At 43.5% G+C, this 72,089-nt stretch overlaps 1 long non-coding RNA gene across 1 annotated transcript; it reads right to left on the bottom strand.

Annotated features, from left to right (window-relative positions):
- Positions 1–31,942: 31,942 nt before the first annotated feature.
- Positions 31,943–52,328, bottom strand: LOC137345049 (uncharacterized). Its single transcript, XR_010968543.1, has 5 exons — positions 52,215–52,328; positions 49,802–49,881; positions 36,701–36,827; positions 32,348–32,435; positions 31,943–32,024 (listed from the first exon to the last, which is right to left on the bottom strand). It is a non-coding gene; the product is annotated as an uncharacterized lncRNA (long non-coding RNA).
- Positions 52,329–72,089: the final 19,761 nt, after the last annotated feature.

Genomic DNA, 72,089 nt, shown 5'->3' with positions numbered 1-72,089 from the left:
ATAGGCCATAGGGCCCCTCGAGCCTGCTCCGCCATTGAATAAGATCATGGCTGATCTTTGACCTCAACTTCACTTTCCTGCTGATCTCCATATCCCTTGATTCCCCTAGAGTCCAAAAATCTATCCATCTCAGCCTTGAACATATTCAATGACTCAGCATCCACAGCCCCCTGGGGTAGAGAATTCCAAAGATTCACAACCCTCTGTGTGAAGAAATTCCTTCTCACCTCAGTCTTAAATTCCCTCCTAAATAATGGTAATGGTAATGTATCCCATAATTTAACAACCCCTTTCGTGATAAATTTCACCTAACATTTCTCTTAATGCTTCTATTACTGATCCTAAATTTATGTCCCTTGTTACCGATTCACTGAAAATAATCTTTCACCAATCACCCTCTCAAATGCTTTCATAATTTTGAACAGTTCTCTTCTCCAGTGAAAGCAGTCCTAGTTTTGCAAGTCTCATCGGAACTATAAGGCGAATTCTACAGTGATGCATTTAGGGAGCAAGCCCTCATCAGCGGCACATGTGACTTGCAAAATCAAGAAAGTAGTTCTCAGTGTACTCAGCACTGAACTCCTGATTCCAGGGGAGAAAAATAACTTTTTTTTTTGAGACCACACTATGTGCATGCACTGGCCTCATTGCACACGACAAAATTATGTTGGTGAATGTAAATTGGACCACAATGAATTCCCAATGTTCTTTTGCAGCACGGCTCTTAAGTCACTGAGCATAGAAAACAGGAAGCGGGGAGACCTGCAAGCTATTCGTTGAGAACTTCATCACTTAAAGCCAGGTTGCCTTATTACCGAGACTTGCGTTCTGGCTGCTGTCAAACCTGATTGAATTTTTTGAAGAGGTGACTAAAGTAGTGGTCAGGGGAATGTCTATGGATGTTGTTTAAATGGACTTCCAGAAGGCATTCGATAAAGTCCCTCAAAAGAAGCTCATGGAATTGAGGGCAAATTATTGACCTGGTTAGGAAATTGGCTGAGCGGCAGGAGACAGAGAGTAGGGATAATGGGCAGGTACTCAAATTGGCAGGATGTGACTAGTGGTGTCCCACAGGGATCTGTGTTGGGGCCTCAACTATTCACTGTATTTATTAACGACTTAGATGACGGGATAGAGAGCCATCTATCCAAGTCTGCCGATAACACAAAGATAGACAGCATTGTAAACAGTGTAGATGGATGCATAAAATTACAGATGTAATGAATCTTACAACAGTTTTATTTAAAAATTAAAAGCTTTCGGAGATTATCTCCTTCTCAGGTGAGTGAGTGAAAGGTTATCAAATCGCATATATTATATTAGACTGGGACACGATCACACCAATCAAAGGTGTCGTTGGTGTTCAGACAGGTTAGCCATGGAAAACAGTACTGAATACACAATGGGTCAGATTACAAAGCCAGAGAGAGAAAGAGACCCGAAAGGCAGAGAGAGAGGGAGAGAGAGAGGGGGGAGAGAGAGAGAGAGAGAGAGAGAGAGAGAATGTCCAGTTGCATTAAAAACAGATAACTTTTTTTTTCCCTGCTGGTGGGGTTACGTGTAGCGTGACATGAACCCAAGATCCCGGTTGAGGCCGTCCTCATGGGTGCGGAACTTGGCTATCAATTTCTACTCGACGATTTTGCGTTGTCATGTGTCTCGAGATTGGCTGTTGTTGGTGTTGAGTACTGAGGCTGTTGCAGCGATGCAGTCATCGTGGGGGATACTGGTGTAGAGTGCCGAGATGTCCATCGTGGTGAGAAGTGTTCCTGGTTCAACTGGTCCGTGGGTGCTGAGTTTTTGTAGGAAGTCTGCAGTGTCGCGACAGAAGCTGGGGGTTCCCTGTACGATGGGTTTCAGGATGCCCTCGACGTATCCAGAGAGGTTCTCACACAGGGTTCCATTGCCTGATACGATAGGACGTCCGGGTGTGTTGGCTTTGTGTATCTTTGGGAGACAGTAGAAGTCTCCCACGCGGGGAGTACGTGGGATGAGAGCACGTAGGATGCTTTGAAGGTCTGGATCGAAGGTCTTGATCAGTTTGTTGAGCTGGTGGGTGTGTTCTTTGGTCGGATCTGCGGGTAACCGTCTGTAGTGTTCCTGGTTGTCCAGTTGTCGGTATGCTTCTTTGCAATAGTCCGTTCTGTTCTGTATGACGATGGCTCCTCATTTGTCCGCTGGTTTGATGGCGATGATGCGGTTGGTCTTGAGAGCGTCGATGGCGTTGCGTTGTGCTTGGGTGACATTCTGGACTGTCTTGTGACTCGGCCAACGTTGTCTACCTCATACGTTGCAGGAAAGGATGCCCCGGAGCATGGTACATTGGCGAGACCATGCAGACACTGCGACAACGGATGAACGGACACCGCGCAACAATTGCCAGACAGGAGGGTTCCCTCCCAGTCGGGGAACACTTCAGCAGTCAAGGACATTCAGCCACCAATCTTCGGGTAAGCGTTCTCCAAGGCGGCCTTCGAGACACACGACAACGCAAAATCGTCGAGTAGAAATTGATAGCCAAGTTCCGCACCCATGAGGACGGCCTCATCCGGGATCTACACGTAACCCCACCAGCAGGGGAAAAAAACTGGACATTCTCTCTCTCTCTGCCTTTCGGGTCTCTTTCTCTCTCTGGCTTCGTAATCTGACCCATTGTATATTCAGTACTGTTTTCCGTGGCTAACCTGTTTGAACACCAACGACACCATTGATTGGTGTGATCGTGTCCCAGCCTAATATAAGATATGCGATTTGAGAACCTTTCACTCACTCACCTGACGAAGGAGATAATCTCCGAAAGCTTGTGATTTTAAAATAAAACTGTTGGACTATAACCTGATGTTGTAAGATTCCTTACATTTGTCCACCCCAGTCCATCACCGGCATCTCCTCATCATTAAAATTACAGAGAGAGATTAACAGAATAAGTGAATGGGCAAAACTGTGGCAAATGGATTTCAATGTGGGTAAGTGTGAGGTCATCCACTTTGGACCTAAAAAGGAAAGATCAGAATACTTTCCAAATGGTGAAGGTCCAAAGAGACTTTGGTGGTGGGGGGGGGTCCATGTACATAGATCATTAAAATGTCAAGGACAGGTACAGAAAATAATCAAAAAGGCTAATGGAATGCTGGACTTTATTTCTAGAGGACTAGAATACGAAGGGGTAGAAGTTATGCTACAGCTATACAAAGCTCTGGTTAGACCACACCTAGAGTACTGTGTTCAGTTCTGGGCACCGCACCTTAGGTAGGATATATTGGCCTTGGAAGGAGTGCCTCGTAGATTTAGTAGAACGATATCTGTACTCCAAGGGTTAATTACGAGGAGAGATTACAGAAACTAGGGTTATACTCCCTGGAATTTGGAAGGTTAAGGGGTGATTTGATCGAAGTTTTCAAGATATTAAGGGGAACTGATAGTGTAGATAGAGAGAAACTATTCCTGCTGGTTGGGGAGTCTAGGACTAGGGGACGTAGCCTAAAAATTAGAGCCAGGACTTTCAGAAGTGAAGTTAGGAAACACTTCTACAAGCAAAGGGTAGTAGAGGTTTGGAACTCTCTTCTGCAAACGGCAGTTGATGTTAATTCAATTATTAATTTTAAATCTGAAATTAATAGATTTTTGTTAAGCAAAGATATTAAGGGATATGGGGGCTATGGCGGGTATACGGATTTAGATCACAGATCAGTCATGATCTCACTAAATGGTGGAACAGGCTCAGGGGCTAAATCATAGAATCATAGAAGTTACAACATGGAAACAGGCCCTTCGGCCCGTCATGTCCATGTCGCCCAGTTTATACCACTAAGCTAGTCCCAATTGCCTGCACTTGGCCCATATCCCTCTATACTCATCTTACCCATGTAACTGTCCAAATGCTTTTTAAAAGACAAAATTGTACCCACCTCTACTACTGCCTCTGGCAGCTCGTTCCAGACACTCATCACCCTTTGAGTGAAAAAATTGCCCCTCTGGACCCTTTTGTATCTCTCCCCTCTCACCTTAAATCTATGCCCCCTCGTTATAGACTCCCCTACCTTTGGGAAAAGATTTTGATTATCTACCTTATCTATGCCCCTCATTATTTTATAGACTTCTATAAGATCACCCCTTAACCTCCTACTCTCCAGGGAAAAAAGTCCCAGTCTATCTAACCTCTCCCTATAAGTCAAACCATCAAGTCCCGGTAGCATCCTAGTAAATCTTTTCTGCACTCTTTCTAGTTTAATAATATCTTTTCTATAATAGGGTGACCAGAACTGTACACAGTATTCCAAGTGTGGCCTTACTAATGTCTTGTACAACTTCAACAAGACATCCCAACTCCTGTATTCAATGTTCTGACCAATGAAACCAAGCATGCCGAATGCCTTCTTCACCACCCTATCCACCTGTGACTCCACTTTCAAGGAGCTATGAACCTGTACTCCTAGATCTCTTTGTTCTATAACTCTCCCCAACGCCCTACCATTAACGGAGTAGGTCCTCGCCCGATTCGATCTACCAAAATGCATCACCTCACATTTATCTAAATTAAACTCCATCTGCCATTCATCGGCCCACTGGCCCAATTGATCAAGATCCCGTTGCAATCCTGGATAACCTTCTTCACTGTCCACAATGCCACCAATCTTGGTGTCATCTGCAAACTTACTAACCATGCCTCCTAAATTCTCATCCAAATCATTAATATAAATAACAAATAACAGCGGACCCAGCACCGATCCCTGAGGCACACCGCTGGACACAGGCCTCCAGTTTGAAAAACAACCCTCTACAACCACCCTCTGTCTTCAAGCCAATTTTGTATCCAATTGGCTACCTCACCTTGGATCCCGTGAGATTTAACCTTATGTAACAACCTACCATGCGGTACCTTGTCAAAGGCTTTGCTAAAGTCCATGTAGACCACGTCTGCTGCACAGCCCTCATCTATCTTCTTGGTTACCCCTTCAAAAAACTCAATCAAATTCGTGAGACACGATTTTCCTCTCACAAAACCATGCTGACTGTTCCTAATCAGTCCCTGCCTCTCCAAATGCCCGTAGATCCTGTCTCTCAGAATACCCTCTAACAACTTACCCACTACAGATGTCAGGCTCACCGGTCTGTAGTTCCCAGGCTTTTCCCTGCCGCCCTTCTTAAACAAAGGCACAACATTTGATACCCTCCAATCTTCAGGCACCTCACCTGTAGCTGTCGATGATTCAAATATCTCTGCTAGGGGACCTGCAATTTCCTCCCTAACCTCCCATAACGTCCTGGGATACATTTCATCAGGTCCCGGAGATTTATCTACCTTGATGCGCGTTAAGACTTCCAGCACCTCCCTCTCTGTAATATGTACACTCCTCAAGACATCACTATTTATTTCCCCAAGTTCCCTAACATCCATGCCTTTCTCAACCGTAAATACCGATGTGAAATATTCATTTAGGATCTCACCCATCTCTTGTGGTTCCGCACATAGATGACCTTGTTGATCCTTAAGAGGCCCTACTCTCTCCCTAGTTACTCTTTTGCCCTTTATGTATTTGTAGAAGCTCTTTGGATTCTCCTTTGCCTTATCTGCCAAAGCAATCTCATGTCCCCTTTTTGCCCTCCTGATTTCTCTCTTAACTCTTCTTTGGCAATCTCTATACTCTTCAAGGGATCCACTTGATCCCAGCTGCCTATGCATGTCATATGCCTCCTTCTTCTTTTTGACTAGGGCCTCAATCTCCCGAGTCATCCAAGGTTCCCTACTTCTACCAGCCTTGCCCTTCACTTTATAAGGAATGTGCTTACCCTGAACCCTGGTTAACACACTTTTGAAAGCCTCCCACTTACCAGATGTCCCTTTGCCTGCCAACAGACTCTACCAATCAACTTCTGAAAGTTCCTGTCTAATACCATCAAAATTGGCCTTTCCCCAATTTAGAATTTTAACTTTTGGGCCGGACCTATCATTCTCCATAGCTATCTTAAAACTAATGGAATTATGATCACTGGTCCCAAAGTGATCCCTCACCAACACTTCTGTCACCTGCCCTTCCTTATTTCCCAAGAGGAGGTCAAGTTTTGCCCCCTCTCTAGTCGGGCCATCCACATACTGAATGAGAAATTCCTCCTGAATACACTCAACAAATTTCTCTCCATCCAAGCCCCTAATGCTATGGCTGTCCCAGTCAATGTTGGGAAAGTTAAAGTCCCCTACTATTACCACCCTATTTTTCTTGCAGCTGTCTGTAATCTCCTTACATATTTGCTCCTCAATTTCCCGTTGACTATTTGGGGGTCTGTAGTACAATCCTATCAAAGTGATCTCTCCCTTCTTATTTTTCAGTTCTACCCATATCGACTCAGTGGGCGAACCCTCGGATATATCCCCTCTCACTACTGCCGTGATGTTCTCCCTAATCAAGAACGCAACTCCTCCTCCTCTCTTACCTCCTGCTCTATCTTTCCTATAGCATCTGTACCCTGGAACATTGAGCTGCCAGTCCTGCCCCTCCCTTAGCCATGTTTCAGTAATAGCTATAACATCCCAGTCCCATGTACCCATCCATGCCCTGAGTTCATCTGCCTTGCCCATCAGACTTCTTGCATTGAAATAAATGCAGTTTAATCTAGACTTCCCTTGGTCTTTGCCCTGCTTTCTCAGACCATCTGTCCGGTCATGTTCTGTACACTCTCCCTTACTGCCTTTTGTTTCTGTCACCACTTTACTTCCCACTGACTTCCTGCATCGGTTCCCATCCCCCTGCCACATTAGTTTAAACCCTCCCCAACAGCACTAGCAAACACTCCCCCTAGGACATTGGTTCCAGTCCTGCCCAGATGCAGACCGTCCAATTTGTACTGGTCCCACCTCCCCCAGAACCGGTTCCAATGGCCCAGGAATTTGAATCCCTCCCTCATGCACCATCTCTCAAGCCACGTATTCATCTTAGCTATCCTGTCATTCCTACTCTGACTTGCCCGTGGCACTGGTAGCAATCCTGAGATTACTCCCTTTGAGGTCCTACTCTTTAGTTTAACTCCTAACTCCCTAAATTCAGCTTGTAGGACCTCATCCTGTTTTTTACCTATATCGTTGGTGCCTATATGCACCACGACAACTGGCTGTTCACCCTCCCCCTCCAGAATGTCCTGCAGCCGCTCCGAGACATCCTTGACCCTTGCATCAGGGAGGCAACATACCATCCTGGAGTCTCGGTTGCGTCCGCAGAAACGCCTGTCTATTCCCCTTACAATCGAGTCCCCTATCACTATAGCTCTGCCACTCTTTTTCCTGCCCTCCTGTGCAGCAGAGCCAGCCATGGTGCCATGAACCTGGCCACTGCCACCTTCCCCTGGTGAGCCATCTCCCCCAACAGTATCCAAAACGGTATACCTGTTTTGGAGGGAGATGACCGCAGGGGACCCCTGCACTGCCTTCCTACTCTTCCTCTGTCTGTTGGTCACCCATTCACTGTCTCCCTCAGTAATTTTTATCTGTGGTGTGACCAACTCACTGAACGTGCTATCCACAACTTTCTCAGCATCGCGGATGCTCCAAAGTGAGTCCATCCGCAGCTCCAGAGCCGTCAAGCGGTCAAACAGTAGCTGCAGCTGGACACACTTCCCGCAGGTGAAGGAATCAGGGACACAGGAAGGATCCCTGAATTCCCACATCCCACAAGAGGAACATGACACGGCTCTGGGATCTCCTGCCATGACTTAACCCTTAAGTTAGCTTAACAACAACTACAATGTCAAGAGAAAAAAAAAGGAATGAAAAACTACTTACCACTCCCTTTAAGGAGTTTACTCCTTTAAATTATTCTTAATTTAGAGAATGTTAACTGCACTCGGGACCTTGATTCACTGAAAAAAAACGCTACTTGCTATAAGACCTGACCTTTCTTTTTACTTTAGTTACTGCAGATAAGTAGAAATACTCACCTAAACCTACTCACCAATCAGGTGCCTCCCCTGTGTCGCGTCCCTTTCTGATTCCTGACGTCACTTCGAACTCCGTCGCAGCTCCCTCTGCTCCGATCCACTCCTCTCAGCTGTTCTCAGCGCTCTGAAATCCCGCCTTTTTATGCGATGCTCCCTCTGCTCCGATCTGCTCCTCTCAGCGCTCTGAAATCCCGCCTTTTTATGCGATGCTCCCTCTGCTCCGATCCGCTCCTCTCAGCTTACTCCTGTTCCTATCTTCCTATGTTCCTATATTCCTATGTTTTTAACTTGACTAACTGAACGTTCATCGTTAGGGCTATAGCACTTTTTTTCCTTCTGCTTGCTGCTGTTTTCCTTTAATTCAGCACTCCTTTGATTCGTACCTCTCACAGCAGCAAGACATTTGTCACCTTCTCAATGGAAGGGAGGAAGTAACTTAAGAGGGCCCAGCCCTCTACCAGCGGCTGGTTTCCCACGAATGCAGGGTGACACTGATAACACCCATGTTGCCACCTGGGCGTCAAGCAACAAGTCTATGGATCATGTTTTTTTAAATCATTCTTGGGATGTAGGCACCGCTGGGAGCTGGCATTTACTGCCTATCCCTCGTTGCCTTGAGATGTTGATGGTGGGCCTTCTTCTTGAACCGCAGCAGTCTCTGTGGAGGAGGTGCTCCCACAAAGCTGTTAGGTAGGATATTGACCCGGCAACGATGAAGGAACGTAGATATATGTCCAAGTCAGGATGGTGTGAGACTTGCAGGGGGAACTTGGAGATGATAGTGTTCCCATGCATCTGCTGCCCTTGTCCTTCTAGGTAACAAAAGTCGCAGGTTTGGGAGGTGCTGCCAAAAAATCCTTTGCAAGTTGCTGTAGTGCGTCCTGTAGATAGTACAGACAGCAGCACTGGTATGCTAGTAGTGGAGGGGATGGAAGTTTAGGCTAGTGATTGGAAAAAGATTTTGTTCAATCAACGTACAGGTGGTCTTGAATCACCACAACCGAATAATGCAGGCAACTGCAAGATACCTTGGCAACAGTCATGATATTTTTATCTTGCGACAGTCGATGGTGTCACAACTTATTGAAGGATGAAAGGACTGATGATTGCTGGAGGACCAGAGATATTCCTTGTGGCTCTGACTACTGATACCAGTCTGGTTCCCCCACACAGACACCGAAAGAAATTACAACGAGGCTCATGCCTCCAGCTGAATTCTCATAGAACATACCATTAGGATATTGAAGCAGTGCTTCCGATATCTGGAAGGATCACATGAGGTCCTACTCTGGAGCCCTGAGAAAGTATAAAGATCATTGGCATCTGCTGATTTCTGCATAACTTCACCATTCAGAGAGGGGAACCCAGGCAGTCAGAGAGCTTGCACTTTTGCTTGTGAAAACTGTACAGCTCCCATAATTATTTATGACATGACCATACTGTGTTTGAAGCTGTGGGTTCAAGTAACCATCAAGCAGTGACAGAACTGTTAGGCAGTATTCCCAGCCTGCAGTACTAAATGCATAATAAAGTCAACATTCTGCATGCCCCAAATGAAATAAAGAGAAAAATATTACTTCAGAAGAAAAATGAGCCAGTTAGCAAGAGAGCTAATTTTGCCAGAACTTACTTCTCTTACAAAGTTGCTGCCTTTTTCTTAATCATAAACAGGTTGGCCTGAGGTACAATATCCATGTTTCCAATCAGTTAAAAGGAATACTCCTGGATACAATGACCAATAGCCTCTTCTGCTAGTATTTGTTCAAAACTTGACCTCCTTATTTACTTTTAAAAATGCATTTAGGAGATAGTTTCAAGACCCATGCATGAGGCTTATCTAGAATCAATGAAGATATTTAAACAAAGTTTAATTCCATAACCTTGCTTGTAAAATCTTTCGATACAATGGCAATGGCTCCATTATTCTCTAACCAGACATGAGGGCTGGAAAATTAGGCAACATAAATCAGCATCACTTTGAAAATAGGTGTTAAACTAAAACCAGGCACTGGCATCTAATATGGCTGGACTGCCTGGTTCCATCTGCTTCCAGCTTTAAATCATTGAGAATGAGTCTGTTCTCATGTTGCCTAGTTTCAACTCAAATTTTTCAACAAATTCCAAGGTTTCATATGTACTTGAGAGAGACAGTTTTTTTTTTAAAAAAACAGAAATAGTTCAATATTTTAAAATAAAATAGACTCGCACACTGGGAATTTCCTCAGGGATTCTCCCGATTAGCCAAGTAACTTTGACGGAAGATCCACGGAAACCCCGATAAACTGCGTAAACGGGTTTTCTGCCGAAGTTATGGCGACCGATTGGGAAAACCCCCGAGGAAATTGATAGCGAACAAACTCAGCAAAAAGTAGTGATAAACAGGATTACTTCATTAGATGGTCCTGAAGCCTTTATGTCAACAGTCCCAAATGTATCCAGCCAACCAATCAATTTTCAGCATTTAAACATTTACTATGAACATATCTGCAAAATTTAAGATCAAGTAAAACAATTACATTTTAAAAAATTATTACAATGAACTGAATAAATCTGTCATTTTGTAACTATCCATGGTATAGCCAAAAAAATCAATTCTTAATAATAACATTTCATTCCGTCATCAACCATGCCATCTTTGATCATCCCTGCAAGCCAATCAAAAATGTAGTTCTGTTTCTGAAAATCATTTCTGTACTGTGCCATCTTGGCCACTTTAGTAAGAGTGTCGTATATGAAAACATCACATAGACTTTAAAATATATATATATACATATATATATAAAAAGTATATTGAGACTTTACTTTGAGAAGAGTGGACTCCATTGCAAAGTATATTTAATTTTTCTAAAATCAAACCTGTGGTTGGAGAGGGTTAAGTAATTGAATACATGTTTGTCCCTACTGCAAAGCACGGCCCTGCTCATATTAAGACCTAACCATAGTTGCCATTGCAGAATATGGCCCAAAACTCCTGGACACGAGTGGGTAGAACCGAGGCATAAGCTGGATGGAAAGTGGAATTTATGCACGATCTCGTTCCACCAGGAATCTACCCCTTTTTTCCTGGCAGCAAAAATTCAAATGGAAGGATGTGCCGGCACTTCTTGCACCCGTCCTCTTCTGTCCTAACGTCACGTAAAGAGGTGCGACTAGCAGGATGACATCCTCCACCAGGAACTCTGCCACTTTCGCCTTTTTTGTGGTCAATGTAAAGTACCCTGCATGATGTAAACACAGAAGTGGGCATCTAATGCCAGTTTCCCCAGTTGACTGTTATTAGGAAAACAGCAACAGAGAAATTAGAGGCGTTTGAAAAAAAAACATTCTATTCACCTCTTCGAGTAGAAGGGCCGGTAACAACTGCTCCCCTCCCCCCCCAGAGTGGCAAAATGTTGTTCCGATATTCCTGCCCCCTCCCCCACAGGGTGAACGCCCAGGAAGTGTCATAAATGGCATAGGCACCCACCCCTTTTATGTAAATGATCCCTTCCCCAGGATTTAGGACTGAGTCAATGCCGCAGTAAACTGGCAGCCAGAGGTTCTACTACATGGCAGAGTGGAACTCAAGCAACTTCAGGGTCTGTGACTGGTTGCTGCACACTTGTATTTCTATAGTTAATGTAAATTTGAAGTAGCAGTGTAATAGATATTAAGAATGTCACAATATAACCCTAATTCTATATTACTTGTTAACCATATATAAGTTGCTAGTTGTACTGGAGAGCAACCATTGTTGTTTTTGGTCAAAAGTACCACACTCAATCAATTATCATATGATTTTGTGATGCCTTTAATTCTGTCTTAAAAAGTATTGAACTTTGTACTCTACAGTCTAAGAAACTGAAACTTGCATGTTTTGATTCGTTCATCACAGCAGTAGTGATGGGTATATGTTAACACTTAATACTTACATTCAATATGTGCAACACTGGTCCTGTTGTTACTTATAACACACAGTTGGATCCCCTCCCATCCCAAATTGTAGACACTTTTGTATTTTTGGATGTTATTCGGTGCTGCTATCTGGTACCTGAGTGTAAAAAAGCCGCATGTAGATGGATACTGTGGGTTGATGCACATCCAACTACAGTATAAAGTCTAGAGAGCAGCAGAAGGCCTCCAACTGAATCAGAGACAAACAGAAAGTGATTATTTCCCCCTCTAGTTCAATAGAAGGTGAAAACTTTCCTTAACTTTGTTTCCATTTTGCAATTAAGGAAATAAAAAAGCCCTTAACCAAACCAAGAACTTGGGTGAGGTAAATTCTAATGAGTTGGCTGCGCTTCGATAAATACATGGTAGTTTATTCCAGGAGTGAAGATGACTTACCATTAAAAATGGAGTTCTTTAAATTAGATAATTAGTACTGTAGTTCATGAGCTTTATTTTCAGAGAAGCTGTTGGTTAAATTATTAAACGCCTTCAGCAGGAGCTATTGCTTAGCTTAGTTGGCATGATAGTCCTGTCTAATTGCTTCACTTGTTGCACTGACAGAATTTATACATCAGTTCTCTTTTTAAAAAAAAGCACTCTTCTAAGATTGTATGTAAAGATATGGAAGTAAGTATGTGTAGCTTGACATGAAATTAAATTAAACAATGCCCTTTAATGTAGCAGGATTTCTTCTGGCTGATCACTATAAGCCTATACTAAGGAGGCCATGTACTGCTTGGATTATAAGAGTCTAAATGGGGTAGAGGAGCAAAGGGATCTAGGGGTACAGATACACAAATCACTAAAAGTAGCGACGCAGGTTAATACAAAAGGCAAATCAAGCACTGGAGTTCATTTCTAGAGGGATGGAATTGAAAAGCTGAGAAGTTATGTTAAACTTGTATAAAACCTTGGTTAGATCACACTGGTTCTGGTCTCCAGATTACAAAAAGGATATTGAGGTGCAAAAAAGATTCACAAGGATGATACCAGAACTGAGGGGATCTATTTATCAGGAAAGGCTGAACAGGCCGAGGCTCTTTTCTCTAGAAAAGGCTGAGGGGTGATCTGATGGAGGTCCTTAATATTATGAAAGGGTTTGATAGGGTAGACGTAGAGAAAATGTTTCCACTTGTGGGGGAGTCCAAAACCAGAGGTCATAAATATGTCACCTGCTGCAGCCTAGAAGGGCCCCAAGGCATAAAACTTAAGGGCCACAGTCACAGTCAGAGCCACAGGCAAGGATGAGCCTCACTTGGTGCCGGGCTACAGTTACTGTTGCAGCAGGTGACTTAGCTCTGTGATGGCCTCCCTAGTAAAGTGGAGCCCCCGCACACACTGTGCCTCGCTTAACTGTGGGTATGAAACCTTTAGCCTGCACACTCTAATGAGATCAGGCCTCCTGCGAGCTCCCCTCCTCTGCCTCGTCTTGCTATAGCCGCAGGTCTGTGGACTCTTGGCTGTTGCTGCTTCTCCTACTTTTCCAGCCACAATGGCATCCCAATCACTACATCCATAATGTCAACAAGATGCTTTGTTAGCAGGCCCCAGTCAAAATCCCACTCTGGACTCAACAAAATAACTTTCTGCAAAGGTTAATCTCAGCTACAACTACCAACACAACCAAAAAACAAAAGCAGCACACTAGCAGTCAAAATGAACAAACTAATAACTTTTCGGAGAACAGTTGAGGATCTCTTTAAACAAGGCAGGATACGGCACCCTCCCCACTGTTCCCACCCGTGATTTGCGGGTCTGTTGAAAATGGATGTACGTCTGACAATGAGTGGGCCAGCGAGGTTGCGACACAATTTTCAGGGTCCTAACAAGATTATTTCCATTGCAAAATAACTCAAGAGTGGAGAAAGAAAGAACTTGCATTTATATAGCACCTTTCATATCTTCAGGACATCCCAAAGCATTTCACAGCCAATTAATTACTTTTGAAGTGTGATCACTATTATAGGCAAACATGGCAATCAATTTACATACAGTAATGTTCTACAAACAACAATATGGTAAATGACCAGTTAACCTGTGACTTTTTTGGTGGTGTTGGCCAAGGGATAAACATTGGCCAGGACACCAGGTGAGCTCCCTGCACTTCAAATAGTGCCATGAGGTCTTTTATTACTCCCTGAACAGGAAGACAATGCCTCAATTTAACATTTCACCCAACAATGGAACAGTCCCAAAGTACTACCCTGAAGTGCCAGCCTAGATATTGGGGCAGAAATTGCTTGCGAAACAACGGTGAGCTCAACAGGTGGAGGAGGAGCAAGTTCCGGCGTTCGCACATGTGCAGTGAAACGCAGAAATCCGGAACTTGCTCCTAGTGGTTTGCCAGTGATATGACAGCTTTGAATTAAAGGTACATCGCCCATCGCAATCGAGGAAGTCATTGAAAAAGTGCCAACTTGTTTATCTGCCCAGCTGGAAAATAACTAATTATGCCACAAAACAGGTGAACTTAAAAATACCAGGTCTAAACTAAGTTTTAATCCCCCCTCTCGCTTCTCCCAGGGTCCTAGCTTTGCTTGAACTGACGCTGGGCTCTTCTCCGCTTCCTATTCGAGGAAGTGCCCAAAGAAAAGTCTTAATGACTGCCAAACAACTAAAAATCAACTTTTAAAAATGTGGAGTCTCATTACTCCTTATTTTAATAGTTTTTGCTCATTAAAAAATTAAAAAATTATTTTTTTTTTTACTTTTGCCTTCTGTATCTTTTATTTAATTCAATTATTTCTTACCCTCTCTTTTTTTCACTGTCTATAACTATTTTTATATTGACCTTGTTCCTTTTTACATTGATGGCGTACCTTTCACTTCCTGGTTTAACGTTCCAAGCCTGCAGAGACAGTTCACGCAGCGTGTCAAAAATGCTGCGATCTGATTGGTCGAGGGGAGAAATCCCCCCTCTCGCTTCTCCCAGGGTCCTAGCTTTGCTTGAACTGATGCTGGGCTCTTCTCCGCTTCCTATTCGAGGAAGTGCCCAAAGAAAAGACTGCGGTGTTAGTGGGTTAGTATAAATCTACGGAGCGGCGAGCACTGTTAGTTCACCGCTCTGAGTGATTTCTGCCCCAATGTGCTCAAGTCTTGAGACCTAACTCAAGTCATGGAGCTCTACTCTTGCTCATCATGTATTCTGCTCATACAAATGTGACAGTACTTGAAGCTACAATTAGAATAATGAATACCTGCGCGCGCACACGGTGAAATTTGACTTTGGCAGTAGCGTAAAATGGGCGATAGCAAATTGGCAGCCCTTTTTACACCCCACCCGGTTTTCTTTTGTGTTGACTTCAGTGGAAAAGAAAATCGGGCGGGGGGGTAAAATTGGGCAGCCGATTTGCTCTCGCCTGCTTTGCGCTACTGCAGAAGTTGAATTTCACCGCCATACAGTGGAGTTTGTGCAAACAGTTATATTTGTCTTTTTCAGCCAGCAAATGTCATGGTAGACATTAATCTGCCATGATTGTAGATTAATCTCCACATTATATCTTCATGTCTGAGGTTGAATGGCCATGTGCACAATTCTGCATCAATGTCACCCATAATGTGCTGTTTCTACTGCCATTGTGCTTGGCATTCCTGCCCAGCTCCTTATATCACACAATCGTGTTTACCTTGGTCTTCCTCTTGGTTCTTGGCCTTTCATTTCACCCGCATGATCATCTTACCTAGGTGCTCTCAATGCCGCTGAAACCTTTCGCCATGTCTTTTTCAACAAGACTGAACTTCTCTGATGCCTTCTTTCCCAACCTCCCAACCTTGCCCTCCGTTAACTCCAAATTGTCCAAAATGCGAAACTCCACTGTTTGCATCCCACTAAGCTCTTCTTGTCTTCACCCCAATTCTTGCATTAATTCCCCATTCTCAATGGATTGAATTTAAAATTCTAGTCCTCTTCTACAAAGCACTCCACCATCGCACCCCACCCGACTTCTGCAACCTTCTCCTGCCTCCTCCAGTCCTATGGCCTTTGGTCCATTCCCCTGCCCTTCACTCCACCTTCAGTGGCAGATCCTTCAGTGTGTGCCTCCTCAAACCTCTTTGCCTCTCTACCTTGCTCTCCACCTTTGAAAGCCTTTCAAAATCCATCTCTTTGACCATGCTTTTGGTTACCTCTTCTAACCTTCAGCAAAGCTTAATATCTATTTCTTTCCTCCTGTGTTTAGTGTATTGGAACATTTTCTTCATTGAAAGCACATGACAAAAAATGTTTTTTTGTCTTGTTTTGATTTAGTGGCTGTTCCTTTAAATCAGTCACAGTACATAAGCAGTTTTTTTTACTGCTGTTTAGATTTCTGTACCAAGTGTGTCATTGCAGACTGGAGAGGGGTTATTCAAACTTAAACAATACTATGTAATCAGCTCAGTTTATGTATAACTGATAGTTCCTTTTTAAGTCTGAATGTCAAATATTCAAAATCGAAGAAGTTCCTGTAATTTTTCTACACAGTTGCACAATAGTTTTGGACTTAAAACAAGGTCAAGATCGGACGGTGCGATGCTCTAATCGCTCATCAAAGTCAAGCTACATTCTTTGAAGTTATAAATTCAGATGCAAGAAGCCAATAGCAGTCAAGATTTTCAGTTTCATTATCCCCCAGGTGAGTTACCAGAAACCAATCTAGGTTTCGAGGCAAAGATAGACATCTTCAATGGTAGTTGGAACATGCCCACGAGAGTGATCCAAGATACAATATGAAAATAATCTAGATTAAAGAAGTGTAGATAAGACCCAAAAATGTAATAACACTATATAAATGCAGGTTGTTGCGTTGGAAGTATAGGAAGTTTTGTTTTCTTTGCATTGTTCTCATGGTTAGCCTTTTAGAGACCCAATCACTGCTTCTCTTTGCAATCCATGAGACTGTGAAGATGTTTCTGTACCTTCATCTGTGAAAGATTTGCAGCATTTCTGTGTCTTTTTTAGTACCGATGCTTTGCATTCGGTGGTGAGATACTGGCCACATTATTTTCCAGCAATCTCTTCTTCATTCTACAAGATACATTCTTATTCTTTCAAATCTTGTTCAACCTTTCAGCTGTCTTTCTTGCTTGCCCAATCTTTTTTCTCGAATTGTACTGTGATTCGGGATCCCAAATAGCAGAATCCATTGAATTGTTCCATCCTCTTCTCACTTATTTGCAAGTCCACTCCGGTTGATCCCTCACTATATATCGTCAATTATGTTTACTGAAAGTTCTCTTGTAGTCCCACAGCAGCTGCTCATGGTTGCCAGATTTGCCCAATAATTTATGCTGTTCATTTTCAGCTATGACTACATCATCTGCATACTTCAAATTATCAAGCTTTCTGTTTTTGACTTGTATACCTCCTTGAAAGCTTTTGAGGGCTAACCTTTTCTCTATCCTGAATTCTTCTGCAAGTCCTTTGGGTATTCTCACAGTCACACTCTGTCAAACAGTTTGAGAAACCTTATGAAGTGTTTGGAGAATACCATATGTTTCAGGTCCTCCCATAACATCCTGTGTTTAACAGAACTGAAGGTCAACGATTGTAGCAATCACTGTGTTCATTTGGTGTTGGTCAATAATTGATAACTTGGAAAGAACACTATAGGAAAAAATGGACAGCTAGGATTGATGACAAGGAAAACAGGATCAAAGAGCTCAGACTCTATTATATAAACAGCAAGAGCAAAGCTCCAGTAGTTTATTTCAGTTATCTGTTCCTGTCGACGAGATCAAAAGCAAAATACTACAGATGCTGGAAATCGGAAATAAAAACAGAAAATGCTGGAAACACTCAGCAGGTGAGGCAGCATCTTTTTTTTTTATTCATTCATGGGATGTGGGCGTCGCTGGCAAGGCCAGCATTTATTGCCCATCCCTAATTGCCCTCAAGAAGGTGGTGGTGAGCCGCCTTCTTGAACCGCTGCAGTCTGTGTGATGACGGTTCTCCCACAGTGCTGTTAGGAAGGGAGTTCCAGGATTTTGACCCAGCGACAATGAAGGAACGGCGATATATTTCCAAGTCAGGATGGTGTGCGACTTGGAGGGGAAAGTGCAGGTGGTGTTGTTCCCATGTGCCTGCTGCCCTTGTCCTTTTAGGTGGTAGAGGTGGCGGGTTTGGGAGGTGCTGTCGAAGAAGCCTTGGAGAGTTGCTGCAGTGCATCCTGTGGATGGTACACACTGCAGCCACAGTGCGCCGGTGGTGAAGAGAGTGAATGTTTAGGGTGGTGGATGGGGTGCCAATCAAGCGGGCTGCTTTATCTTGGATGGTATCAAGCTTCTTGAGTGTTGTTGGAGCTGCACTCATCCAAGCAAGTGGCGAGTATTCCATCACACTCCTGACTTGTGCCTTGTAGATGGTGGAAAGGCTTTCGGGAGTCATGAGGTGAGTCACTCGCCGCAGAATACCCAGCCTCCGACCTGCTCTCGTAGCCACAGTATTTATATGGCTGGTCCAGTTAAGTTTCTGGTCAATGGTGACCCCCAGGATGTTGATGGTGGGGGATTCGGCAATGGTAATGCCGTTGAATGTCAAGGGGAGGTGGTTAGACTCTCTCTTGTTGGAGATGGTCACTGCCTGGCACTTATCTGGCGCGAATGTTACTTGCCACTTATGAGCCCAAGCCTGGATGTTGTCCAGGTCTTGCTGCATGCGGGCTCGGACTGCTTCATTATTTGAGGGGTTGCGAATGGAACTGAACACTGTGCAGTCATCAGCGAACATCCCCATTTCTGACCTTATGATGGAGGGAAGGTCATTGATGAAGCAGCTGAAGATGGTTGGGCCGAGGACACTGCCCTGAGGAACTCCTGCAGCAATGTCCTGTGGAGAGAGAAACAAAGTCAACATTTCAGGTCGATGAGCTTTCATCAGAACTGGAAGATGTTAGAAATTTACAGCTTTGATGCAAGTACAGAGCTAGGGAAAAGTGTGATTGGGGGTGTGGGGGGGGGGTGGAGAACAAAGGGGAAAGTTCCGTGATAGGTTGGAGGGCAGGAGTGAAAGGTGGTGATAATGGGACAAGTAAAGAAACAAAAGATGGCCCAACAACAACAACCTGCATTGATATACCGCCTTTAATGGAGTAAAACGTCCCAAGACACTTCACAGGAGCATTATCAAACAACCGAGCCACCACCAAACACATCTTCCCCTCCCCTCCCCTTTCATCTTTCCGAAGGGACAATTCCCTCCGCGACATCCTGGTCCACTCTTCCATCACCCCCAACAACCGCTCCCCTTCCCTTGGCACCTTCCCATGCAAGCGCAGGAGATGCAACACCTGCCCTTTCATCTCCTCCCTTCCCACCATCTAGGGCCCCAAAGACTCCTTCTGAGTGAAACAGCAATTTACTTGTACTTCTTCCAACTTAGTATACTGCTTTCGCTCTTCATGACGTGGTCTCCTCTACACTGGTGAGACCAAACACAGATTGGATGATCACTTTGCTGAACACCTCTGTTCAGTCGGTAAGTGTGATCCTGAGCTTCCGGTTGCTTGCCACTTCAATTCTGCATCCCACTCTGAACTCTCTGTCCTTGACTTCTATACTGTTCCAATTAAGCTCAACACAAGCTTGAGGAACACCACCGTATCTTTCTAGTAGGCACTTTACAGCCTTCCAGCCTTAACATCAAATTTAATGAAATTAAATTATCAAGGAATATAAAAAGAAATCGTAAAGTATTCTATAGACACAAATAACAAAAGAAAAGTCAGGATAGGGATAGGGCCACTAATGGATACACACGATAAACACACAGGTAATGACAGCGAAATGGCAGAAATATTAAATAATTACTTTGCCTCAGTATTTACCAGGGAGACTAACATGGTGGGTATGACATTAGAAGAAGAGAGCAAAAAAGATATAAAGAACTTTAAGATAGAAAGGAGGGAGATAATTGATAAACTAATCAAACTTAGAAAGGATAATACCCCTGCTCCGGATGGATTGTATCAGCACATATTAAAAGAAGTTAGGGAAGGGATAGCAGAGGCACTAGTAGACTCATGACTAATATTAGAGCATGTGGAGTCAGGGAATAAGTAGCAGAAGGGATAGCAAGCTGGCTACAAAACAGAAAAGAGTTGGGGTTATATCGAGGTACATCGAAACTACGGCACAGAAACAGGCCATTCGGCCCAACAGTTCCGTGCAATGTTTATGCTCCATACGAGCATCCTCCCTCCCTACTTCACCTAACCCTATCAGTATATCCTTCTATTCCTTTCTTCCTCATGTGTTTATCTAGCTTCCCCTTAAATGTATCTATTCTATTTCCACATTCTTACCACTCTTTGGGTAAAGAAGTTTCTCCTGAATTCCCTATCGGATTTATTAGAGACTATTTTACATTTATGACCTCTAGATTTGGAGTCCCCCACTAGTGGAAACATTATCTCTACGCCTACCTTATCAAACACTTTCATTATCTTAAAGATCTCTGTCAGCCTTCTCTTTTCTAGAGAAAAGAGCCCCAGCCTATTCATCCTCTCAGTTCTGGTATCATCCTCGTGAATTTTTTTTGCACCCTCTCCAATGCTTCTATATCCTTTCTAGAATATGGAGACCAGAACTGTGCACAGTACTCCAAGTGTGGTCTAATCAAGGTTGTATATAAGTTTAACATAACTTCTCTGTTTTTCAATTCTATCCCTCTAGAAATGAACCCTAGTGCTTGATTTGCCTTCTTTTTAAAAACGGGCTTATTAACCTGTGTCACTACTTTTAGTGATTTTTGTATCTGTACCCCTAGATCCCTTTGCTCCTCTATCCCATTCACTCTTCTTATTCAAGTAGTATGGAGCCTCCTTATTCTTCCTACCAAAATGCACCACCTTACACTTATCTATATTGAAATTCATTTGCCAATTACATGCCCTTTCTGCAAGTTTATTAACATCCTCTTGCATTTTGGCACATTCCTCCGTTGTATTAACTGCACCCCCCAATTTGGTATCGTCCACAAATTTTGAAATTGTACTTCTGATTCCCATGTCCAAATTGTTCATGTAAATTGTGAACAACAGTGGTCCCAGCACGATCCCTGTGGAATACTACTTCCCACCTTTTGCCAGTCTGAGTAGCTATCCTTAATCCCTACTCTTTGTTTTCTGTTTTGTTGCCGGCTTGCTATCCATTCTGCTACATGTCCCCTGACTCCTCATGCTCTGACCTTAGCCATGAGTCTACAATAGTACCTTATCGAAGGCCTTTTGAAAATCCACATATATTACATCTACTTACATCTTTCTGTTACTTCTTCAAAGAACTCAGTAAATTTGGTCAGGCATGTCTTTCCCTTCTGAAATCCGTGTTGACTATTCTTTATTATATTTTTATTTTCTAGATATTTTTCTATTACATCTTTGTGTAAAGATTCCATTATCTTGCCTACTCCTGACATTAAGCTAATTGCTTTACAGTTCCCTGGACTTGTTCAATCTCCCTTTTTAAATATGGAAATAACATTAGCTGTCCGCCAGTCCTCTGGCACTATTCCCTTTTCTAATGAATTTTTATATATATGTAATAGTGCCTCTGCTATCTCCTCCCTAACTTTTTAATATTTGCAGAAGTAATCCATCCAAACCAGGGATTTTATCCTAAGTTTAATTAGTTTATCAATTATCTCCCCCTTTCTATCTTAAATGTTTTTGTATCTTTTTTGATCTCTCCTTCTAATGTCATGCCAACCTTGTTAGTCTCCCTGGTAAATACAGAGACAAAGTAGCTAGTCAATATTTCTGCCATTTCATTGTCATTACCTGTGAGTTTATCATGTGCATCTCTTAGTGGCCCTATCCCTATTCTGTTTTTTCTTTTGTTATTTATGTGTCTGAAGAATACTTTACTATTTCTTTTTATATTCTTTGATAATTTAATTTTGTAGATCCTCTTTGTTTTCCTAATTGTTTTTTTGATTACTTTCTGTATCTCTTCATAGTCCCTTTTCTTTACTGTCTATGTACTTAAGATTATGCTTTCTTCTTTAGTTTCAATTTTGCCCTTATCTCTTTATTCATCCATAGTGCTTCATTGTTGGCTAGTTTGTTCTTTTTTTTAAAGAGGAATATATTTCTCCTGAACTCCAATGATCACTGTTTTAAATATTTCCCACTGCTGTTCTATCTCTTTGTTTGTCAATTTTTTCCCCCAGTTTACCTTTCCTAGTTCCACTCTCATCCCCTCAGGTTAGCTTTTTTCCAAAGTATTACTTTGGTCTTTATCTTATTTATGTCTTTCTCAATCATTATTTTAAACCTTTTTATGTTATGATTGCTATTGCCTAGATGTTCCCCTACACTTACTTCCCTTATCTGCTCTTTTCCCATGACTAGATCCAGCAGTGATTCCTCTCTTGTTGGGCTTCTCACATACTGGGTAAGAAAGGAACCCTGTACACATTGTAAAAACTCCATTCCCCTTTCCCCACCTCTTCTTGCCAGTTTATTTGGAGGTAGTTAAAATCGCCCATGATTATTATTCAGTGTTTTTTACTCATTTCATAGATTTGCTGACATATTTCATCCTCCACTTCCCTTCCACTATTAGGTGGTCTGTGGAATATGCCTATTAAAAGCATGATCGATCCCTTCTTAGCCTTTGTCTCAATCCATATGGATTCTGTTTCTATCTTATGTCCATTTTTCCTATTGCCATTATGTTGTCCCGAATTAGTACAGCGACCCCAACCCCTTTCTTCCTTCCCTATCCTTTCTAAATACGTTATATCCTGCAATATTTAACTGCCAGTCCTGTTCCTTATGTAGTCATGTTTCAGTTATCCCTACCACATCTGACTCCTCGCTATGAATTATTGCCTCTAGCTCTAGTTCCCTCATTTTGTTAAAGGTAGTTACTCAGACTGGCAAAAGGCAGGAAGTTGTGTTCCACAGGATCGGTGCTGGGACCACTGTTGTTCACCATTTACACATGATTTGGACTCGGGAATCGGAAGTACAATTTCAAAATTTGCGGATGACATCAAATTGGGGGGTAAAGTTAGTATTGAGGAGGACTGCGACAAAATACAGGAAAACATCAATAAACTTGCAGAATGGGCGTGTAATTGGCAAATGAATTTCAATATAGATAAGTGTGAGGTGGTACATTTTGGTCGGAAGAATAAGGAGGCCATATACTGCTTGGAAAATAAGAGTCGAAATGGGGTAGAGGAGCAGAGAGATCTGGGGGTACAGATGCACAAATCATCAAAGTAGCGACACAGGTTAATAAGGCCATAAAAGATGCAAACCAACCACTGGGGTTCATTTCTAGTGGGATAGAATTCAAAAGCAAAGAAGTTATGTTAAACTTGTATAGAACTTTGGTTAGACCACACTTGGAGTATTGTGAACAGTTCTGGTGTCTAAATTATAAAAAGGATATAGAGGCACTGGAGAAGGTGCAAAAAAGATTTACTAGGATGATACCCAAACGAAGAGATTATACCTAGCAGGAAAGATTGAGCAGGCTGGGGCGCTTTTCTCCAGAAAAGAAAAGATTGAGGGGTAAGCTGATAGAGGTCTTTAAAATGAAGGAACGGTTTGATAGCGTGGACATAGAGATGGTGTTTCCACTTGCGGGGAAGACCAGAACTAGGGAACGTAAATAGAAGATAGCCACTGATAAATCCATTAGGGAATTCAGGAGAAACCTCTTTACCCAGAGAGTGGTTAGAATGTGGAACTTGCTACCTCAAGGAGTAGTTGAGGCAACTAGCATAGATGCATTTAAGGGAAAGCAAGATAAACACTTAAGGGAGAAAGGAATAGAAGATTATGCTGATGGGGTTAGATGAAAAAGGGTAGGAGGATGCTCGTGTGGAGCATAAACACCGCATGGGAATGTTGGGCCGAATGGCCTATTTCGGTGCTGTACATTCTATGTAATTAACAACTTTAGATCTTAATCAGCACTCCCATTTTTTCTCGGACAGCATGTGCTGGTAATGGAGGATGGCTGCACCAAAGCCATTGGGAGTGGACGAGGTATGGGCTGGTGTTTGTGGTGGAGATCCCCCATCGATGCATGGCCAGCGGAGTGGTCCGCACCCCTGGGGTCTACCCCCCTTTCTTCCGCCATATTCCCAGGCCACAGGAGCCTTCTCCTCTTTACCAGATTGTCCATGCTTCCTTCCCCCTCTGCTATTCTGCTGTAACCATTTAGACTTCTTCTGAACCCATCTTTTGTTTCTTTACTTGTCCCATTATCTCCCCCTTTTACCTTGCACCATCATCCCTTTTGTCATTTAATCACTCGTGCCCTCCTGTCTATCGCAGACCTTTCCCCTTTGTTTTTTTCCTGCTACCCCCTTTTCCCTGGCTCTGTAGTTGTTTCAAAGCTGATAATCTCTAACATCTGACAGTCCTGATGAAAAGTCACCGACCTGAAACGTTAACTCTGTTTCTCTTTCCACAGATGCTATCTGACCCCAGCATTTTCTCTTTTTACCCATAGATTAGATTATGTCTTTTACACTCCCCTCCTATGTATCCATCAATCTATATGCACATGTAGTGGAATGTCTCTTTTTGATAAGAAAATTAATTTTGACCTATTTTTGCCATGTGTTGGTGACATTTATGTGAAAATGCTGTTGTGTGAAGGGTGTGTTATTTTCATGGCTAACTGTGAAAACCTTAAAGGTGAAAGAGAGTCTTGGGAGAGTACTCTCCCATTTTAAAGAATGCCAATTTCACTGCTGTCATGAAATCCTTGAGTTGGGTCTCTCTGCTAAAACACTCCTGCAGTGTCACCTCAGAGAACTGCACATCTCAGAGCAGCTTCACTGCAAACTACGAGGATCCTGAATGTAAACAACGGAGGCTACAAATTGAAAACCGTCTCAGAGCCACCCACTTTTACGGGCAGAGCACAATATAAATATAAGCTACTGCCATTGTCAAATGGAGATTTGCCAGCCTACAGCATTGTTCATCAGCATTGGCTGGTTCAGAACCACCCCTCAGGCTGTTTCAAAGTTGCACCCACAGTATTTGGAATTGAACCACTCCAGTGTGCTCCTTGAAACTTATGTCACTGGAGTGGCCTAGCAAGGAAAGAAGAGACCAAAGTAGAGAGTCTTCAATGAGGTAATAAAATTGACCATATTTAGAAGTCAAACAAGTTCTGGTAGGATGCATTAGTCTGGATTTTCTGCTCGGATGACATCCTCGGCATAAATAGGACAGAGTGCGAATCACACTCAACTAATGTCAAGTGAAGCAGAACAGAATGTACCAGGTGAAGCACAAAGCATGACTTAACAGCTGGTGATGAAAAATTAGAAGAAATATGTTGCTGACAGAAGGTCAGGATAAGTTGCCCCTTGGCCAAAGAACCTTGGGATCCAAATCTCACAGGTACAGCCTTTAAAAGAATGCGTGCAGAGCATCAAATCTATGAACAGATACTGGGAAGTATATAGGACAATGTGCTGAAGGTGGCAGCTCGCGTGAAGGAGTCCACTACCTTCAAGTTTCATTTGCAGTACCATGCTGGAAGCTCTGAAGCATGCAATAGCTCCAGAGACTTCTGCAGTGGAGGCCCTCACAACAAAGGCATTAGGGCATCCTGTGCTTCCTCCAACCTCAGACTGCTGACTTAGAGGCCTCATGTGTCAGATTGGAGAGAACTGTCCCTTCCAACCTTCAAATAATTGGGGCTAGCTTACAGACAATTTTCTCAAGTGATCTTATTAATACCATTAGGTCTATTTTCCCACAGATCAATGGGTATGTAGAGAGACTGCCCACTACTTGGGGCCTGGCAGAAATGGGCATGCATGATGTTGCTTTCTTTCTTTCAAGGTGGCAGAACATTCAGGCTGTCCGAACAGCTCCCTCCAATGTCTGTACATGTGACCAAAAAGATTCAGGCCCAGGCTGCCCATGCACAAGACGGGTAGCTTGTAACAGGTTCACCTCAAGACTCCACTGCTGTGAGATAACGGCCACCTTAGTTCCCAGAGGTTCCCTCTGATAGACAGCATCCAGTCTCCTCCTACATTCCCACCTCTAAGGTAGCACCTAGAAAAAGCAAGAGGCTAGGTTTAAGAGATTACACATTGTCACCAAGGGGAAGCACAATGTTAAGAAGTACTAGGTATACACACATGGTACACATTTTCATTATAATTATGATGGCACTATAGTTGTTGGGTGTGGAGACATTGATCTTGGCCAGGTTTAGAAATGTCTTTGATCAGGTGGCATGAATGGAAGCTGTGTGAATTGGTGCGCACAGGGAAGGGTGGCATATTTATGGTGGGAAGGGAAAAATATACAAAGGACTGTTCATATAGAAGTCCGATGCAATAGTCCAGAGGGGATTTCCCATTTCACACTGGCATGAATGTCTCTTAAAGCTGGCAATGGGTTGTCCTTCACATATTGTTCAACATGATACTCTTCTTGCTGGTCGCCTTGATCTTGATGAGGCCATCAAACTCCAGCTTTCCATAAGGTCTACTGTCAGGTCTAAGTGTGCAGCATGAAGCACACCAACACGATCCTTAAGACCCTTGCCGGACTAAACTGCAGGATGTCTCCAGGTCAATCCAGACACCTGAAAGGTGGCTTCAACATGCTTATAAGCATAGTCAATAATGACTCTGAATTGATATGGGTACGGTAGCATAGTGATTATGTTACTGGACTAGTAATCCAGAGGCCTGGGCTAATGATACGGAGTCATGAGTTCAAATCTCGCCACGCCAGTTAGGGAATTTAATTCAATTAATTATATAAAATCTGGAATTTAAAAAAAAGCACTAGTATCAGTAAGGGTGGCCATGAAACTACCTGATTGTCGTAAAAACCCAGTTGGTTCACTAATGTCCTTTAGAGAAGGAAACCTGCCATCCTTACCCGGTCTGGCCTATATGTGACTCCAGACCCACAGCAATGTAGTTGATTCTTAATCGCCCTCTGAAATGGACTAGCAAGCCACTCAGTTGTACAATCTCGCGACAAGGAGTCATAAAAAGAATAAACCGGATGGACCACCCAGCATCGGACCACTAGGCACCAGACACGACAAATACAAACCAAGCCCAGTCGACCCTGCAAAGTCCTCCTCACTAACATCTGGGGACTTGTGCCAAAATTGGGAGAGCTATCCCACAGACGAGTAAAGCCACAGCCTGACATAGCCATACTCACAGAATCATACCTTTCAGCCAACTTCCCAGACTCTTCCACCACCATCCCTGGGTGTGTCCTGTCCCACAGACAGGACAGAGCCACCAGAGGTGGCGGTACAGTGACATGCAGTCAGGAGGGAGTGGCCCTGGGAGTCCTCAGCATTGACTCCGGACCCCATAGCATCAGGTCAAACATGGGCAAGGAAACCTCCTGCTGATTACCACCTACCGTCCTCCCTCACCTGATGAATCAGTCCTCCTCCATGTTGAGCACCAATTGGATGAAGCACTGAGGGTAGCAAGGGCACAAAATGTACTCTGGGTGGGGGACTTCAATCTCCATCACCAAGAGTGGCTCGGTAGCACCACTACTGACCGAGCTGGCCGAGTCCTGAAGGACACAGCTGCCAGACTGGGCCTGCAGCAGGTGGTGAGCGAACCAACACGAGGGAAAAACCTACTTGACCTCGTCCTCACCAATCTACCTGTCGCAAACGCATCTGTCCATGACAGTCTTGGTAGGAGTGACCACCGCACAGTCCTTGCAGAGATAAAGTCCCGTCTTCACACTGAGGGCACCATCCAATGTGTTGTGTGGCATTACCACTGTGCCAAATGGGATAGATTCAGAACAGATCTAGCAGCTCAAAATTGGGCATCTATAAGGCACTGTGGGCCATCAGCAGCAGCACAACAGTATTCCAGCACAATCTGTAGCCTCATGGCCCGGCATATGCCTCACTCTACCATTGCCAACAAGCGAGAGGATCAATCCTGGTTCAATGAGGACTGTAGAGGAGCATCACCAGGCGTACCTAAAAATGAGGTGCCAACCTGGAGAAGCGACAACATAGGACTACAGGCATGAACAGTGGAAGCAACATGCTATAGACAGAGCTAAGCGATTCCACAACCAATGGATGAGATCAAAGCTCTGCAGTCCTGTCACATCCAGTCGTGAATGGTGGTGGACAATTAAACAACTAACGGCAGGAGGAGGCTCTGTGAACATCCCCATCCTTAATGATGACAGGGTCCAGCACATGAGTGCAAAAGACAAGGCTGAAGTGTTTGCAACCATCTTCAACCAGAAGTGCTGGGTGGATGATCCATCTCGGCCTCCTCCCAATATCCCCACCTTCACAGAAGCCAGTCTTCAGTCAATTCGATTCACTCCACGTGATATCAAGAAACGGCTGAGTGCACTGAATACAGCAAAGGCTATGGGCCCCGACAATATCCCGACTGTAGTGCTGAAGACTTGTGCTACAGAACTAGCCGCGCCTCTAGCCAAACTGTTCCAGTTCAGCTACAACACTGGCATCTACCCGACAATGTGGAAAATTGCCCAGGTATGTCCTGTCCACAAAAAGCAGGACAAATCCAATCCGGCCAATTACCGCCCCATCAGTCTACTCTCAATCACCAGCAAAGTGATGGAAGGTGTCGACAACAGTGCTATCAAGCGGCACTTACTCACCAATAACCTGCTCACCGATGCTCAGTTTGGGTTCCGCCTGGGCCACTCGGCTCCAGACCTCATTACGGCCTTGGTCCAACATGGACAAAAGAGCTGAATTCCAGAGGTGAGGTGAGAGTGACTGCCCTTGACATCAAGGCAACATTTGACCAAGTGTGGCACCAAGGAGCTCTAGTAAAATTGAAGTCAATGGGAATCAGGGGGAAAACTCTCCAGTGGCTGGAGTCATACCTAGCACAAAGGAAGATGGTAGTTGTTGTTGGAGGCCAATCATCTCAGCCCCAGGACATTGCTGCAGGAGTTCCTCAGGGCAGTGTCCTAGGCCCAACCATGTAAGAGATCACATTTATCCGTCTTAGCAAAATTTATAAAATAAACTTCCAATACGCCCCACAGGATGGTTATTTAAAAAGTTCCCATCACTAAAATATACTGTGACTGAGTTTTGTATTAATGGTAGCAAAGGCCTAGAAATTTCTGGAGCTGTGCATCTCATGGCGAATGCTGTGAACTGGACTATTTTTTAACCTCACCCTTCAGGTCGTATTACGGGGGATAGCGAGGTCAACGGGCTATCTGGGACCCCGTGAACATCGTGTCCAATGGTCTATCTACTTAACCAATGAAATTTAAGGACAGAGAAAGAAACAGAGTGAGTGATGGAGAAGGAAATAGGGTGAATTAGAGTCAAATTCGAGAAAGAACAAAATAAAGAGAGGGAAAGAAAGAGTAAAAGGAAAAGTAATTAAAAAAATGTAAAAACCTCTAGGGAACAATTTACTACCTGCAGGAATGAGAGTCCACAGTTTCACTGTTCCCTTTTTGGGCCTCCAAGGTTGAGTGTCATGACAGGACCATAAATCATGCCATTAACAGGGTCCTTACAACATGAATTACGATCTCTAAATTAGATTAATTAGCATTAATGGTGCAAATCCAGCAAGTTCATGACACACAATGGGGAGGTTTCGGTGAGACGGTAATTTTTTTTGGTTCTGGCGAGGCTAATGGCAGATTGTTGCAAATTGTCCAGCAATTTGTGGCGAATTGGAACTCATGGCGTATCTCTTCTTCGTAACAAATTTCTGTTTTTTTTTACACACTAATAATGGAGGCAAAGGTATGGATCAGTGTTTTGGCAGCAGACAGGCTGATGCGTGGTGGGAACGGGTGATGTTATGGAGGTGGAAGTATCTGGTGTTTGTGATGGACAGCAATTTCTGGGCCAATATGTTTTAATTAATGAGTCACATCAGTACCTCCAAAGATTAGAGTGAACATATCAAAAACCTTTAGAAAAGCAATGAAACAAGTTTGATCTTTTGATCTTTTTTTAATATTTCTCACTGCTTCCCAATCCATTGTTGTCCTTGACACCTGAGTGAAATTGGCGGGCTGAAGACACAGCAAGCACAGTGACATTGAAGAATCAAGACCCCTTCAGCTACTCACTTTCTACCACCAGTGTTTTTACCTCTGCCAGACATCGAAAGCAAGCCTATTACTTCATCGTTTTTTCTCTCTGAGTCTGTCCAGGCTTATGTGGAATTTTTCATTTGTAATAATTAAAAAAAAATGTAAATAAGGAAATAAGATAAATCCTTAACATTTCAAAGTATATACAATTTTAGATGACTTGGTACTTAACATGTTCAGTCACTGAATCAAAGAAAACAGAATTCTGCATTGTATTAAAAGGTCAGTAGTATCATAACAACTTACATTTATATAGCACCTTTAACGTAGAAAAAGATCTCAAGGTGCTTCCCAAGAAGAGCAATCAAAAATCAATGCTGAGCCAAAGGAGGAGATATTGGAAGGGATGACTAAAAGCTTGGTAAAAGAGATGGATTTTAAGGAGAAGGTGGTGGAGAGGCGGAGAGGTTTAGGTAGGGAATTTCAGAGCATAGGGTCTGGATGGCTGAAGGCACAGCCGACAATAGTGGGGCAAAAGGAGGGGGTGCACAAGCGGCCAGAGTTGGAGGAATACAGAGTTCTTGGAGAATTGTTGAGTTAGAGATAGGGAAGGGTGAGGATTAGAATTTGAAGTTTGATACGTTCGGTGACTGGGAGCCAATGTAGGTCTGTGAGCACAGAGGTGATGGGTGAGCGGGACTTGGTGTGTGATAGGATATGGACAGCAGTGTTATGGATGAGCTAAAGTTTATGGAGGGTGGAGGATGGGAGGCTGGCCAGGAGAACATTGGGGAACAGTCAAGTCTGGAGGGGACAAAGGTATGGATCAGTGTTTTGGCAGCAGACAGGCTGATGCAGGGACGGGACGGGTGATGTTATGGAGGTGGAAGTAGTTGGTCTTTGTGATGGGAAGGATATGAAGTCAGAAACTCAGCTCAGGGTCAAATAGGACACTGAAATATACTTCACCCTAAGAGTGGCTGGGGAGGGGAATAGAATTAGTGGCAAGGATATGGAGTTTGTGGCAGGGACTGAAGATAGGACTCCAGTCTTCCCAATGTTTAAATGGAGAAAACTGTGGCTCATCCAGGACTTGATGTCAGACAAGCAGTCTGGCAACATAAAGGCAATGAAGGGGTCGAGAGAGATGGTGGAGAGGTAGAGCTGGGTGTCGTCAGCATACATGTGAAACCTGATGCCATATCTTTGCATTATATCACCACGGTGCAGTATGTAGATGAGGAAGAGGAGGGGGCCAAGGATAGATCCTTGGGTGGACTCCAGAGGTAACAGTGCAGGGAAGGGAAGAGAAGCCATTGCTTGAGATGATCTGGGTTTGATTGGGTAGGTAAGGGTGGAACCAAGAGAGGGAAGTCCCACTCAGCCAGGCAACGGAAGAGAGGCGTTGGAGGAGGATGGTGTGGTCAACCATGTCAAAGGATGCAGAGAGGTCGAGAAGGACAAGGAAGGATCGTGCACCATCGTCACAATCACAAAGGATGTAATTTGTGACTTTGATTAGGGCCATCGGAGGATGCTGAAATTGTACAGTGCCTTGATCAGACTGCACTTCAAGTGCTGAGTCCAGTTTTTGATATTCAAACAGAAACATCCATGCTCTGGAGGCAGTACAGAGAAGAACCATCAAGCTGATCCCCAGATAGAGGATTAAGTTATGAGAAAGGAACTTATAGTTGTTAAATGCTATACGAAAGGCAAAATTGACACAGGTTCAACCTTTTGAAAGGCAAATTTAGAATTGATTGCAGTAAGTTTTTCACACAAAGAGTGATTGCCACATGAAATGGACTTCCAGGTTGAATAATGGAGCCAAACACCTTGGAATCATTTAAGAGACAATTGGATGCTACAGCAGGAGACTGTACTTTTTTTTCTCCAGTGAGCTAGTGTGCCCGAATGGCCTTCCTCACCTGTATTTATCTTGTGATCATATGAAATGTATCTATGCCCCGTTCCACCTCCCTCTCTGCTATTTGTGTCAACCCTTTGGATCAGACAATGTACATTGAAAGCATTTTTTTTTTACCTTTAGCAGAATGAGGTACAGTTGTTTGTTGAGGTTTTTTATCACAGGTTTTTGATACAGCTCGAGACTGGTAAGGAGATACGCTTAAAAACATTAAAAATAGCACATTTCAATTAAAGAAATGAAACATTCTGGTCTGACATGTAACTTTTTTCATTTACCCATTTTCATGTTAAAATCTGTAATAAATTTTCACAATCTATATCGTATTTATGTAGCATATATGCCTTATTTATGTAGTATATTTACAGTATTTAAGAATGAATAAGTATTGTAAAACAGAAGAGATTCTTTTATTTTACATCAAACTAATCTGTTTCAGTATTGTGAAGAAAACGACCGTGTTCTTCTTTCATAAGCCTGTCCCTGAGTTTGAAACAAATTTTGAAAATATTTTGCCATTTACCTCTGCGCTCTTTTCTTTCTTGCTGTTAGATTCATTTGTGTACTGATGGCATTGGCCGCACTTAACATGTCACGTAAATTTAGAGTAGCTGCAAAATGTTGAAATAATTGTTAGTTACAAGCTATCCATCAGTTGTATCTGGTGCAACAGATCATTTATGACTTCAATGACTATGTAAATTGATACATCCAATTGATCAAATCTGTTGGTAAGCAAAACTGTAGACACAGTTGAGGGTTACAGATGCGCAGCTAAAAATGTAACCTCAGCTCCCTTAATGGCTTAGATGACTAAGCCAGTGAATAGCTGAGCCATACAGAGCAGAAAGTCCCAGGTTCATATCCTGGTCTGCAGTGGGCCAGGGTTTCCAGTCCTGACCATATCCAGCAATCCCATCTGGAAGTGCATGTGTGTAGACATTGGGTGAAGCCAGGATAAGGGAGTCCTGGCCAACATCCAACCTCAGGCACTTGATGGCTGATTTTATCTACATTTTCATGGGGAAGGATTTGGCATCCATTTCTGGCTGCCTCAAAAGAATGACTGGAATTTGTAATTCATGATGAATAATGAGCTCTGATTTGATTAATATGATACTTCAATCAAGTAATATATTCACCAAAAATAAATATATCAAAACAAGCACACTTTGAATCGGCACAACAATTTGGACCAACCATGGTGCCAACCAATAACGTAATCAAATGAACACCCCCATCCCATCATTGGAAGTTTCAACTGTAAGCTTAGAACCCCTTTCAGTTGTGTGTCAACATTGTGTGGCCAATAGAATAGTCCAGATCTTCAGATTAGCTTTGCTTGATAAACAAGCATAAATTGGGCATAACCAATTACAAACAAAGGGGTTACATCAGTTCTGCACCCATTTAGCATCCCATCTAATTTTTGCCTTTGGATTTCATTCTCCAGCTGGTTCGCAGCTTGAAATATTAAAATAAAGCCACAATGATGCTTATGTAATTTCCCAGTGTAACTGCCATTGACTCATATCTGCCCATATAAAAGGGGCATCCAGGAATGTTAAGGCTGGAGCTTGGATGGAAGAGGATTTACAGAATCTTATGTGAATATTGGTAGGTGCATTGTGAACCTTTCCACAGGGTTTTTGTTTTGTTTTTCTCTTAGCCGGTCAGGTACATTGCGGCAATTGTTGAGCCACTGTTGTTTCTTCATAATGAAAAAATAGTACCACGATGTGTTTCTCCATGGGAATCGCCCTGTATTTGTCTTTTTTGGAGGGAGAAGAGGAGAACCATCAGTGGGATGCCAGGCTGGGCAGGCTGCAACAGAGGCATTCTGCACCCACCCATCATCCTTGCACTCGAATCTACTGGCAGAGGTACATTTACCTTGATTTGACAAAACACCAGTCCCTGCAGAGGTGGCTCATCAAGTGAAGCAAGTGAGGAATTGCTTCACCTAGAAATTTTGTGTGTGAGCACGCGAGCGGGGAGTCAATGTCGTTGTCAGCAGGCAGATGTGCAGAACCGCATTTTACACTGCACGTTAATTTGTAATTGCCAAGATTTGAGCCGTAATATTGGATTATGGCCAGTGAAACTGGATAGGATTTTGTTGCAGAATCCAGTACTGCTGTTCTGAGCCCTCTGTCACCTCTCTTCACATAACACTGCCTTTAATTAACGTTAAAAGAATCCAAGGGGCATGAAGTTAAACGTAGAACATTTCTTCCATTCATCCTTTGAGTAATGCACCTTTTTGGACTGTTTCAAACATACTCTGTTGTAATATAAGATTAAAAAAATTAAGGTTGGTGTGGAATTCCACTAAAGGGCCTGTCGCTAATGGCAACATGCAAAGCAGTCTCTCGTCGGCACTATAGAGTAGCCGGCCAACAGTATGGGGAGATTTTAAACCCCAAGAACGGGTGGATTGGGGGCAGGTGGGAGTTGAAAATAGTTGGTTTTTTGGGCCGCAACTGTAAATTTTTCAGACTTTACATTCCCAGTGGGAAGCCTGTACTTTTACACGCTGACGTTAAACCCGGAAATAAAGCCGGGTTGCGGTCGCGACCCAAAAAACAACTATTTTCAACTCCGACCCACCGCCAACCCACCCGTTCTTGGGGTTTAAAATCACCCCCAATATCGCCTTTACCAATGGGATGTAAGGTTTGAGAAAGAAACAGAGGAACGACGTGGTGAGATAGTGAATTAGAGTGGGTGAATTCGAGTCAAATCAGCTACAGAAAGAGAAATAAAGAGAGGGAAAGAAAGATTGGATTAAGAGAAAGAGAAAAAAGTCAGAACAGAAAAGTAAGAAAAAAAATGTAAAAATTTAAATTTTGACATTTTTAAAATCTCTAACAATAATTGACTACATGCAGGAATGAGATTGAACAGTTTAAATTGTTCCCTTGGCATTGCATTAACAATTATCACGTAGTTAAAAAGGTACTTATGATGTTAAGTTCCAGCCTTAACTTTCAGCAGTGAGTTTAATGGGCAATTAATGTGTAAATCCAGCAAGTTCTTAAAAATAACGGGAAGGCTAAGGATGAGATGCTGCTTGTGCGAAGCAAACGGCGGAGTGGCGTAAATCGACCAGCAAGTAAACATCCCATTATTTTTCCAGCAAGATCCGGCCAAATGTGGGATGCTGGTCTTCTGAGAACTGATCAGAATATGCTGCAGCGTGCATAGCGGCGAATTAGAATCAGCGCAGCTGACGGCCAATTCGGGGACAGCGCTGGTATGATGGAGATGGCCTCTCATCTCTCTTTTATGTTTCTTGTTCATTACATAACTTTATTTATTTGTATCCAGGACCATAAAGAAAATAGTCACGTTAAGTGATGCGCTTTGAAGAGATAGTCAAAACGTCGAATTGTTTAAAATGCCAACAAAATACTATTGCCTATCCCGTGTACTTTGTCTCCATACATATGCTAGCCTATTGAACATTGTTTAAGTTGAGAAACCGATAAACCCTTTGCTTTAGATATAAAGAATAGATAGCTCCCACCTTTTTAAATCGGCAACCTATCAATTACCGTTAATAGCATTGAATTTTGTAAAATTCCATAAAAAGATTTGCAACAATATTCAGAGTTATTAAAATAACAATATAACATAAAAGGCTGAAATAACAATTACAATATCCCATTACTGCTAGTGATTGTTTATATCACTGCACAGTATTGGATGTTGCTAATTCTGAATTTGTCTTGTGCCTTGTATATATCATTCTTATTTGCTGTGAAATAATGTGAGATATATCTACATCCCGAAAAAATATGAATTTAAATATACTATTTTTATTTAGGTCAAAAGAAAATTTTACCAAAACGATTTGTATTTAAAAACAAATGTGTTTTTTTCAATGCAGCAACCCTCAATTTTAAATTTGCCAACTCTTTTTCCTTGTCACTTGATGCAAAGATCCATATTGGCTGGAAAGCTAGAATGGACTTATCATTTAAGCCAGTTAATTCAAATATAGGTTTATTTATATCACCAATATTCTGTGTTTCAAAACCAAAATGTTCATGATTTTTCCTATTCCTGTGATTACACCAAACATACTGAGCCCACCAGTGCCATTATTTAACAGTCTAAGTTGCAGCTGCAATCGAAGTAGCATTAATTCAGCTCATTTGTGATTTTAATGGGGTGGAGCTATGATAATTAGCTTTCAACTGTTTCAGCAAGGGTCTTGGCGTAGTGGCGCAGAAGTCCCAGGAAATTATGGTGCCATGCAAGTCACTTACGCCACAATTTGCCGAGACCTTTGCGCCGTAAAACGGCCCCTATGATGTAGATGTGCCATTGTAATGGCCCAAATCTGCAGGAAATTCTGGGCCATCTTGGCATAAATGCACTTCGTAGTGAGTCACTAGATAGTGATCAAAAGTGGGAACCTTGGATCATTTCTTTCTCCTTTCCAGCCCAGGGCACCAAGGCCATTCATAGTGGCCCATTACCACCCCATCTGAAATCAGCTTACAGCACACAGCACAGATCAGTATCACCCCATGTGGTGAAGTTACCAACAGGAACATTTTATTTGGCTCAAGAAAGTAGGCTAAGCAACAAAGTGATACTTCATTCACACAGTTCCCCTCAAAAGGCCAAGGTCAGCAACTCGCTGGGTGGTACGGTGCAGATCCAAACCCACATCCATACTTGTGCACAATGCAGCACCCACAGTGCTTATTCATTGATGTACTTTTATTTGTGCATGCATGGAATATCCATATAAAAAGGTAAAAGGGATTCTTTAACATTTAAATATTTAATTGTAAATCAATATTTCAATATAAGACAGCTCTCCTGCATCAATGAAATTACAGGACATCAATATGTATCTTACCTTTTTTTTTGCAAAATGGATTCTGTGGACTTTCCTGCAGTGATGATCCTTGGAGATGCAAGTTCCTCTCACAGAATGTTCCAAAGCTCTCTACAGGTCGGACAGGAGGGCTATAGTTTTCAGTCAGCTGGTAAAATGCATCCAGAGACTTTATGTTTTCCAAAGTGAAGTGAATTCTGTCCTGCTGTAAATTCCAACATTCTACTACAGAAGGACTTTTGCTCTTTACCTGACTTGTCTTAGTGTATCTCTTAGAATATGATTGGTTAGCCTCTATCAAATAAATTGCATTCTAATAAATACTGTTTCTATATGCTATTAAATGATTTGTGCATGGCATACACTTCCTAACAACATAATCTTACTTCCTGTGCACGATTGAAAATATTGGATGATGGTGTTTTAATCTCATACTGAATTCCACTACTGGCACCGAGAGGGAGGCCCTATTTGGTACAACTTAAAGAGTCTCTCGTCTAATATTATGTCATTTCCAACAGATGACTTTTGATTTTTAAACAATCCACACTTTTAAGTTTACACCACTGGGGTATTAACATTATTCAATTCCAGTTCTACTGACATGTTATGGTAACTTAAAATAAATCAAGTGTGTGGTAAGTGAGAAGGTGGTATCAGTGACTTTTTGAAAGTTAAACTTAATTGAAAAATAAGCAAAATGTTATCAAACTTTGGAAAAACTTTTCTCGGGCCGCATATTAACAGATTACACTAACTTATAGCATTGAAAATCACCAAAAACAGTAAACAGTTAACTGTTGTCTACATGCACAAGAAAAAGTTAAGATCACTGCTGATGGCAAGACAAAAACAATGAAGGGTAAATTCAGAACAGAGTGGAGGAAGCTCACTTCACCAAAATGATGGCAGCTTCAGTGTATGAATTTCTTAAAGGAAAATGCTTGAAATTTCCCAAGGTGATTCCACCCTTCACCATGGCCATTTCTATTTCTATGATGGTTGAATGAATGAATGAATGAAGACTGTTGGAGATATGTTATTATTAATGCTACCAAGAGTTGTTAATCTTTCTTAATAACTTCCACGATGATCCGATCTCACGTGTGACCGAACATGCACACTTTATTATAGACACAAGAATGCAGTTATATAATGCCAGTTATACCAAACAACAAGTATTTATATAACAATGTTCTAATACAGTTATATCAAATAAACAAGTATTGTACAACCAGCTGTCCCTAGGAGATGTCAGACTGATCGTAGGGTAGGTGGACCTCCGCTGTCCCGAAAAGCTTCTAACTTTTAGTGGGACGATAGCCCAGTTCTTATATCTTTCTGAAGCATATTTGCTTCTAGTAGCTCAACGACTTTAGCTCCATGATGTCATCTGTCCCAGACATCTCCCCCCAACCCCCCTCCCTCCCCGGGTGCCCATTGCCCCAGACATCTTTCGGATATCGATTCTATGGTGTTAACTGTTTGTCAGACACCTTTTCTATGGGGTTAACTGTTGTCAATTCTAATTTAGATTGTTTGGATGCAGACATTTAAGATCTCATCCTGTGTATGCCAATCACAAAGGTTACCTAATTATCTGAACAAAGCTCCTGCAATTAACATAACAGGATTAGTCTGTGTCGATGTCCTGAGCCTTTGATTATGCCTTGAGACTTCTGTTATCTGTTGAACCAGGAACACTTCTCACCACGATGGACATCTCGGCACTCTACACCAGTATCCCCCACGATGACAGCATCGCTGCAACAGCATCAATACTCAACACCAACAATAGCCAATCTCCAGACGCCATCTTACAACTCATCCGCTTCATCCTGGATCACAATGTCTTCACCTTCGATAACCAGTTCTTTACCCAAACGCACGGAACAGCCATGGGGACCAAATTCGCACCCCAATACGCCAACATTTTCATGCACAAGTTCGAGCGGGACTTCTTCACTGCACAGGACCTCCAACCAACGCTATACACCAGATACATAGATGACATTTTCTTTCTACGGACCCACGGCGAAGAATCGCTGAAGGGACTACACGATAACATCAATAAGTTCCATCCCACCATCAAGCTCACCATGGACTACTCCTCAGAATCGGTTTCTTTCTTGGACACACGAATCTCCATCAAAGACGGGCACCTCAGCACCTCACTCTACCGCAAGCCCACGGACAACCTCACGATGCTCCCCTTTTCCAGCTTCCACCCTAACCACGTCAAAGAGGCCATCCCCTGTGGACAGGCCCTGCGAATACATAGGATCTGCTCAGACGAGAAGGAACGCGATGTACACCTACAGACGCTGAAAGACGCCCTCGTAAGAACGGGATATGACGTTCGACTCGTCGATCGGCAGTTCCGACGGGCCACAGCGAAAAATCGCATAGACCTCCTCAGAAGACTAACACGGGACGCAACCAACAGAGTACCCTTCGTCGTCCAGTACTTCCCCGGAGCAGAGAAACTACGCCACGTTCTCCGCAGCCTTCAACATGTCAACGATGACGACGAACACCTCGCTAAGGCCATCCCCACACCTCCACTACTCGCCTTCAAACAGCCACCCAACCTCAAACAGACCATCGTTCGCAGCAAATTACCCAGCTTTCAGGAGAACAGCGTCCACGACACCACACAACCCTGCCACGGCAACCTCTGCAAGATATGCCAGATCATCGACACAGATACCACCATCACACGAGAGGACACCACCCACCAGGTACATGGTTCATACTCCTGTGACTCGGCCAACGTTGTCTACCTCATACGTTGCAGGAAAGGATGCCCCGGAGCATGGTACATTGGTGAGACCATGCAGACACCGCGACAACGGATGAACGGACACCGCGCAACAATCGCCAGACAGGAGGGTTCCCTCCCAGTCGGGGAACACTTCAGCAGTCAAGGACATTCAGCCACCGATCTTCAGGTAAGCGTTCTCCAAGGCGGCCTTCGAGACACACGACAACGCAAAATCGTCGAACAGAAATTGATAGCCAAGTTCCGCACCCATGAGGACAGCCTCAACCGGGATCTTGGGTTCATGTCACGCTACACGTAACCCCACCAGCGAATAAAGGTTATCTGTTTTTAATACAACGGGTCATTCTCTGTCTTTCTCTTCCTTTCGGATGTTTCTCCCTCTCTCTCTCTGTCTTGTGTTCTGGCCATTTGTGTATTCGGTGGTCCTGTCGGTAACACCTCTCTGTCTGAACACTTTGATTGCCTTGACAACGGGCAGTTGGAAAGATTATCTGTAATCACCAGGTATTGTTCTCTGACTATAAATGCGAAACGTTCAAGGAGTCCCACGCTCACTCACCTGACGAAGGAGATAATCTCCGAAAGCTTGTGATTTTAAATTAAAATTGTTGGACTATAACCTGGTGTTGCAAGATTCCTTACATTTGTCCACCCCAGTCCATCACCGGCATCTCCACATCATGCCTTTTTAAATAGGGATGTAACAGCTGAATGATCCTAGCTCTGGAAGGGGGGGTGGGGAGAGAAGAAAAGCCCGAGGCCTCGGAGAGTGGGGAGACCTGTGAGATAAGAAAATTGTTTAAGTATTAGAAGGTGGAATGGATGAGTTTGTTGGTAACTGTTGTGTTTTTTTTGCCATCATTGTTGAACTTCTTATCCAATTATGTTACAAATTTTATTTCAGGGGAACATAGGATACAATTTCACAGGTACCAGGTGTCCTCTGGTACATTATCCAAGTCACAAATATTCTTGTGTGAGCCTTCCGAGTGTGTTAGTAGGCTGTTTGACCATAGGGGAACACCTTGTCCTTATCCGTCATCCACACAAGCACACTTCCAACAGGGGCTACTAGATAGTAAAGAGAAACAAGAACCCAGGCCAATTTTCCCCTCGCAAACCCAGTAACATTGCCAATTGCAACACCTCTATCACTGCTCCAGCTGAAATCAGCTAACTTAACACAAAACCAGGGATCGACCCTGAGTTCCTCCTGGGCTCTATAAATCAGCTACTCAGTTTAAATAAGGGATCTTTGTTGTGTTCAGTTGCCTAACATTTGCAACAATCCTGCAACCTATGAGGAATATCTCTTTAAATTTGCTCTTCTAGGTTGGTCACTATCAGTTGTGAACAGAATAAACCTACCCGACATATGTCGATGGTGTTCATGTAGGTGAATGTGTGTATGTTTGGGGAGGAAGGGTTTATTTGCTGTGTGATAGTTAAAGCAGGTTTCATCAGCTGCAACCATCTGAAACTATTCTGGCAAATTTTATGAGGAGGAAAAAAAAGTTGGTGTTATAGTCACACACTAACAAACCTGACTATCATCACGCACACTGGCAAAGTGTTGTTCTGACATAGAAAGCACGCAGATACGTTCTATTTTCATGCTGTTGTCAAAGTACAGTATTAATGTATTCTGGCATTGATCTCTTTAGTTTCATACTCAGTAAAAATTAGAATTTATTAACTCACTTATTACTTTCACCATTCCTTATCCCTAGTTGATTTAACAACAGTATCCAGAGTCTATGGGCTCTATTTTAGTACCGGCAATCGGGTACGTTCCTGGTGGGGGGGGGGCTACGAAAATCGGGGATTCCCGGGGCGGGTCGGGAGCCCGGCACCAACCCGCCCCATTTCCGGGTTCCCCACTGACGCACTGACATGCGCACACAGCCCCTGCATGTGGGACTCCCGCCGGCGGGGTTCCACTTAAGGTATTTATCTAGGTATTTCATGTCATTTACAGACCTGATTAATGTGATATTTTAGGAGGGGTGGGATTTTACAAACAACTGGGACTGTTTCCCGTACTGGGGGAAACACTCCCAGTTCAAATGGACGTGTTGCAGCCATCAGCCTGTGGCAGCTGCAAAGGTCCATTTGACAGGTGGAGGGGGGGGGTGTGGGGAGACCCCCACTCATTGCAGGAGGCCACTCTGTCACATTGGACAAAGTTTGGCTTCCACCACCCTCCTCCTAACAACAACATTCACCAACTTGCACACTTACCCCGGTGTCCAGACATACGTACCTACCTTGCAGACCCCCTCAGATGTCCATCTTCCGGATGGAGGCCGCCATAGCTGCAGTCATGACCTCCTCGGAGGGCGAACAGCATCACCAGCCTCGCCGGCCACGCCGTCTACCTCTGACACATGGAGCTCCACAACACAGTGCTGTGACACATCCACCTGCACAGCAGGAGGGAGGGCAACTGCAGAGAGAGATGCGTCGCAGAGGGCACTACCCTCGCCACAGGGTCCACAGACCGAGGCTCAGCTTCCTGGACCTCTCTGAGCAGCAGTGCACACGGAGGCTCAGAGTCACTCGATATGTAGTCGTGGACATCTGCAGCCTCCTTCATGCCGAGCTGCTCCCGGCTGGCCTGAGCACCATCTTCTTACCTGTCGCTGTCAAAGTCACCACTGCCCTCAACAATTTCTCCTCCGCATCCTTCCAGGGTGCCACCGGGGACATCGACGACGTCTCTCAGTCGTCTGCACAAAAGAGCCCTGCAAATACACCTACACCCACTCTGCAGTGACATAATGGGTGGCATCAGGTGTGGGTCTTCATTGTGATCCTCAGGAAAGGGCATTATTGCACAAACCAGACAAGATTCGCAAAGAAGTGACAGTAATGGTGCCAATATAATATGTAATGTGAGTTGCTCAGAAATGAAATACAAGTAAAAACCATGACAAACCCTCAAACACCCTTGTGCATCCCCTTCATGCTCACGACATGTTTGCCTTACACTGCCTACTGCACATATGTGATGCATACCCTGTGGCTGCAGCACAGGTAGTGGCAGGTTGAGTGAGGCCGACTGTGAAAGAGATGCATGAGAGGGTGAGTATGAGATAGAGCCATGAGATTGTATGAGGATTGGGTTGAGTGGTAGTGGCGGGATGAGTACTGGCGAGGTGAGTAAGTGCAGGTAAGATGAGGATGAGGTTTGAGTGGGTATGAGGGGTGATGTGACAGAGTTGTGTTGGCAGTGCAGAAGGAGATGTGAGGTGGGGGCGGTGATGTGGCAGACGGAGTGTAGGGGAATGAGTAAGAGTACTCACTTTGGCTGACCTACTGAGGTCATTGCAATGCTTCCTGCACTGTATGCAGGTGCGCGATATGTTTGTGGTGCAGGTGACCTCCTCTGCCACCTTGAGCCAGGCCTTCTTGGTGGCAGAGGCAGGCCGCTTCCTCCCGCCCGCTGGGGGGGGGGGGGGGGGGGGGAATCTCTGTCCTCCTCCTCACCCCATCCAATAAGAGCTGGAGTGAGGCATCATTAAACTGGGAGCAACCTTCCCCCTGGGCTGCTCCATGCTGTAATTTTTCCTATTTTTTGCAGCATTAGTCACTGGAGGACTGCCCCTTTAAATAAAGCTCCTCCAGCTGACAGACCTTACTGCGCATGCGCAGTCCGCCCGCCGCGCAGCTCAGCAGCGGGGAACCCGGAAGACCAGGTAAGTGGATCCAATCAGCCAGCGATTGCGCGCGGGGCGGACTGATTTCACCGGGCGTGTTACCCACGCGCCCAATCGCCCCCCACCCCCCCCCCCGCCACAAACCCGCCACCATGGTAATATCGGGCCCTATATGTATCATACATATTGCATATTGTGATAATCTTCTCCACACAAACCTAAATAATTACAGGTGTGATGTATGATGGCTTTAATCTGCAAGTCTTTTATAATATTTGCATAAATTCATTCAAAAAAAAATCTCAGGTGACATTTAAGACAAAAATTGCTGTTAGAATCACATACCAACCATCAGGCATAGGAAAACATTCTTCTTGCAGCAGTTAAGTTAGATTTTCCTACACACAGTATAATTTCTTTTCTGCATTAAGGTTAGCAGCTAGCTATGATTCGAGCATTCTGGCACCAGGGGGGTGATTTTAAACCCTAAGAGCGGGTGGGTTGGGGGCGGGTGGGAGTTGAAAATAGTTGTTTTTTTGGGTCGCAATCGCAAAATCTTCGGGCTTTGCATTCCCAATGGGAAGCCTGTACTTTTACGCGCCCAAGTGAAACCCGGAAATAAAGCCGGGTCGCAGTCCATCTGACATCATCCCTGAATGACCTAGCCCTAGTATTTAAAGTTATGCGCCCTTGTTCTGGAGTCCCCCACCAGAGGAAATAGTTTCTCTCTATTTACCCCTTGATAGTCTTAAACACCTCAATTAGATCACCCCTTAATCTTCTATACTCCAGGGAATACAAGCCTTGTCTATGCAACCTGCCCTCATAATTTAACCCTTTTAGCCCCGGTATCCTTCTGGTGAATCTGTGCGGCACCCCCTCCAAGGCCAATATATCCTCAATTGGAGCTGTCCGGTTACACATATATCGGCCACACATACACATATGTACAGTGCACACTGCATATGTTTGCATATTAGATATCATGTGTATGACACTTTTGGCAATTTGTTTTACATTTTTACATACTTGTTATGTTAAAAATAATAGGCAGGCTGAAGAAAATATTTTATTAAAAATAGTCTGAGTGATTTGATTGGTTCAGTTTTTTTTTATTGGTAGCTTTGCTCCATGCTTATAAAATCTGATTTGCTGCTGTTTTACAAATATGAAATTTGAGCCAATTGGGTGAAAGCATGACCCAAAAACTTGCGAATATCCATGTAATAGCAATAGTGTGAGGGCAGGAGTGACAGATAAAATGTGCGTTAAACAAATCACTATTATATTTTATTAGCACATCTCCTGTCAGATGGCTCAAGGATAGTGATTACAGTATGTTTGACGATACACTGTTTAATAAGGACAGAAGTGTAATGCCGTGCAATGTATCATGATGCTAAGATGGAGGTGCGTCCCTTTAAGGCAACAGCATCCGATTGTTGTTAAGTAAATACAAGCTCAAGTCACTCAGAGGTTAATTCAAGTTTGGTCATTTTTTTTTAAATGCTTGGGGCCGAAAACCCACAACCCTTCCAACACACAATCCTGCCATAACTTTGGCAGAAGTGCACTTGAAAGGCCGGCAACAAGACAGGGTCTAGATAAGCTGGGTTCTGGCCAAATGTTAGTGGTGTAGAAGGAAGCAGGGAAGTGCGGGCTGGGGGCTGGGACTCCCATTGTCAGGAGATCCCACGTCCCTGCCTCCCTGAAGGACCAGGCATATCTTTGGCAGCAGTATGTCAGCCTACCAAACAGTGGAAGTGGCTCCAACTAGGATCATGACCTGGACGGCCAGAGACTTAAGGAATGGCTTTTTTTTGTTAATTGCAAAGTGGCCCCCTTACAAAGGGGTCACAACTTTCCACTTTCCAGTGGTGGCACCAACTCCCCTTTTGACTGGGTACAATAAGTTGCATTTTGCAGCCTCCTAGGACAGGTGCCTCGGGATGCAGCCCAGTGATGTGGGCACTGGCCAGTGGCATGCAAAATAGGGAACCTCACCCGTACTTCAGAAACTCCAAAGGGGTCAAGCAACAGAGGTTCCTAAGTAGTGCTTACATAGGTCTTCAGCCCCCACCACTACCCCTGTCAGTTTCATCTCCAGTTCAAAAGCACCCAGTCTTAATTAACTGACTTTGTTAAAATTGTTTAGCACCTGTCAGTGTGATGCCTGCAGTGTGTGGTCTGCACATGCTGATGTGCCATTTTAAGCATCAGCCATGGCTCAGTTGGTAGCACTCTCGTCTCTGAGTCAGAAAGCTGTCGGTTCAAGTCCCACTCCAGAGATTGGAGCACATAATCTAGGCTGACACTTCAGTACAGTTCTGAAGGAGTGCTGCACTGTCGGAGGTGCCGTCTTTTGGATGAGACGTTAAACTGAGGCCCCGTCTGCCCTCTCAGTGGACGTAAAAGATCCCACGACACCATTCGAAGAGGAGCAAGGTGTCATGGTCAATATTTAGTCCCTCAACCAACATCACTAAAAAAAAATCATCTGGTCATTTATTACATTGCTGTCTGTGGGACCTTGCTGTGCGCAAATAGGTTGCCGCATTTCCTACATTAGGACAGTGACTATACTTCAAAAGTACTTCATTGGCTGTAAAGCACTTTGAGACGTCCTGAGGTTGTGAAAAGCGCTCTATAAATGCAAGTTCTGTCGAAGAAGCCTTGGCGAGTTGCTGCAGTGCATCCTGTGGATGGTACACACTGCAGCCACAGTGCGCAGGTGGTGAAGGGGGTGAATGTTTAGGATTGTGGATGGGGTGCCAATCAAGCGGGCTGCTTTATCTTGGATGGTGTCGAGCTTCTTGAGTGTTGTTGCAGCCGCATTCATCCAAGCAAGTGGAGAGTATTCCATCACTCTCCTGACTTGTGCCTTGTAGATGGTGGAAAGGCTTTGGGGAGTCAGGAGGTGAGTCACTCGCCGCAGAATACCCAGCCTCTGACCTGCTCTCGTAGCCACAGTATTTATATGGCTGGTCCAGTTAAGTTTCTGGTCAATGGTGACCCCCAGGATGTTGATGGTGGGGGATTCGGCGATGGTAATGCCGTTGAATATCAAGGGGAGGTGATTAGACTCTCTCTTGTTGGAGATGGTCATTGCCTGGCACTTATCTGGCACGAATGTTACTTGCCACTTATCAGCCCAAGCCTGGATGTTGTCCAGGTCTTGCTGCATGCGGGCTCGGACTGCTTCATTATCTGAGGGGTTGCGAATGGAACTGAATACTGTGCAATCATCAGCGAACATCCCCATTTCTGACCTTATGATGAAGGGAAGGTCATTGATGAAGCAGCTGAAGATGGTTGGGCCTAGGACACTGCCTTGAGGAACTCCTGCAGCAATGTCCTGGGGCTGAGATGATTGGCCTCCAACAACCACTACCATCTTCCTTTGTGCTAGGTATGACTCCAGCCACTGGAGAGTTTTCCTCCTGATTCCCATTGACTTCAATTTTACTAGGGCTCCTTGGTGCCACACTCGGTCAAATGCTGCCTTGATGTCAAGGGCAGTTACCCTCACCTCACTTCTGGAATTCAGCTCTTTTGTCCATGTTTGGACCAAGGCTGTAATGAGGTCTGGAGCAGAGTGGTCCTGGCGGAACCCGAACTGAGCATCGGTGAGCAGGTTATTGGTGAGTAAGTGCCGCTTGATAGCACTGTCGATGACACCTTCCATCACTTTGCTGATGATTGAGAGTAGACTGATGGGGCGGTAATTGGCTGGATTGGATTTGTCCTGCATTTTGTGGACAGGACATACCTGGGCAATTTTCCACATTGTCGGGTAGATGCCAGTGATGTAGCTGTACTGGAACAGCTTTGCTAGAGGCGCAGCTAGTTCTGGAGCATAAGTCTTCAGCACTACAGCCGGGATGTTGTCGGGGCCCATAGCCTTTGCTGTATCCAGTGCACTCAGCCGTTTCTTGATATCAGTTGGAGTGTTTCGAATTGGCTGGAGACTGGCTTCTGTTATGGTGGGGATATCGGGAGAAGGCCGAGATGGATAATCCTCTCGGCACTTCTGGCTGAAGATGGTTGCAAACGCTTCAGCCTTGTCTTTTCCAATCACGTGCTGGACTCCGCCATCATTGAGGATGGGGATGTTTACGGAGCCTCCTCCTCCTGTTAGTTGTTTAATTGTCCACCACCATTCACGACTGGATGTGGCAGGACTGCAGAGCTTTGATCTGATCCATTGGTTGTGGAATCGCTTAGCTCTGTCTATAGCATGTTGCTTCCGCTGTTTAGCATGCATGTAGTCCTGAGTTGTAGCTTCACCAGGTTGGCATCTCATTTTTAGGGACGCCTGGTGCTGCTCCTGGCATGCTCTTCTACACTCCTCATTGAACCAGGGTTGAGCTCCTGGCTTGTTGGTAATGGTAGAGTGAGGAATATGCCAGGCCGTGAGGTTACAGATTGTGCTGGAATACAATTCTGCTGCTGATGGCCCACAATGCCTCATGGATGCCCAGTTTTGAGCTGCTAGATCTGTTCTGAATCTATCCCATTTAGCACGGTGGTAGTGCCACACAACACGTTGGATGGTGTCCTCAGTGCAAAGACGGGACTTCGTCTCCACGAGGACTGTGCGGTGGTCACTCCTACCAATACTGTCATGGACAGATGCATTTGCGACAGGTAGATTGGTGAGGACGAGATCAAGTAAGTTTTTCCCTTGTCCAGTCTGGCAGCTATGTCTTTCAGGACTCGGCCAGCTCGGTCAGTAGTGGTGCTACCGAGCCACTCTTGGTGATGGACATTGAAGTCCCCCACCCAGAGTACATTTTGTGCCCTTGCTACCCTCAGTGCTTCCTTCAAGTGGTGCTCAACATGGAGGAGGACTGATTCATCAGCTGAGGGAGGACGGTAGGTGGTAATCAGCAGGAGGTTTCCTTGCCCATGTTTGACCTGATGCCATGAGATTTTATATATCACTGTACCGCCACCTCTGGTGGGTCTGTCCTGCCGGTGGGAGAGGACATACCCAGGGATGGTGATGGAAGAGTTTGGGACGTTGGCTGAAAGGTATGATTCTGTGAGTATGGCTATGTCAGGCTGTTGCTTGACTAGTCTGTGGGACAGCTCTCCTAGTGGTCCGATGCCGGGTGGTCTGTCCGGTCCATCCGGTTTTATTCTTATTATGACTTTTCGTAGCGAGATTTTACAATTGAGTGGCTTGCTCGGCCATTTCAGAGGGCAATTAAGAGTCAACCACATTGCTGTGGGTCTGGAGTCACATATAGGCCAGCCCGGGTAAGGACGGCAGGTTTCCTTCCCTGAAGGACATTAGTGAACCAGATGGGTTTTTACGACAATCCGGTCGTTTCATGCCCACCATTACTGATACTAGTATTTTAATTCCAGATTTTTATTTAATTAATTGAATTTAATTAATTAATTGAATTTAAATTCGCCAGCTGCCGTGGCGGGATTTGAACTCATGACTCCGGATTTTAGTCCAGGCCTCTGGATTACTCGTCCAGTAACATAACCACTATGCTACCGTACCCTATTGCATACAACATTTAAGATTTTTTGAACCTGTATAATAAGTGTGCTGTCTGAGGCGTGATAGCTGCACGTGCAGACTTAATCTTCGTTATACAATATACTAGTTGATCTCCTATGTAATTGCTTGTGGAAAGTCAGAGGAGATAATGTTTTGTCCATCCATCCAATGGTTAGTGATAAAATAAGCGTTAAACCCTCTCCCTATTACTTTTACCCTGTGCATCACTTTGTACTGTTCCATTCCTACATGCTCTGCCTCCTCCTATCTATGCTTACACTTATGGCCACCTCCATGGCTGCCTATGTAGCCCCATCTTTGTTAATTCCTCTATTCCTGCACACCCTTCGATGTTGAGGGGGGGGTGGGGGGGGGAGGCGGAATTCTAATGTTAGAAGATGCTATGTCAATGTGGGATGACTAGAGGTAGTAGGCAGGAGGCCCCAATGAGTGGGTGTACCTGGCAACAGGAAAAAAAAGAGGCAGATGGCCTGAGTTTACAGGCTTGAAGCCTGACAACAGATGTTGGGGAATGGGCGGCAGGTCGTCCAAGGATCAAGACCCAATGGAGCACAACGGGAGGGGGAAGGGACAGGCAGAGGCAGCAACTGGAAAGTCGATCAGGAAACCAGGCATGGAGTGGATAGGTCACAGCCTGAAATGAGCATAGGGTGGGCTGCAGAATATGAAGCAGATGAGTCATGGGAACACAGCAGGATGAGGTTGTGTCACCAGTGGCCTTAGGCTCCAAATTTGAATGGGGCAACTAGCGGGAGAGTTGGTGAAGCAACAAGGGGCAGGCACCTTAAATGGCAGGAGGCAGGGCAGAAAACAAAAACGGTGCATGGGCCCAGAAGTTTAGGAGAATTGTATTATGTGATCAGATCCAGCCAATCAGGAGTATAAGTAATGCAGTGCTTCCACAGCACCACCTAGCTTGGAGATTCAGTAGGAGGAATAAGTACCACAATTAATAAACACAATTGAAATCAACACTAAAATTCTAGCATTACAACAAAAGCATAATGGAAATAGTGTGAACACTATGCTGCAACAAAATGTAACAAAATCATGACACAGGAAATGTGACGTAAATAGGAAGTGCATGACAAGCACAAAACATTATAGATTATATGATAGTTACGTAGATAGATAATTACAGTTCTTGATTCCGGAAAAGTTTTCGGCCTTGTTGTCGCATTTACGGGTGGTACAGGCTTTCTCTGAATGGACTGTGCGACTGCAAAACATAAGAAGTAAAAATGAAAAGTAATTTCTTTTGATCTCAGGTAGGTTGTCGCAAGATGTTTATAACAGAGGGCATGAATTTTCCTATAAGGACAGAATTTTTTTTTTAAACAAAAGGACAGCTGAAAGGGTGATGTCATTCTCACTCATATTTATTCTCTCATATATACATTTATTCTCTCATTCGCATGCACTGACTCAGTCTGCTCTATACTAAAAGATGAACCATATTTGGTCATGATAATATTTTGATATCTTTAGACCATCTAAAGAGATAACAGTTAGTTTGACACAACTGTTATCTCGAGCCCCCAATGACTGGGTAAATATACCATACAGTGTGGCACCGAACCATACAGCGCTCAAAGGTCCCAGGTTTGATCCCTATTCTGAGCCAAGTTAGGTGATTTCAGCCAAGTATGTTGGGACCACAAATGGACTCAGCATATTCTGGCGAAGGAGAAAATTGATCAAGACTCCTGCTCTGTATTGCTATTTGATAACTCCTATTGGAAAGTGCACGTGTGCATTGGGCGAGAACAGTATCAGGGTTGGCTGTCGTCGTCCTCATGATAGAACAGCCTGCTGACTCTCATGGTCCTCACTTGCACATAAAGAATGGTCTCTCGATCAAGATACAGGCGAGGTCCTACCTGCTTTTTCATTGCATCCCATCATGAGTCAACACTTTTGGGAGAGGAGGGGAGAAAATTGAAGGAGAAAATGAAAACACTATTGGTCCTTAAGATATGAACACAAATATTTATTTGATAAAGATTGATACTGAAGGATTAAATACAGAAAACTGTTCTGCTCAGATATTATGTGTATATGAGGTTTCCATTTTCTTAATTAAAAAGATTAAAAACTCTGATCTCTCCATTGAAAAGGAACATTGAGCACAGTACAGTATTTCCAGGGTTAATTTTTTCAGTTACAGTCTTTAAAAGTATGAAGTAATAAAAAGCTGATATCATAGTTCCATTTGGCTTAAGTAGAAGTCTATAAATTGTAGATTAACTGCTGTCGTGCCTTTTTTTTAATTAATTTTCTTTTTATATTGCCTTGGGCAGTAATGTGCAAATGTATAAATTAGTGAAGTGAGAAAAGTTCTGGAGATATAAATGAAACATTCAGTCTGCTCATCATTTCGTATACAGTGTGGCAAAAAAGTGTGTTGTAAAATGGAATATTTTTCTTATATACCTAAATTTCACAAAACCAGCTAGTGAGATAAATCTGAAATATAAGTAGGAAATTCTTTTTCTGTTCTTGCAACTACTTGATGAGCCAAATGCTGTTAGGAACAAGCTTGGCAATCCTATCCTCTACAACAGGCTCACTACGTGATTATGGGAACAAGGCAATCTTTGCACATTAGTCGGAAATCAGGGGAGACTCCTAAACCAGACAACGGGTGCACGGGGATATTCACCACTGAGAAAGATGGAGGGATCATCTGCCAACATAGCAGGTGGTAAGGTTGGAGAATCTGAACATTTAAATTATGCTTGCTGGGAGAAAATAGCATTCCCCAAGCACACGTTGCAGCCACCTGTGAAGTCCAGAAAACAGACTGTGCACGCACACCATATAGACCAAGGTCTTTGCAAAGTAAGTAATTTGTGGTGTTATTTACTTTATTTCTTTATAAATGGTACTTATTTTACCAGTCTATTCAAAATTATATTAAAATGGAAAATCTAAGAAGGTGAACCCCTTCAAAAATAACCCATTTCACCTCACCATCATCATAGTAAAACTCTTAGTCCATTTTTAAACTCCCGAAACTACCAGAACATAGTGATATGGAAGGAGTTGGTCTCTCAAAAACATGGACAGCTTACGCAGTAACTTCTTAATGAACTGATGATGGTTGGGGACTGTAAGTTGCTGGTTTTAACTAATGTTGGATGGAAAGTATTTGAAACGGGAAACAGAAGGAAGTAATTGCACTTAGAAAACAATTGTGTCACTGTTTGTTGATTTGGGAAGATGTTATATGTCCTCAACACGTTGTGTCAACCATGGGCTGCAAGAAGGAAAGACAGATTGACATGGGCAGGACTGATGGGGATTTTCATGTTTTGGTAAAGAAATTTGATATAATAATAATCCTTCCAATTATCAGTTACCTTAAATGTTGCTGTTTGATTTCAGGCAAGATTAATGGTTTATGCTATTCATTTGGCTACTTGGGGCAGCACTAATTGTGGACAGCTTCATATTATTTTTTTCCCATCAGACAGTTACTTTCTCCCAATGGAACAAGTTCTACTTTTTCAAAATTGATTTCAAACAAAAAAGCTTCAAATGCATACTTACATTTCAGTGTAGGAATTGTAGGATGACAGACTGCATTTTCATCTGTACAAATATCATCAGAAGATTGTAATCTGCAAATTGAATTTACTTTTCTAACAGTACTTTTAAGATCGTTTGCACTGCCCTGTAAAATGGCAAAAATGGTCATTTCAACAAACCTATTCTCACAAATGTAGATACATGAACTAAAAATGTTACACTCTATAGTAGGACTCAGAATAAAATTAAAATTGCATGCAATATTCTCTTTTATCTAGCTTTCTAATGAAAACCTCCACATGGGGAAAGAAGGACTACTCTAATGGAAGTATTACTACTTTCATGAGTAGTTGTTTAAAATGATGGTTGCTTAATTAATATTCTCCAATTTCAGCTAATCAGTTCCAAACACAAATATTTTGCTATAATTATAATGTGTTGCTTTCCTTTAAATTTGAAAAGCTGTTTCATTTACAAACTCAATTAATCCATCTGATCTTCACAATACTATTCTGACATAACACTGACAAATGGGTTCATGGGCCCTCACTACACAGATCACTTTCACAAGAAAGTTCCCAATTCTCATGTTTGACAAATTTGACATTTTTTTTTTTAGGAAGAAGTGACCAATTGGATAGATAAAGGGAATGTAGTAGATTGTAATGTTTATGAATTTCCAGAAGGCATTCAATAAGGTGTTTTACAAGAAGTTTGATGGACACCTTCAAGAGTATGGTACAAGAGGAAATGTAGCATCCTGGATAGAAAGTGGGTTGACAGACAACAAAAAGCATGAAAAAGTCCAACAACATATTAGGTTTTATAAAAAGGGGCATGGAGTACATGAGTAATGAACTAATCACAAATCAATGTTTAATCCACAGTTTTAGAGTACTATGTGCACTTATGGCCACCTCAGAATAGAAAGTATATTAAAGCCAGAGACAACGTACAGCATAAATTCACCAGGATGATACTGGGGTGGGAAACTGTAGTTATGAGGAGGTATTTGAGATACTGAGACTATTCCCACTGGAGAAGAGAAGACTAAGAAGAGATTGAATTGAGGTTTTTAAAATTACAAAGGCTTTTGATAGATTGAATAGGGAAAGACTATTTCTCTGGTTGGGGAATCAGTAACAAGAGAGGCCATCAATTTAAAATTGTCACTAAGAGGGTAAAATGAGGGGTTCGGAGAAATCTCTTTATGCAGAGAGTTGTTGGAACATGGAATGCCTTGTCATAGGCAGTAGTTGAAGCAGCAGCCATTGCATTATCTAAGGGAAAACTGGATAAATATTTGAAGCAGATGAAGATACAGGGCTATGGGGAGAGCACGGAGCAGTGGGATTCATTTTGGATTGTTTCAGCAAAGAGCTGGCACAGATACTGTGGACCAAGTGTCTCTGCGACCGGAAAGGAGCGTATCTGCAAAAAGGGAGAACTTTTTAATATTTAATTAGTCATAGATGCATTACATTTATGGGGAAAAGGAAGTAGCAACATTTTCTGATTTTGCAAAAGTGTTCCCAATTTTAAAAAGGCCAAGAATTGCTGTACTATATTTGTGATTATGTTTACCTTCTTTAAATTTTTTGCTAAATTATTCTCCCTTCTATTTGCTATTTATCTAATACTCACCTCTGGATTAACCTCATCACTTTGTTGTTTGATTTGCTCTGTATTTGTACATTCTGATAACTGAGTAACAGAATCTCTCCTAGGAGCTTCAGTCCTCTGTAAAGCAGACAAATACAACAGATTAAAGAGATTTTATTTAATATGCATTAAGAGTATGATAACAGAGTACATTTAATGTCAGTAATGATTAGACCAAATTCTGTACCAAAATGTACCTTGTGTAGGATATTGTGACACAGAATGCAGTATGTAGAGTTTGACACTGTCATATGGTCATGTCATATGCTTGCTTCAGATGTTGACCCTTTTTCTTGGAGATGCACATTCTGCATCTATGTAAATTAGCCATTTGATCCACATCCCAATCTGTTCACAGAAGCTAGACTCATTTCTCAGTCTTTGCTCCAGCTTGCAATGGAGTAATTGAAGGAACACAAGCCCAGTTTTTTTTAAGTCTTTAAAAATCAGAACTGTGCAAACCCGCACCGAGTACAAAGGAGGCCAGCCTAGACAGATTTTCCAACTTGGACCCCCTTCCCTTCACTTAAATGGGTTTCCTGCATGTGGAAAATGTGGGTGATCTGTAAAGAACTTGTGCCGTGCAGAATCTGTAGAAATAAGGTGTGCAGCTACAAGTGGACAATGATACCTTTGCAGCTGTTCTCCCTGAGGGAACAATAAATGGCCAGTTACATTGGGGTCATACCTTGTATGTATACTAAAGTGAGTAAGGCCTCAGGGCTAGTAGGCTGACCATCAGAACATTGGGCCAGCCATCAGTTCTTAAAGGGCTATTCTGGAACTAGAGGCTCAACCCACTGTGTTGCTGTCTTCCAGGTCTGCAGGGGTTGCAGAAAAATGAAGAAAAAGTTCTGTTGCATCAGAAGAAATGCGAAGGGAAGTGTACTGACTTTAGTATACACGTGTACTCATTCAGAATGTTGCAGCCTGTGTCCTCACTCACACTAAAGTCTGTATCCCCATCATTCCTGTCCTTGTAAAGTTCTACTGGCTTCCCATATCGCAGAGAATTCAATTTAAAATTTTCGTTCTCACTTTCTAATCCCTCCATGACCTCATCCCTCCCTATCTAAACGATCCCCTCGAATCCCATTTCCACACACACTCTCCAGTCCTCTAACATTGGCGTACTTCTTGTTCCCTGCTCCTTCCACTCCACCATAAATGGCCACACCTAAAGCCATCTTAAACACACTCTATGGAACTGCCTCTTTAAGCACCTCTCTCCCCTTGCCATCTTTCTCCCTGCCTTCAAAAACATCATTATGACCCTCTTCTTCGACCATGCTTGTGTCCCCCAAACTCTAACACTCTCTCCCCCTCGCTCAGTGTCCACATGCTATCCACCACCCTCTAAGGGCTGTGAGATGTCGCTGTACACATAATAAGCGCTATATAAATGTAAGTTGTGAATATAGGTGATACAACCTCTGGTGCACAATGGAACTGCTTCAGAACATTGGTGCCATCAGTGTGGAAATGACCCACAGAGCTACCTCCAGAGCCAGAAATAAAGAGATAATACTACTGTAGTTGTTTTTAGCTACGTAATGCAATACCACTGGAAGTCCTGTAGGAGTGCAATGGATACGGTTGAAGGATTGTGGAAGCAAAATTGACTTTTATTTGGATGTCCAGTGCCTGCCACGTACCCAGTATAGTTTGTAGCCACATTTACAATAATAGGTACCCACAGCTGCTAGAAGATCAGACACTGGATTCCTGGATAAACTGCAGGATTTTAAGAATATACTATAGTGCACAGCATTAAACATGATGTGGAGATGCCGGTGATGGACTGGGGTTGACAATTGTAAACAATTTTACAACACCAAGTTATAGTCCAGCAATTTTATTTTAAATTCACAAGCTTTCGGAGATTTTCTCCTTCCTCAGGCAAATGTTTTGCCTGAGGAAGGAGAAAATCTCCGAAAGCTTGTGAATTTAAAATAAAATTGCTGGACTATAACTTGGTGTTGTAAAATTGTTTACAAGCATTAAACATGCATTGGAAGAGCTGGTTATGGGCAGAGAGGTTAAGGAAAAGACATAAATAAAGCAGCCAATTACTCTGAAGCTACTGATAAGAATCAAAGAGGTGCTCCAGCACATTAGCACCAATCCCATTGACAGATGATCCTTCTCTTAGCAGGTTCCACACTAGCTTTCACACAATGTTTTCACTGTATCAAGCTGATGGCTTGGCCTTGTAATTCCACAACTGAAAGAAATTCTAAGCTGCAAAGATGTACTGCTGCAAAGGGAGACAATGCTGTGATCGGCATCCAGCTTTGGATGGCAATTGCATTAGCAAGAAAACTTATATATATATATATAAAATTGTTGAAAACAAAATTTATTAGCGAAACCTGACTTCACACAAAGTGCTAAATTAGAGAGGAGCCCAGTGGAAGATTTTTTTACAAGATTTTAATAGCAGCTGTACAATCCTGATAACAATTGGTAAAATAAAATCAACTGTAAAATTATTTTTTTTTAAAAAAGAGACAGATTATCCCAACCCCATCCAAAGAGTAACAAATATTTCAGTTTGCAAAGCTTAAAAGTAACACTTTGTTCAGTAAATCCTGCTAAGGCAGGGTTGGTGCAACTTCAATTTGCAAGGGACACTATGGGCATGATTTTAGCATGGCGGCGGGATCTCAGCAGTGGCGGGTCAATTTGCACTTGGGAAACTTGAAAAAAAAATTTCCTACCTTTTTGCATGCGAATGAAGGCCCTTAATGTGGCTTCCGGGTTTGGCGTCCCCTCGCTGCACAGTGGGTGCACTGCGCACCCGAATGACATGCTGGCAGCTGGAATATTTAATGGTCCATTGCAAGCATGGCTTTTGTGGGAGAAAGAAGAAATTTAAAAAGATAGAGCAGCAGAAGAGAAAGCCAGCACCCCGGTTCAGTGACTCCACACTTGAGTTGCTACTGGCCAGGGTGAGGAGCAGGAGAGATGCTGTACCCGGGGGATGGGTGAAAGCGTCCTGCCTCTGCCACCAAAAGGGCCTGGCTCGAGGGTGGCAGAAGAGGTGACCAGCAGCACCAACGTCTCCCAGACTTGGGTGCAGTGCAGGAAGCGCTTCAATGACCTAATCAGGTCAGGAAAAGTGAGTACACTTACTGATTCACCTGCATTCTGTGGTGCACATCACTCTTCCCCCACCACCTCCATACTCTGCCCTTCGAGGCCTACTCCATCACATCATTCCTCAGACCCACTTAAGGCTCAGTGTCAAGTGACCTTCACTTTCTGTGTACTGCCTCACCTTCCATTTGTGTACCCACCACTCCCACTCACCCGAATCCTGATGCAACGTGATCAATGAGTCTGGTAGTCACCTTCTGATGCATCTCTTTCATTGTCAGCCTCACACAAAGCAATTCATCCATCGGGTGACCACATCACCCTCACTCACTCATCTGTACTTTCTCCCCTTGAAGAAGAGACCGCAAAATGCAAGGAAGAGGGCGAGGACTGGAGGGGGGCCAGCACAAATAGTGGCCCTCACAGAGGCGGAGAAGGAGGCCTTGGAGCTGAGCAGAACTGGGTGGAGTGCCTGGCCGTCGGGGATGCCGAGACTAGAACCCCGCAATCCTCTGGTGACAGAACTTTAACATCCCTCACACACATCATGGATTGATGATATCAATGAGTGACCTGTTGCACACCTCAGTATGTTCATTGCAAACTCACTTCTGTGATGATTCTTAATATTGCTTCCAGGGCCTTTAAGGATCGATGAGGAGGCATATGACATGGAAGACAATAATTCCTCAGAGGAGCTCCATTCCTCTGAGGATACACCGTCACATCATATCCAGCCATGCACCAGTACAGATATTGGCACTTTGGTGGATCCTGTTAGGCAGATAGTCAGGTTGTCGCCTGGTGATTCAACACTCACAAGTGAGCATGAGCAGACACTGGTGGCAGGGGCAGTGTGGGGAGTCCGTGTCGGGGGGTGCGCACCTCTTCAAGCTCTGCTCAGCTGGACCCAGATGATGAACCCCGGGGGACATCGTTGAAATTGAGAACGATAGGAGTATAGCTCCACCTTTGCAAGGTAATGGAAAAGGTGTCAGGCACACTCTCCACAATAGCGGAGAGGATGGAGGAGTCCAATTCCATCACTAGTGGACTGGTGGCACAGGTAATTGCAAGAATGTCTTCGATGGAGAGAGTGGCGGCCTCCATTGAGCTTCAAGCGCAGCTCCCTAATAAGTCCATGCAGGCCATGACAGCAGCTGTGCAAACTCTGGATGCCATCAAGTCTCTCACCTTAAACAGGCAGACAGACACTTCATCCGTAGCCTTGGAAAGCGGCACATTTGCTCACCAGCCTGCTGTCCATCAGAGTGGTGGGAGTGATGTTACACCGGTTTGGGAAAGGGATGACGACGAAAGGGAGCATGGAAGTGGGGGCTCCACACAAAGCACTCCCACGTCTCACCCGTTGCCCCCCCCCCCCCTCAGTACCTAGTACCCGCAATGTTGCCTCCTCTCCCGACGTCAGTGTCTACCCCTGCACATGTGCAGCAGTCTTTGGCGGGGCCCTCACGGGCTCCAAAACCCAGAAGTCATAGGTCGAAAGCATCTGAGGAGTCAGGGCATAAATCTGAGCAACCTGCCACGACCTCTGCTGAAGCCACCGGGGATGCACCGCATAGAAGCAGTAGGAAGTGTAAGGTTTTGTAACCATGAAGGATATGCACAAGGGTGTCTGAGAGAATGTGGTGCTTTCATTTATATTTGTTTTTTGTTAAATGCACATTAAATGTTAGAATTCTCACCACCACTGCCAAGTCTTTCCCATTTTTGAATCCCTTTTGTGAAAGCGCCCTTTCACGTGTTTTATCATGAACGGCGAGCCTTCCTGCCACCCATTGGGCACATTTACAATGGGTGTATGTGTAGGAATGTGGTGTGCAACTGGGCTGGGGGGGATGCTGGTCTTGGTGGTCATTCCAGGTAGTCTGAGTGAGAATCCCTACGTGGTCAGTTTTCGGTAAAATATTAAGATGTCTACGTGGCAAAGAAGCAGAATGCAAAATGGTTAGAAAGGGTTAATTAGTTAGTAACTGAGATTGATACAAGTGGCCTGGCCCTCCTGCTGGGCCATATGTTTGCTTAGTCAGCAGGCCTGCATTGTCTTATCAATGATAGGTCTTTGATGTGAGTCAAGGACTGGTCTGAATGTCTCCATGTTTATGGCAGATCAATATAGGGAACGAGCTTAGCCAAAGTTGAAAGACATTCCAGGTTGGGAGATAAGGAACAGAAGGAACAGGGAAGAACATTCCAAGTTGGAAAGTGAGGAAGTTATCCCCTTTGATGTCTAACAGCAGCATGGTCAGCACATGATTATCTATGATTGGCCGGAAATAATGTAACCTCGCATGGCAACCTATGCCCGGCTTATGATTGGTGTTGACCCTCGTTAAGTATGTTCCAACCCTATTCATCTGTATAAAAACGTGTGGATTTCTGTATGTTTTTGTTCTCGCTCTGCCAGCATAGAGGGACTCTATCAGGAGTCCAAATCAATGCTGCAGACTAAGAACCCTGCTATTAAAGATGTGTTGAACTTTAAAATGTATTCGACTTCAGTTATTACTGAACCAGACTGAGGGGAAAGAATCCGGATCGTCATGAGTACTTCACTATCGTCACTTTGCAGATCTCCCTATGAGAATCTATCAAATATGACTGACTCCCTGACATCACAAGCAACTAGGTGAGCCACTGCTGCGCCGATGGGTTCCCCATCTTCATCCTCCTCCTCTGTCTCCACCTCAATGTTGATGGCAGGTGCGGCTACTTCATGAGCGCATGGGACCTCAGCCACCGGTAACCCTCTCTGTTGAGTGATGTTGTGCAGGACGTAACAAACGACTATTATTCTACACACTCTCGCTGGTGAGTACTGAAGGGCTCCCCTAGATTGATCCAAGCACCTGAAGCGCAACTTCAGTATTTCTATGTCTTGTTCAATGACAGACCAAGTGATGATGTGACTGTCGTTGTACCGCTGCTGTGCCTCACTGGTGGGGTTTCTCAGAGGTGTCATGAGCCACGTCTGCAGGGAGTATCCCTGGTCTTCCAGGAGCCAGCCCTTCTTCTGTCTTGCGCATGGAAGAGGGCCGGGATGTTGGATTCGAGCAGAATGAAGGAATCATGGCAGCTGCCAGGGAATTTGGCACACACCTGCAGAAACCTCTTCCGGTGGTCGCAAACCAGCTGCGCGTTGATGGAGTGATATCCTTTTTAGTTGATGAACATTACTGGCTGATGTGGAGGTGCTCAGATCACTGTGTGTGTGCAATTAATTGGACCCTGTACCCATGGGAAGCCAGCCAGAGAGTGGAAACCCACTGCCCTCTGTCTGGTTGATATCATCGATGGGAAAGGTGATGCAGTCGGATGCCCTGGCAAACAAGCCATCTGTGACCTGTCATATACACTTATGTTCAGATGATTGAGAGATTCCGGCGATGTCACCGTTAGCGTCCTGGAAGGATCCGGTGGCGAAGAAATTGAGGGCATTGGTGACTTTAATTGCAACGGGCAATCTGTTGCCACCAGGCCCAGCTGGGCACAGCTCTGCAAGAAGGAGCGTGCAGATGTCTGCGACCACCTGGCGACTCAATCTGAGCCTGCGTAGACATTGCTCCTCAGAGAGGTACAGGAAGCTCAGCCTCTGCCTGTACACCCTCTCACTTGGGTAATGCCTCCTGCGACCTCTGCCCCTCCGTTGTTTTCCGCTCTGCTCTTCTGCAGGTCCTGGTGGCGGACCTCTGTCTTGTGGAGCTGCAAGTCCCAGAACTGCAAGTCCCAGAACTGCACGCCGTGCCTGCCGTGGATGCTGATGTGCCTCCTCCTCAGATGCACTGCTGAAGACATCCATTGCGCCACCCCATCCTGATGGTGTCCGTTTGAGGGGGTCCGAAATGTAGGTAAATATGTGTGAACACAAGAATTGAGTGTGAACAAAGAAATCTCAGTCTACACGCAAAGAACTCCCAGCCAAAGGTTTGTCTGAGAGAGCCGCTTGTCCTGCAGCAAAAACTCAACTTTTATCTCCATTTGTCAATCACTGGCTTAAATGTCCAAATGGCTGCAAGCTGCAATTCGCCTCCGTATCCACGGCGCGTTTCAGAGGCCACGAGAAACACGTTGAGGCAGAGTTAAAATCGTTTCCCTGCCTCAATGCACAAAAAATTAAACACTTTAACTTCTTCAAGTCTCTTAATTGATGGTTAAATATCGGCCCGCCAGAATTCAGTCTTCCTGAAGCGCGCGTGCGCCCAGATGTGTCTGCGTCGAACGCGAAAGTCGGCAGCTTGGAGCCGGGATTCATTCCCACTCCAAAAAACATTGATTTTCTCTGCCCCCCCCCGTCCCCAACCCACCCAATCTTGGGGGCTAAAATCATGCCCTATGTCAGCGTTTCGGGAATTTTTTAAAAAGTAGAGAATGAGAAAAGGCCATTTGTCCCATTTAGCATGCACAGTTCACTGGACCTGATACAATTTTCCCTATTAAGCACTCTAATTTATTTAATTTTCTAAAAGGTAGTCAGAACCTCATTTGGCAACTCCATGAAGAGAAAATCAAATGGAAAAACTACAGCATAGCAATGTTAGTAATTATGTAGGTCACATTATAATTTATTTTACTCTGTTGTGATACTTAAAATTCTACCATTTAATGTGTTTACTCTTCTATATTTTTGATGCATATACTAATTTGGGAAATCTAATATTCAAACACGATATTGATTGCTTAAGTTTTTAAAAAATTCATGTGATTCTGAATGAAAAGCTTCTTGGGAGAATAAGAAATCAAATTTCATAAAAATACTGATGATGGAAACAGACATCACAGATGCAATGCTTTAACTATTACAAAGTTTAATGACTTGCTTAACAGTTCATTGACTTACCCAGGGCCAAAGTAAGGAAAGTGAATAATGAGGAGTACATTACAAATTTAACATACTGGGGGAACATCTATATTTTTATCCTCTCTCAACATGTTCTTGCCCTGTCAGGGTGGAAAAGTGTCAGTCCAAAGTGAGCCATATCTATCTGTCTTTCTCTTTCAGCCTCTACTCTTACTATTTCCTAGCATGATGATCTCAATTTTTGCCCTCCTGTACTTTCAAGCTCTACCGTCCCCCTCTGCCCTTCAATATATAAGCCGTGGGTTCAGAACTGTATGCAGGGTCTTGAAAAACTGAGCAGAACTTTCAACATTGGTGGGGGCGTAAAACAGGTGATATGAAATCGGCTGCCTATTATACACCTCACCTGATTTTCCTTTCCATTGGAGTCAATGGAAAAGAAAAATCGGGCAGGATGAATAACAGGCGGCCATTCTGGTGGCGTGCCAAAGTTGAAAGTTCCGGCATGTACCTATCAACACTTCCACAGATTAATATTAATTTCTCTAAGTTTTGGATAGTTTCTTATTGGAGAAAACATACGGGTCCTGAATTTCAATGGGGGTTCTCCCAAGCTCCCAGCATAACTTCGTCAGTTCGGTGAAAATGTTCGTTTTCAGCCGTTTACACCATTTCTCCAGGGATTCCACCAAAGTTATAGCAGATCAGAACTCCCATGGAAATTCAAGGCCACATTTTTATATCAATGTTATAAAAGGTAGATGCTAGCACATTATTTCTGTTCACAATACCCCATACCACAAGTTCCTAATCTTAATTCTTGACATTGAACGGAAGCACTAAGCAGAGGCCAAGCACTTTCCATTACGCAGGAAGGGAAGAATCAAAGGGCCAATTGCCTCAGGCTATCTGCTCACAGCCCTTAGGACCCAGCTATTGCTGGAGGACTCAAAGCTGATTTCCAGGCTATCCTTTTAGTCAAGGATAGTGTGAGGCATGCGAAGAGGAGGAGAAAATAAATCGGAAAAATATTAAACCAGACAGAGGGGTATATTTTGCAGTGTGCAAAATAAAAAGAAAATTCTTTCACTGATTTGCAATGACAGTTTTGACTGAGCTTGTACAATTAATTCAGTGGTTTGAGTTGTTGCAGGGGATTTCACTGTAACTTGAGCAGTTAAGAGAACAAAATAATTAACAATTTTATATCAATGACAAAGGTACTGAAACTTTTACTTGTAACTGGTGATTCACTATTACACAAATCACTAATGCATAACTGTTCAGTGAAAGCGAGTTCCACATTTCATAGCAAAATATAATGTAAAATGCAGGCATTGAAATCAATTCTAGCTTTTACAGTATCCATATTGCACTCCAGAATCTGAGAGCTACAAATAGTGCTATTTACAGGTCGTCATTTGAGAGTGAAGAAAGGAATTCGCTTTGAATTAATGTTTGTGACTATTTCGAATTCAAAATAGCTACAATTTATGTGAGGTGAAAGCCACTTTATCATATGATGAGAGAACTTTGTAGCAGGAGAAGTTATTGTGGGATGGTGAAGAATCAGTTCTTTAATGATCATAAAAAAGCCATTTTGTGGTTAGCCTAAGCACATGTAGAAACAGAACAAATTTCTGCATGAAATACTCTCCTATTGAGTTAAAAAAAAATTTGCTTCCCATTTTTTTCCTTTTATCTCTCATGCTCTCCTGAAGGTTCTGACTCATGCTGGAATATGGCTCTCTGGGTACCTTCAGCTTTCCAGCATCTCATCCAAATAGAAATTCTTCATGTGTAAGCCTAGACAGTGAGTGCAGGGAGGCTATTCAACCTCACTCAATCCCCACAGATGCACACTTTCCAACAGCTGTCACTGGATAATAATCGAGAGAGCAGAAACCATATCCAGTTTTCTCCCTCCTAAACCACTCTAGGGACACTAAGGTCAATTGTAGTTCTTCAACAACTGCTCCAGCCAAGATCAGTAAACTCAGTGAACTCTGGAACCACATCTGGGACTTTCTGCGAGCACATTTTCCACCAATCGCTAATGTGAACAAAAAAGCTGGTGCAAGTATAATTCAGGGAAACCCATTTTACATTCTCAATCTTTTCTACTCACGTTAGTGACTGGCGGAAAATGTAATTGGTCTGCATGGCTCAGTACCAACATTCATTTATTCCCTAAGCTGCTGGGGGAGTGGTGTTTATTAACAATTTTAAACTTGGTCACAGTTGCGGAGGGGGAAAGAGAGGCAGAGAGAGTTACAGAAAATATGGACATATTAAAGCTTCACTAGTTTGAATGAAGTGACTCAGACAAAAATTTGTTTGTTGACTACTTTATAAAATAACAAGCTTGTTAGGCCACATGGTTATCAATCTCCATGTAAAAGATATTTCTAAGTAGGGCCGAAATAAAAGTCTGCTTTTAAATTATTGAAACTATGAAAGCGCATCATGCTTGCTGACATCGCTGGTGGATGAACAGCTTTCTGCAGACTGCAGTCCTTGATGCAGCAAAAACGGACAAAAGGCCTGGAGCTGGAATCATTCCAGTCAACAGGGTTCTGCCTTGCAAAAACAACATTTGGTCTTTTAGGATCAGTAAATCACTAATTTATATCCTTGGTGTTTTTGGGATACACGAAAGGTCAATAAAGGTCCTTAAACAATCATGAAAAAAAATTATACATTTAAGGGAGGAGCAATCAAACTAATGGGAATAATCCTCACTTGTTACAAATCATATACTTGTGTAGAGTTTCAGTATTTTCTCAAGTAAAAATAGGCAGTTTTGTACCTTTCCTTAGTTCTTTAGACCTAATAATATTGAATAATCATTTGAACTTGATGGCCTTTTAAAAAAAAAATTACAACATAGATTTAAAATAAAAAGCCTTAGAAAAAAGTTTTTAAAAAGTTCATCAACTTTTGCTCCTCAATTAACCTCATTTTCTTTCCTTCAGTCCTTTTTTGCAAACTGTTACCGTACTTTAAATGTACAGTTATGCGGATTATGGGTGGTATTTTTCCCTCCCAATTATAACATACAACAAACTAATTAAATTGAAAAGTGCAGTTGCAGTACATCTTAGCCAAGGAGAAATGGAGCACTTTTGAGACCATAATACTGAATATTCAAGATAAGTATGTATCCAAACAAAAGTCACCAAAAGAGTTGAATACAACATTTAAAATAAAAAGAAAAAAAAAGGATACGAAGCCTATTGGGAGAAAGCACGGGATACACATAAAAGGCCAGGTGGGTTGCTCTCCCAATTACAGGGCCGCCTGAAAATTGTCAGGCGTTAATGGGGCATTTGTGCGTTAATGGGGCAGTTGAGGTGTCCCCACCTCCCAATTTTCAATTGCTGCCCACCCGTTTTTCAGGTGAGAAAAGAGCAGCTGGCAGTTGAAAATCATCCCAAGTTCAAAAAGTGGAGGTGATGTTAAAAAGATTAATAGTCAAAATACTAAATTAATATTTTCCAGAAGTATTCACTAAAAATATAAGTATGTTGTCCAAGTACATCAAATATCATAGAGGATTTGGAGAGGTACTGGACAAGTTAAAGGGACTGGCCGGATCACATTGATCCAAAGTTTGAGGAGCACTGACTATCATCATGAAAGTCATAGGCACTGATTGCTGAGTTACACCATGTAATTGGGAGCAAAATGAGGTCAAGGAATAGGACATGGGTGGGTGTAGGCTAAAGACACTGAAAGGGAGAAAGGTTTGGGAATCATCATTGACCACTCCTTCAAAGTTCAAGCTCAGTCTGAGGAGCCCATAGCCACAGCTGTACAGCCCAGACTATTCATTACAAATCGAGGACCACGATAATAGGGCTTTGGGACGACCTCATTTTGAGCCTGTGATCAGTTTTGGTCCCTCCACCTCAGGAAGGATTGTGACTCTGAAGAAAGTGCAGAGAAAGGCAGCAAAACATGATCCCCAGCTAATGGAATGCTGGCCTTTAAATCTAGAGGACTAGGGTACAAGGGGGCAGAAGTTATGCTGCAGCTATACAAAACCTTGGTTAGATAGCACCTGGAGTACTGTGAGCAGTTCTGGGCACCGCACCTTCGCAAGGACATATTGGCCTTGGAGGGAGTGCAGCGTAGGTTTACTAGAATGATATCCGGATTTCAAGGGTTAAGTTAAGAGATTACACAAATTGGGGTTGTATTCTCTGGAGTTTCGAAGGTTAAGGGGTGATCTGATCGAAGTTTATAAGATATTAAGGGAAATAGATAGGGTGGATAGGGTGGGGATTCTAGGAGTAGGGGGCACAGTCTAAAAATTTGAGCCAGACCTTTCAGGAGTGAGATTAGAAAACATTTCTACACACAAAGGGTGGTAGAAGTTTGGAACTCTCGTCCGCAAACGGCAATTGATGCTAGCTCAACTGCTAATTTTAAATCTGAGATAGATAGCTTTTTGCCAACCAAAGGTATTAAGGGATATGGGCCAAAGGCAGGTATATGGAGTTAGATCACAGATCAGCCATGATCTTATCAAATGGCGGAGCAGGCTCGAGGGGCTGAATGGCCTACTCCTGTTCCTATGTTCCAGCCTGACAGACTTGATGCCTCAAGTTTGTACTTGCTGGAGAGATGGAGACTTAGAAGGGACCTGATCCAAGTATTTCAGATTATTAAAAGGCATGAACATCATGGAAAAATATAACATTTGTTATCATGGGGTCAGGTAGAACTAGGGCCCACCTAGCCCATAAACTCAGTAAGTAAAGGGTGAGATAGGAAATCCAGAAGTTTTACTTTTCCCAAAAGGGTGATCAACCTGTGGAACAGGATACTAGAGGCATCAGAGAAAACTGATTTGTTACAGTTCTTCAAAAAGGTATTGGATGGATTTCTGGAAATCAACATCATCACACCATTAAAGCTGAATAATAATTAGTGAGTCTGGGGCCTCCCAGAGAGTTTGCGTGATTACCTATGAGGTGTTGGAGAGTAATTTTTGCAAGAGGACTGACAGGTCTCTAATTTTGTTTTGCTTCTCCCAGCAAGTTGGAGGGAAGGAATAGTTGGTGCACAGGAATGAAATCAGCGCTGAGAATGTATAGGCCTGATGGCCTGTTCTCAGCCTGGCTACACAAAGATAAATAGAAGAAAATATATAATACTGATATATTTAAAAAGGTCTACAAATGCAATCAAAACAACTACAGGCTTGTTAGCGTAATTTCTATATTAGATAAAGTACTGGAAACCGTTCTAACGGGTAGTATGGAGGAGTACCTATATAGAAATAACTTAAGAAATAGCCAACATGGTTTTCGAAGAGGAAAATCATGCCAACAAATCCCTTGGAGAATGTTACAGATAGTACAATGGAATTCATTACAGTATAGTTTGTACTTTCAGAGGGCTTTTGACAAGGAAAAACAGAAAGGCAGAGTATTATTTAAATGGTGATAGATTGGGGAAGGTTGATGTACAAAGGGACCTGGGTGCCCTTGTACACCAGTCACTGAAAGCAAACATGCAAGCAGTTAGGAAGGCAAATGGTATGTTGGCCTTCATTGCAAGAGGATTTGAGTATAGGAGCAAGGATGTCTTACTGCAGTTATACAGGGCCTTGGTGAGACCACGCCTGGAGTATTTTGTGTAGTTTTGGTCTCCTTATCTAAGAAAGGATATACTTGCCATAGAGGGAGTGCAGCGAAAGTTCACCAGACTGATTCCTGGATGGCAGGACTGTCATATAAGGAGAAATTGGGTTGACTCGCATGTATTCACTCGAGTTTAGAAGAATGAGAGGGGATCTCATTGAAACATATAAAATTCTGACAGGGCTAGACAGATTGGATACAGGGATGATGTTTCCCCTGGCTGGGGGTCCAGAACGAGGGGTCACAGTCTCAGTCTCAGGATATGGGGTAGGACATTTAGGACTGAGATAAGGAGAAATGTCTTCACTCAGAGGGTGGTGAACCTGTGGAATTCTCTACCACAGAAGGCTGTGGAGGCCAAGTCACGGAATATATTTAAGAAGGAGCTAGATAGATTTCTAGACACAAAAGGCATCAAGGGGTATGGGAAGAGAGCGGGAATATGGTATTGAGATAGAGGATCAGCCATGATCATGTTGAATGGCGGAGCAGGCACGAAGGCCTGAATGGCCTACTCCTGCTCCTATTTTCTACATTTCTTTGTTCCACATGAAAGACATATAATTAAGCTGAAAGCCAAGGTAACTCTGTGTAGAACATGGAACTGGATATGAAATTGGTTAAAGCATAGGAAACGGAAGATACAAGTGAGACCTGTATTGACAGATGAAGGGAGGTATTGAGTGGAGATTGACAGGACTCACTATTTGGACTTCTGTAGTTTTTCATTTACTTAAATGACCTGGCAAATGAAACCAAATGAAGGATTACAAATTTATAGCTGACGCTAAGAGAAAGAAAGCAGTAGAAACCAAGAATTCAGCTAAACATTTGCAGAAGATTTTGTTGTTGTCCGCCAGGACCACTCGACTCCAGACCTCGTTACAGCCTTGGTCCAAACATGGACAAAAGAGCTGAATTCCAGGGGTGAGGTGAGAGTGACTGCCCTTGATATCAAGGCAGCATTTGACCGAGTGTGGCACCAAGGAGCCCTAGTAAAATTGAAATCAATGGGAATCAGGGGGAAAACTCTCCAGTGGCTGGAGTCGGACCCAGCACAAAGGAAGATGGTAGTGGTTGTTGGAGGCCAATCATCTCAGCCCCAGGACATTACTGCAGGAGTTCCTCAGGGCAGTGTCCTTGGCCCAACCATCTTCATTGCTTCATCAATGACCTACCCTCCATCATAAGGTCAGAAATGGGGATGTACGCTGATGATTGCACAGTGTTCAGTTCCATTCGCAACCCCTCAGATAACGAAGCAGTCCGAGCCCGCATGCAGCAAGACCTGGACAACATCCAGGCTTGGGCTCATAAGTGGCAAGTAACATTCGCGCCAGACAAGTGCCAGGCAATGATCATCTCCAACAGGAGAGAGAGTCTAGCCACCTCCCCTTGACATTCAACGGCATTACCATGGCCAAATACCCCACCATCAACATCCTGGGGGTCACCATTGACCAGAAACTTAACTGGACCAGCCATATAAATACTGTGGCTACAAGAGCAGGTCAGAGGCTGAGTATTCTGCGGCGAGTGACTCACCTCCTGACTCCCCAAAGCCTTTCCACCATCTACAAGGCACAAGTCAGGAGTGTGATGGAATACTCTCCACTTGCCTGGATGAGTGCAGCTCCAACAACACTCAAGAAGCTCAACACCATCCAGAACAAAGCAGCCCGCTTGATTGGCACTCCATCCACCACCCTAAACATTCATTCCCTTCACCACCGGGCACAGTGGCTGCAGTGTGTACCATCCACAGGATGCACTGCAGCAACTCACCAAGGCTTCTTCGACAGCACCTCCCAAACCCGCGACCTCTACCACCTAGAAGGACAAGAGCAGCAGATACATGGGAACACCACCTGCACGTTCCCCTCCAAGTCACACACTATCCCGACTTGGAAATATATTGCCGTTCCTTCATCGTCGCTGGGTCAAAATCCTGGAACTCCCTTCCTAACAGCACTGTGGGAGAACCTTCACCACAGGGGCTGCAGCAGTCCAAGAAGGCGGCTCACCACCACCTTCTCAAGGGCAATTAGGGATGGGCAATAAATACCAGCCTCGCCAGCAACGCCCACATCCCATAAACGAATTTTAAAAATTATACAAATGAACACAAGAAATTTATAAAAGCCAAAAAGGTAATGATGAGCCAATATAAAACTTTATTGAGACATTAGTTAAAGTACTGTGTGCAGTATTGGGCTCTACAGTATAAGATGGATCTTGAGGCTTCAGAGGGTACAACACAGATCCACTAGGATGCTGCTTGCTATGAAGAAATATAAATATGAAGAAAGACTTGAAAAATTGGTCCGTTGTTCATTAAAGCAATGCAGATTAGGGAGTGATGTGATAGAAGTGTTTAAAATTATGAAAGGATGGGACAGAGTAAATAGATGCAGCTTGTTTCCAGTCGCTGTGGGGGTCTACAATGAGGGGCCATAGAGACTAGATTAAATGTAAGAGATTTAGAACAAAGAGCAAGAGAAACGTCTTTAAAATGAGAGTTTTGAATCAATGGAATTTAGTGCCAGGGTTGGTGGTTGAGGCGGAAACTATGTCAACATTCAAGATTAGATTAGATAGGTGAATGAAGAAAAGGGATTGAAGGGATATGGGAACAAGGGATTGGAACTATTTGCTTGCATGGAAGGTAAATGCCATCAAGGGCTGATTGGGTTGAATGGCCTGTTTCCATGTTGTAATGTCTAAGTAGCTATACGTTACTGACAAGTATATTGCACATGGACAAAATAAAGTATGTCATAAGTAGAAAATCAATGGAATAAAATTAGTTCAGTGAGACTCAGACAGGGATTTCGGAGCAATAGTAGACTCGCCGCTGTCAAGCCTGGAGTTTCCACTGTTATTTTCCTGATTTTGCTGTGTTAATCAGATTCGTGGGCAGGAGCAGGAAATGGGGAATGTCTCCATTCTTCCTTCTCCCCATCACAAATATGCCATAATTTCTAGACCCTTCCCTGTGTATATCAACTCGCACAGCTCTCATCCATCCTACCTGGTGAAAACATCTTCCATATCTTGCCACAAAAACATCAGTATGCACAATTTAGCATTACTATAATTTTATTTTGTACGTGTGTATACGCACGCAAACCTACTTCTTCTCATCACTGTGCTGTGGTGTCAATGTGTCAATTATGAACTCTTGAATCTAATCTAGTTCTTCTCCTAGGTGCAATCTGAATGGCAGGAACATGTGAGATGGCTGGCCGTTGTGTTCCTATACAGAATCCCATGGAACTGAGTCAGCCTTCATCTTATAGCAGTTAACTCCTGAAATGGGCCTGCTACAGGCTGCACCTCTTGTGGGGGCTGGTGGAAGAGCTAGCACGTATTGCTATCCTGAGAGTGAGAGAGCATCTACATGCATGCCCATTGCTGCGATGGGCACCTTCGCTACATGGCCGCTGATTTGGAGGGAAGGAGACCTAAATTGTAACAATGAGATCAGCGAATCCCTGTGAGCTAACTCTCACATCAAAGGAGATGTTTGGAGGTTGGAAGACGCAGTCCTCTCCAATATGGCACCAGTCTGAATATCCATAAATGAAGCACAGACTCTCCTTCGGACAAATGTCATAGGGGCCTTTGCTGAAGATGTCCTTGGCTTTACACCTGCTCATCTCATTCCACCCAGCCCCTGGAGGATCATCCAGGGTCAGACAAATAATAATAATTGTGGCAGGCTCACTGCAGTAATTTTGGTCCTGCCGGATTGCCCGGCTCGAGTGGGAGGAGGTTATTCTGAGGGAAATCACTGCGGCACTAGACGCAATTTAGTGTGGCCATTGAGCCAGTTCAAGCTTTAAAAGTTGATTTTTAAAAAAAAAACATTCTACCAATTCCCATTGTGCAATTGTCGCTCTGTGCTCAATTGCACTGGTCTGCAGGTCCCATTAAATTTTTAAGTCCCCCTCTGCTGCCTTACGAACCATGAATGCCAAGAACATAACAGTGTTCCTGCCACCCAGAGGTACGGCATTAATGACAGAAAATATATTAACACTTAAAATTTGAATACATTCATCCAAGTAAGGCTGGGCACAGTCTGCATCCACCGTCACTTCTGGTGGGAAATCCTGGCAGTGGCAGCAGAGACACGCTCGCTGGCATATTTCCCACACACACCTGCCCAGAAAATGCCCAAAGCAGATGTAATAATCTCAGAAAATCTGGTCAACATTCCAAATGAGGTTTGTATAATTGCAGTAGAACTTTCCTTGCTGTTATATTCTGATCCTCCTGTGATGAAGCCCAGCATCCCGTATCTTTTTCGATCACTTTTTGCACCTGCAAGCTAGCTTTTCATGACCTATGTATCTGGTCTAACCAGGGCTTTGTTTAGCTGTAGCACAACTTCTACCCCCTTGTATTCTAGTCCTCTAGATATAAAGGCCAGCTCTCTCCTAAGTCTCTTTGGAGCTCCACTGTTTTGAGCTTTTCACCATTTAGAAAGTATTCTGAACTATCCTTATTAGGTTCAAAGTGGATGACCTCACACTTGCCTTCATTGAAATCCATCTGCCACAGTTTTGCCCATTCACTTACCCCTATTAATCTCTTTCAGTAATTTTATGCTTCCATCTTCACTGCTTACAATGCTGCCTATCTTTGTAAGGAGTCGCACAA

This window comes from Heptranchias perlo, chromosome 1 (genome assembly GCF_035084215.1).
Source record: "Heptranchias perlo isolate sHepPer1 chromosome 1, sHepPer1.hap1, whole genome shotgun sequence".
Lineage (NCBI taxonomy): Eukaryota > Metazoa > Chordata > Chondrichthyes > Hexanchiformes > Hexanchidae > Heptranchias > Heptranchias perlo.
Note: the sequence above shows the minus strand (reverse complement) of the source record. Positions and strands in the feature narration are given on the sequence as shown.